Below are 72089 nucleotides of genomic sequence, written 5' to 3' on the forward strand. Positions count from 1 at the left end.
GAAATAATTGCATTTGTTTTTAAAGGGAAACAATTACATCGTTGGGTTTTGTTTGAGTGGATTATATGGTTGGTAGCATTGATTATTTTAATGAAAGAAAAGTGATACTTTTATGAATCATTTGGAAAATTTTTACATGTTGAAAAAATATCTAAATAGTAAAAAAAACACCAATAAATACGAATAGATTTCTATCAGTATCTATCGGATCAATGATAGACTTTTAAGCATCTCTATTAACCTCTACAAAAAAAGATTAAGTTTTATTATTTTGTATAAATAATTTTCCTTATTTTTCTATTTTTTGAAAATCTTCTTAATCAATTTTACAAAACTTAATTGATAATCTTTATTACATTAAGAAAAAAATAGATTTTAAACGATTAAGGACCTAGTCCATTTCAGAAACTAATTGATCTATTTAGCCAAAATAGGTTAAATTACCACAAGTAGCCACAAACTTGGCATTTTATTTATTTATTTATTTAAAAAAAAATCATATCTTTTCTAAAAAGTGACAATGACCTGAAATGGTGTGACAATATTTAGATCACGATTTTCACCCAATATTCTATAACTGAAATTGTTGTTTTGAAACGTTTACGAACAGTCTAGAATAATATTTCTAAAGGGTGGTACTTTTCAAATTTAGGTGCTAAAATTAAATAAACATAACAAAAAATGTTTGATCAACTTTTCATTAAAATTTGGTTTCATTTCAAATACATTTATAAGAATGGAGTGGTGGTGGTGGTGGGGAAGAAACACACATTTATAGTAAGTAAACAAATTAAAAAGCTTAGAAAAGGAAAGAAGAAAATAGAAAGAGAACCACACACAATCGACGGTTGAGAAAATTCGACATGTTTTCCAGTTGATTAATCAAAACATGGTCTGTCTTGGAGGAGGAACTTCCATTGTTTCATGTTGTGTTGCTTGTCTTTGAGCCAAAATTCCATTCCATCCTGTACACAAACAAGTTTGGTAAACTATTTTTAACTAGGAAATAAAATCTCAAACTATATCTTTCAAATGAAAATAGACCCTTTAAAGAAGGGAAGAAAAAATATGGTAAACAGTAAAGGATATGTATATTTTTAAGATAGTGTAAACCCTAATGCATAATTTTTGTTTCCTTACAACTCATTGGGACGGTGGTACAACCTATAAAACAAATCTTGTTTAAGTAAAATCGTAAGGCTAAAACATAGTTTTAGAATAATAGGGTTACACTTACATAAGGCTAGTGTACTATGTTAGTTGGGTTATACTTATTTTGGCACAAGTCAAGTACGTTAATTTTATTTGTGAGTGATTTTGAAATGGTTAAATTACTCTTGTCACGTTGAAAATTACTCTCAAACATAAGGGTGTTTGTGGGTTCAATTGAATTGAAAGATTTTTTAAACCCAACTACAATTGTTCGATTTGTAAATTTTTTCAATCAAAATAACTCTTATTAAAAGATGAACCCAACTCAACCTAACTATGAAACATTTGGATTTTGTTGATATGGGTTATTCAGGTTATTTATTTAAATTTTTATTCTAAAAAAGTAAGATGTTAATAGGTAAAAATTTGATTTAATTATTTTCATATATTGAATTAATAATAAAATTCAATTTCAATTTATTTAACAAAAATTTTCTTTCCAAAGTGCTAAAAAACTATTTTTAGGAGTTGTTAAAAAACAAATTATCGAAAAAATAATAAAATTAAATAAAACTAAAATAAATATATGTATATATAATTGTATAATAAGTTTAAAAATATATATATTTTTTAAAATTAATAATAAGTTCGGGTTGGTTAGATTATTTTAGGTGAATCCATAACCAACCCAACCCATAAAATTTTCATTTATTTGAACTCAACCCAACCCAAACCACAAGGGTTAGAGGTTTTTTTAGGTCTATCGAATTTTTTGAATACCCCTACTAAAACACGTCTTTAATATCTAAAATTAATTTTAGACATTTAAACACGAGTTACAAACCATCAAATTTGATTTTCAACGATCAAATGCATGTTTTTGGACCCGACAAAAATGATAGTATGCTCAAGCTATTAAGCAAAGGTACAAGCTAGTTGGTAGTTGGTAACTTGATAGAAGTGAATTGCAAGACTCGTTCACATATTACAGTTTTTAAGACCTATATAAAGTCAATGTCAAGACTGTAGCAATTACAGGCACCCAACCCTACCCATTTTCCCAAGATGTGATTGGTTATGCATATCATGGTAGACTTCAATGTTGTTTTAACAAATAAATGAGTCCCCATTTGATTTTTAAACATCTAATGTTTACCAAAGTTCTTCAATGAATTCTTCAGTTTATAAATGGAAAAGTAAAAGAATTAGAATTTATAAGTACCTAAAGCTGGGTCAAGTCCTCTCTTCCGAAGTTCTCTGAACTCTTGACAAAGTGAACAACATGGGCAGAACACATGAGAAATGATATCAGTATATGGAGCTTCTACCAAATTATATCTCTCTCTCAATCTTGTTCTATATTTTGAGCCCATAAGCCATTGTGAACACAAAGCAGGCATCATCAGAGCATATATAAGACTTCCCAAAGGACAGGCTGCAATGAATATGAGTTTGATATTATAAGTGAAGGCAGCAAGATATAAAGATCTTGACTAGTAGTCATATTATAAAAACAGAGAGAATTGAAAAGGTTGAAGGGAGATTTTACTTAATTCTCCTTGATCCATCACTTCTGCAATCTGTCCAAATGTTACACATGGTAGGAATGCTGTCATGACCGCTGCCAAATTGAAACTAACGTGTTAAACCATACACTCTAAATTGGAATCTTCAGATGATATACTAGTAGACGAGAATTTTTAATGTCAACAGTTAACTAAAAAATGAAAATAACAATTTTGTTGTTGTTGAGCTTTTTTTAACCATTTAATCCATACCAGGAGAATTTTCATAGCAATTTGCATACATAATAAATCTCAATGAATCTAGCCAATATTTTTTATGATATAAACTAAATTATTACAATCTAAAGTTTAGGAACTAAAATTGTATTTTAACCAAACAACCCAACACAAGAACCCTCTTCTATCTCAAAATCATCTATCTATCTCAAAGAACCCAACCAAGAGATAATTGTTAAAAAGCCCCCCCCAAAAAAAAACCCAAAATGGTTTTTGTCCCACTTTTTGAAGCTTAAGAAATTTTCCCTCTTGCTTACTTCATCGGCCAAAATTATTAAACTATCCTTAATTTTCTTTTTTCCTCTTCCTTTTCTCTCTAATTTTCCCTTTCTCCATTCACGCCTGCCATTTACATTCGTGAGATTCCATTTTGGTAATTTCATCGGGATATGACGTAAGCAAATTACAAAAAAGAAAAAGCCTTAATTTCGAAAAGTATGACATTTAATCTTAGGCCCAAATTTTTGGTCATCCGTACAATGAACCCAAGCATAAAAAATAGTATATGGACAAGTTTAAAACACAACAGAAATACATTAAAACAATGTTGCAAAGTAGACAGACAACCTTAGACACATACATAACTGAATTATGAGCAAAAACTAACCATTTGTTTCATCTTCATGGCAATCAAACAATCCAGTACTCCAAACAGTCCCACGAACTGTATTTGGCTGATACATAGTTGGACCTGAGAACTCAGTTTCAGCAGATTGTGTATTCCCACCATAATTAGTACCTTGGCTACCTGTATTTGCTTCATACATCCTTGGACCTGAAAATCCAGGTTGAGCAGATTGTGCATTTCCACCATAACCACTACCTGAGCTTCTATCCATCTGTTCTTCAGCACAAAAGAATCTACCCAAAGATGAATATTCAATATGCAATATGCAATGTGTTTTGAAAATTGGTCTTTTAAGGAGAGTTTTCAATGTGTATGATTCCACTCACTAATCATAAAAAACAAAGGGAAGAAAACTAAGAATGAAGAGCTGGGTCAACCAAGTTTATCGTTTAAAATTGAAGTCAACATCATGAAAGGTGGAGAGGGACGACTTACTAGTAGTCTACTTCTTCTTCAAGACTGATGAAAAAACAGCAAAGCCCCCTTTTTTGAATGCATGATTGGATATACATGGATTTTTAAATGAAGACAGATCCAAGTAACAAAAATATTTTGGTGGCTGTGTTCGTCGTTGACCTAATGGATACCAGTTGGATAGTTGACATAGCAGCCCTTCCTGACTTCCCTTCAGCAAGAATCTGCCTATGACAGCACATTTATCTAACATGGTTTCAGCCTTGAGGTCAATGGATGGAAGGATTGAATGGTCTTTTGGGGTTTTAGTATTGAAAAGAAAATTGGAACTTGGAGATAATTGTACGGTGACCCAAACTCAAAATAGAATATGCACCACTTTAAAACTAAGTTTTTTTTTCAATCTTTTGCTTACATCATATCAACGTGAAATTACCAAAACAAATCATTGTGTATGTACGTTAAGATCTCACTCTCGTTTTTTTCCTTGTTTCCTCTTTCATGATGAAAAAATATTAGCAGTCCTTCCTCTCATGAGAGTGAGTGCGAGAAACTAAAAACGAAATACAAGAACGAGAGCAAGAAACTAAGAATGAGACATAAGAGTAAGTACGAGAAACTAAAGTGAGAGCGAGAAATTAGGAGTGAAAATGAGAGCAATAAACTAAGAACGAGAAACAAGAGTGAGAAATGAGAGCGAAAACTGACAAAGGAAAGAAAAAGAGAAATGAGGAAGAAATGAAAGCAAGAACAATAGATCAAAGCATCATGGGTCAAATATGATAGTATACTCCAACAATGATATCATCAAAATATTATATAACATTAGTTTTCAGGGGTGGGTCAAATCTCATTTGAGCTCTTTTTTTAAGCCATCCCTACGAAACTCCATACAACTTGGTGAGTTTCCAGAAGAGAAACCATGGAAATATGAAAATTTAAAGAATTGGGAGCTTTGTGCGGTTTTCCTTCTCAGTGCCCTAAGAACTTGAAATAAATGGATAATCCATTGAATCTTAATAATATTGTTCATAATAGAGACTATACTATTACAAAATTTGAAGAACAAAAATTAATTTGTTCCATAAAATGTTTGGCTTATTGTTACCAACATGAAAGTTTTGACACTAAATTATTCTAAACTAACTCAATTCTCCACCATCCATCACTTCAGCAATTTGTCCAAATGTCTTACATCATAGGAATCTGATTACCGCTGCCAAAACTCAAACTAAGAATGAATTTGGCATACCTTCTAACTTAAATACTAATATTTCTGCTTAAAATAGTTTTTCAACACATGTAACCTTGGGAATATATATAACCATTAATACACCCATTAACTGTATTGTCTGCAAAAAGATAACCATTTTCTTATCTTCATGGCAATCAAATAATCCAAATACAAGTAGGTGACATCTAAAACTAGCCAAAAGATATCAATATAAACAAAATTGTAGGGTGCAAGTTCATATTCACAATGTTTTTTTTAATAAACAAGTACAATCATTGAAAAAAAAGGAAAGAATACAAGAACATACAAAAAAAACCCCTAGAGAAGGGTTTCCAACTAAGTAAGATATTACCTAGGGAATAATTACAAAAAAGTTCTCGAAACCAAAGTCCAAAGCGAAACATAGAACCTCACCAAGAACAAGATGTCATTAGGGTCCCTATCTACACCTCTAAACACTCTGTTTTTCCTCTCCCTTCAAAGATCACAATACAGAGCACAATATTAGTAACATTTTTTTTAGCAAAAGTAATCATAAATCCATCGTTGAGTATACAGTACACAAAATTGCAATGCTTTCATATTTGTAATTTAATTTATAGATCTTCAACATACTCTGAAACTCTTTGAACTATTGTTCGAGCTAGGAATAACGAGTAGTTGCCTCATTGCCTACGCCAATTCCTCCTCCACCATGAAGAAGAGGTTCTCTGAGAAGGCGAAGGTGAGAGGAGATCTAACATGGTTTGCTTCTCTTTAGGGGTCAATGGAACACCCCTAACTAGATTTAAAGCCATGATGTGAACATTAGACCTTTGCTTGTGCTTGCTATAAGCCCATACTCCTGCAGCAGCACCAGCCACTAACACCTATTCCAAAGTGTAACATATTTTAGAATTAAAATTAGAAGAAACAGGCAGAACTATTTACTTAATCATGAAATTCTTACACATATTAACTGACCGGTGATAGCCATAATGCTGCAGTTTGAAGGTCAAACTTTGGGGTATAAAGAACCGTCTCCCCATAATCATTCTCAAGCTTTTTATAGATCTCCTTGTCCGTTTTCCCAGACCGAATCTCATCACGGATCAGCTATAGTTATATAACAAATACAACCCAACATGAAGCAAATTTATTGCAAAACAAGATTGATCCAAGAATTATTGGCAGGAAACTCAACAAATCTGTGAGAAATCGTTATGTGGCAAAGATTCAAGATCTGGTCAATCAGTTTTTTTAATTCATCATTATGACATAAGATGCATTGTGATCAAATGGAGTTATCAAAAAATATGCATCATTTAAGAATTTCCGAGGGGCTGGCAACATAGATGGTTATTTTGAAGGTAATCCACTAATCCAAAGGAAGAATTCTTGCATCAAAACACCAACACTAAGAGAGTTTACGAGAATAAAATTATGAAATAGAGAATCAGCTAATATTACATTGTCCCTTTACATGAACTATCTTTTGCGAAACTTTCAACATCCATTGGTACTTGCCACAGAGAGTGGAGGATTTCTGGCTCAAAGTATAATTGGCAAATGCCCCCATTGAAAAGTTAGAATTTTCTTTTATTAAGATAGTTTTGCTAGTTATTTGGATTATTTGGTTCGAGAAGAATCATTAGAACTTCAGTGACAGCCTCGTCTCTTCTTTTACTTGTTGGAGTGAATAATCATTATAATCTCTTTTATAACTACACTTCTTCAAGACCTTTTAATCAGAAAACTGTTAACCATTTTTCTGTTTTTCATGATTAAAAAGAGGAAACAGAGGCAATTTTGCACAAGAGAGAAGGGAATCTAAGTTAAATTGTTTAGGTTGGAGTTCATCTAAAAAGTGATACCTTTCTGAGGAGAATGGCAATATCTGCTTGTGAATCTTCAATGGATTGACTACCGCACTCAATACACCTAACATTGTGACTAATATTTCTTGCTCGGGCTTCCACCAGCTGGGTTTTTTTCACAGCATCCTCATCAGTCTCCATTTTTTTAGACACTGTGACACCTTAAGCTCTGACCCAACTGCAACGGAAGAAAATACCAAGAAATCATCAAGTTAAAGACAAACCTCTCATAAAACCGAGCACGTCAGAGAGAAAACAATAGATCAAATTCCAGTTACGAATTACAATCCAAGGCTGGAAGAGATGAATTCTCGTTAGGACAGTACGGTGGGAGGGGTTTCGCATGAATCAACCCTACTTAGAACTAATACAATAATAAGGCACAAAAGGGCCATGAAAAGCAATAAAACAAGGTCCATTGGAAAGCCCAAACATGAAACCCAGAAGTAATAAACGAAGGGTCGGATTAAGAATGAAAAGAGAGGTAACTGGAAGCCTCACATGGTGTTGAATCTCATTTCAGATGGACTTTTGGTGAGGCCATCTAACCTTCGAGGGACTATTTCAGTTCTAGAGCTTAAAGTTAATATGTCTCTGGAGTTAGAAAATCTATATTTTGAGTGTAGAGTTACCTATTTAGATTAGCAGTATATGGTTTGATCTTTTGTAAGTTAAAAAAAATATGATTTTCTAGTAGTTATTTTTGTTTGTTTAACTTTGTGTTTAACTCTTGAATTACACACATATTTTCTCAAAATTGAGATGTCGACTTAAAAGTTTCATATATATTTTACATTTTTTTTAATGTAACCATTGTATTAAAAAAAAAATGTAACCATTGTACTTGAGATAGATAAAAGACTCTAGTTTACAAACAACAAAAAATTATAATATATTTCCACATTAGTGGAATGTAGGCTATCAAGAGGTTAAAGGTTTTTATGGCATATTATATCAAAATGCAAGTTATAGTTTATTATGCATGTATGTTGGTATTCGGAATGCGATTATTGGCTAGATAAAAGGATGATTTTGGATATATAAGAGAGAAGAACTATCAACAATTAATTATATGAGGCCTTTTGGGTGAAACAAAAAATAAAATCATGAAGTTTTATGTCATGACTTTGCCATGTTGATAAAATCCTTGGGTGCTAAACAAAGCAGTGGAAAGTCTTAGAAGATGTCGTCTTGGGGGGTATCCATCCGTTGTTGAGCTTTTGGACAAGCAATGAAATGTTTTTAAAGAAATTATTTGCTTCTAAACTCTTTTTATAAACATTGGTTAAAATAAAAATACAAATGTGTTTGATTACATTTTCTCAAAAGTGTTTTTTATACATAAGTTTGTTTGGTTTAACTATATGCTCAAAGTGTTTTTTATTAATGTTAAATTACTATATAAAATGACTATTAAACACTATGTACTAACGATTTCAATTTTGTATTTATAAATATTTTCATTAGTCAAGTTTTTTTTACTAGTAAATGATCAGCTGAGTTGGTCGTTAGAGTTAGTCATCGAAAATAACCGATGAAGTTGATGCTTAGAGTTCAGTCACCCAAGGTGGTCGTCTAGTAGCTCTCCAAATGAGCTATCTTTCTCAGCCTAAATCATGCTAGATCCCATGTATTTAATGTTTATTTCAGTTCTTAGACAAGTTATCGAGCATAAGAAGTCATTGAGATGGTTCAGATGCAAACTAGCCTTAAATGGAGCAATTAGCGAGAAAAATGAAGGATTCGGGCATTGTCGGCCATGGTATCGTGCAACGCCATGATGCTCATGCACGACACCTATAACAGTAGCAGGGCAAAAGTAGCAACGCTACGACACTGCCCTGTGGCATTGTAGCACTACCCACCCATGTGCGTGCATTGTGATGCACAGTGTCGCAACGCTCCAAGGCACCACGACACGACATTGTGCTTGAAGGCCTTCAGCGTCGTGGCGCTCTGTTAATCATTATAAATCCATTTCTTTTTATTAGGGTTTAAATGAAGAGTTTGAAAAGGAGGCACCCATTCTGAGCTATGGGCCTTTTTCTGACTTTTTCATCTCATTCTTACCTATTTTCTTAGTTTTGTGTTGCTTCTTTTGGATTGTAAATGGCTTGATGTTTATGAACCTCAATTATGTTTCTGAAGGTATGTAGTTTTTGTTTATATCATTTAGCTTATGGATTTGGATAAACCATTTGAACATTTATGAGAGGATTTATTCTTGAATGCTTGTATTTCTATCTCTCTTGCATCTTTATCTCTTGAATTAATATTTAGCATGTTTGAATGATTAGGACTGATAAACCAATTGTTTACACTGATTGATTGCTAGAAATTTTAGATCTAATCTATAATTGTTAGGTGTGGGTTGCCAAAGTAGCATAGGTTATCTCATGGGTGTATGTTTGGTTTCACGGTGTTTCTGGTAACAACATATGGTTGTCTTGAGTAACTTAGAGATAAATAATAATTGAGTTGTTAATTAGCTTTTCCATTAGCTAATCGCATCATGGCTTAGCCCTAGATCTTAATGCATGTGCTTAAGTTAATTAACGAATTTTTTCATTATTAGTTAATTGACATATAGTTTAGTTAGGGTGAAAATCTTAATTAATAATTTACGACGCTTAATGTTAGCTTCTCCACTTAAGTAGGTCATGTGCTTAAATATATTGGGTTATACTCTAGGACCATAATTGGGAATTGGGAATCCACTTTCATGAACTAAAAGCTTCGTGCCATTTTACCTTCCAAAAGAACAACCACCTTTCTTTAGATCATTTATTCTTCGACTATCAATTTCACGCACAACCATTCCCTTCCCCCCCCCCCCCCCTTCCATCTACCACTTTAGCTAAAAATAGACTCTGTGAACTAATCTTCGTGCTTCCTTGTGGTTTGACCTAGTCTTACTACTGATACTATTTGTTAGTTGTAGTTCTAGATTGAGATTATAAATATTATTTGATTAGCCTAGAGAGGTTTACGACACCCCTTATGGGCTTTCATCATTGTCAAAGTTGGATGTCTGTTAGCTCTCAGAAAGAGCTAAGTTTATGCATCTAATCTCACTTGCTTGTCGAGTATAATTTGTTTAAAAAACTATTTTTGTAGGTTCTCGAGAAATTCATGCATTTCAAAGTGTTGTGGGTTGTTTAGGGTTGATTTAGAGCTAACGAAAGTGAAATCAAGCACCTGAAGCTTCAGCGGAGGTAAAATGATGGATTTGCCCATAGGGAGTCCGTGCAACGACGCTTTTTCCGATAGCTAAGGAAAAGTAATAACGCCGCGATGCTTCGAAGATAGATGGAAAGGGAGAGCACCTGTGCACGTGTGCTGCAGAGGAGAAAATCCATCAAATGAAATTTATAATACCAAATCCTATTACTACTACGACTAGGTGTTACAATTATTGTAAAGTGCTACAAATGATTTGATCCTGATCATTCATGTAGAGACAAGTGAGCAAGGATATTCTATACAAAGGAGTTTGTATAAGACCGGACCACGAAATGTCTAGTCTCATTATATAACACCGTTCATAATAGAGACTTACATTTCACCAGGATGATCATAGGTAAATTGATCTGAATCCTGAGTGAGTTGTGAACTCCTACCTATGAGGGTGGTCCTTTGATTTGTATGGGTGAGAGTGGCCAGATCGTGGACTCAATAAGTCTATCATTTTGGAGATTCGTCTGATTGAGAAGTTGGGAATGCAGCTACACGAGAAGGAATTTACTTCTTCCCTGAGGGTCGGGGTAAGTAGATAAATTACTCTCTTAAGGGTTGATTCCGGGGCTTGAACAATGTGACACCACACCCTATCCTGGCTCGAGAGGGGTTTAGTTATAGTTGGACTATGATCTATTATTCATTAGAGAAATTAGTGGTACTTAAGAAATTAGATGTAACTACAAGAGTAAAACGATAATGTTGGCCTAGCTGTACTTACAAGCAATTTTTGAAGGGTCATCGTACTGTTTATTGGTTATATCCAATGGACACGGAAATATATCTTTAGTGTACTTACGAGAAATTTGCTCTTATCTCTTCCTTCCTCTCAATCACCTCCATTCCCTCATTAAAATCATCATAGCCCACGACTCCTTGGTTCTCAGTCTGAGAATACCGAGGACTCCTTCGTGGTAATGCCCAATTCTAGTTCGAGGGTTTTCAATCGAAGATCAGTCTTCAAAGGTAAGGGTTTCTGAAACTAAAATTTTTTTGTTAATGAGCATGCTATAATTTTGTAAATGCATAAACTGTATTTCTTTTCTGTAAAATTTAGTTCTGTGCAAAAATGGGATTTGGTACGATCCCGCTTTCGCTCAAGGTTTCCCTTCAATGGAATCATTCATTCATAACTTAAAAGGTATTTCAGAAACACTCTTTGAGGGAACGTTGTTCAAAATGTAAATAGTAGTCTCTACTGTATATCCCTAAACGGGTCAAAAAGTTGAGCATAGCTCATCATGGATCGAATCATATCCGACAGGGTTCTATTTCTCCTTTTCGATATACCATTATGTTGAGGTGTACCTATGACTTAGAGTTAGGACGTAATTCCAGGTTCTATCATATAGTTCTGGAATCTTAAGTCCATATACTCTCCACCACGATTAGATCGTAGTGTTTTATCTTTTTACCTATCAAGTTTTAAACCTCAGTCTTGTACTCCTTGAACTTTTCAAGTGCTTCAAACTTGTGTTGCATTAGGTGTAGATACTCATATCTAGAATAATCATCTATGAAGGAGATGAAATATTCATACCCTCCTCGTGCTCTTACATTCATCAGACCACAGAGATTTGAATGTATAAGCTCTAAGGTCTCTTTGGCTTTATAACCTTTTCTAGTAAAAGGTCATTTTATCATTTTGCTTTCAAGGCATAACACATATAGGTAAAGAGTTTTCTTCTAAACAATTTAACAGTCCATTTTTCACCAATCTTTCAATCCTATTGAGATTAATTTGACCTCACCTTAGATGCCAAAGGTGGGCATTTTCTTCTAAATCATTTAGCAATTGTTGACGTTTTGAACATTTCAGTATTTAGCACGACTTTGGTAACTAACGGCCTTAGTACATACAAGTTACTTTCCATTGAACCAAAGCTTACCTCCATTCTATTCTTAAAAATAAACACTTTATTTTCAAAAAATGATAGGGAATACTTTTGTTCAATCAGACAAGAAACAGAAATTAAGTTCTTTTTTATATTAAAAACTATATATATGTCATCCAATAATATATATCGTTTCTTGTCCAAAAATAACTTAAGTCTGCCTATGGCAACAACTGAAACGGCCTCACCAGTACTGACTCTAAGAGTCATCTCTTTAGTTATCAATTGTATCTAAGAATTAAATCTTCGATAGGAAGAACATACGTAGCTCCTGAATCAGCTATCTAGGCAAAATCATCATTCTTCACTAAGCACGTCTCCAAGACAAATAAATCAGATTTATTTTATTCAGAGTTCTTCCTTTTCTAAGGAGTAGCGGGATCAGCTTCAAAATTCATATCATAAACTCCAAGTTTCATCTCAGAGGATAATCCTCGTTGATTAATTTCACTAGATTCAACAACATTTGTTTTCTCTATTTGTCCCTTGACATTCAATATGGACTGGAGTTTATCTAGGGAGCTGACATTACTGGTTTCGTCGTCATCAACCCCAATTTGCTTGAAGTTTGAGAACTTTTGTTCAAATAATTCTTGCTTTGATTGCATGATCTGATGTGCAGTGATCCTTCTCTCAAATCTTTTGGTTAAGGCATCAGGTATGGTTGACAAAATGTAAAATCAGACCTTATCATTAGCCTTCATCCACATTTCGTATGCATCACGAACATTTCATGTTGCATCAGGGATTGGGACTTGAGGACAATCATCAGTCAAGTCATGTTGAGGTTGTTAACCACAAAAAAGTTTTAATCGAATCTTTGCAAGTTGCATAATTAAAATTGGTCAAATAAGTAGAGACAAATAATGGAAAAACACAATTTGATATTTTTGCTGAAAAGAAACAAATTGATCTACATTAGATTTTAGCATAACTCTAAAACATCCAATCAAAATTTAGCAAAAAGTTGAATGAACCCTATTTAACATCTAATTTTTGTAATGATGCTTCAGTGATTTAGGATAAAAGCCACCAAAGGGTAGCCAATTGTTTCTTTACTGAACTGAGACACTCTCAATCAATTATTACACCAGAATAACTCTTATTCCTATAACAATTAGTTGTCATTGATTTGGTTAAGAAATCATTAACTAGCTTAACAATTTTTCATAAGTGTGGCCCTTCATTTTAGACCCTAGAGTTTCGGCCCAATGAGCCAACCGAAGGAAAAAACTGATTGGGGCAAAAACTAAAGTGATCTTATCCATTTTTGGAGTTCACCTTGATATTGACCTAATGTACAAACCATTCGAATGGGGACGCTCCCAGGGCGCCTCGAGGCCGTGCAAGAAGATCCCACTTTGCAAACTAATGAAGGATATCATATGTTGACATACATCCCTCTCTCACTTACTATAAATACTCCATCCATTCACCTTGATATTGATTTATGCAAACACCATCTGAAGAGGGACGCTCCCAGGGTGCCTCGAGGCCAAGTATGAGTCTCACAGTTTGAACATTAAAGGAGAAATGTGAGTTGAAAAATGACGTATCGTGTACATCTTTTTCCTCCTACTAAATATTTTAAAAAGAACTTAGGGTTTATAACTTAGGAAAAATATGACTAATTATTTTTACTAAGTGATTGTTTAAGTGTGCTCAATAGTAATACTTACTTTGGATAATTAAACAATTTTGATTCATGTTCGTTAAACATTTTAACAAACTTTAATCAACAATTGCATGCTTGTAGCAAATCTATCTAATTCATCTTTCCAGGTCAGTTCCCAGGTAGGGGTATTCTGTTTTCGTCAACTTAAATACCTCAACCTAGACAGAACTAGCATTAGACAAAAGTGAAAGAATCGATTAAGGTTCAAAGTGGAAGTGGGGATCGATCCCAGATCCCCATTTTATAAAATCATGGATTTTACAAAAATAAAACAAATACATTATGCATTAAATTAAAATTACAGCATGCTAATTATGAAAAAGAGAAGAGAATTGGGGTATCAAGAAACTCATACCTTTGAAGAACCTTTCCTTCACGTGAATCTTCTTCGATCTAGAACAATTATGATCAAAATGATTTCCAAATGGCCACCACCACGAATGAGTCCTCTATATTCTCTAGGACGAGAATCTAAGGAGTTGTGGGCTCTTGAAATTTTGTGAGGGAAAGGAGAATTGAGAGAGGATAAGAGAGGTTGAGATTTTTTTCTCAAAACTATTCTATGTATCTCATTCTTTGTAAAACCAATCCCAATCACAACCACCCATACACTCACATGTCGTGAGTTGAGAGAGATTAAGGGAGGGAAGTTATTTCTCCCCGTTAATTTTAAAATATTAAAATAATTAATTAATTAATTAATTTTAATATATATATATATATATATTACTATATGTTATATCATATATAACATATAACATATAACATATGGTTAATATTGTATCATATACAATATAACCTATAATATGAATCCAATTCATATAATTAATATTTGAATCATATTCAAATATTTATTTCTTCTAAAATAAACATTATATTATAATGTATCAAATACATTATAGCAATTATATCACATATAATTTATTCCCTCAATTAATTTGAACAATTCAATTTAATCCAAAATTGATTCTCATAAATCGTCGTTGAGCTACAGAGGGGATTTCATGGACCTATAGCTTGAAGTTCCAATGGTACTTGAATAATTAATTAAACTCTTTAATTAAATTATTCAACATCCATTAACTGTCGGGCACTTTACTAAAGACCAACAGTTGCACTCTTTGCACTACAGGATACATTAGATATAACCGGTCAACAGTGCGATGACTTTTCACAAATTGCTCATAAGTACAACTAGGCCAAAATTACTGTTTTACCCCTGTAGTTACATCTAACTCCTTAAGTACCATTGATCCCTCTAATGAATAATAAATCATGGTCCAACTATGACTAAACTGCTTTTGAGCCAGGAGAGGGTGTGGCGTCACATTGTTCATGCCCCCGAATTAGCTCTTAATGGAGCAATTTATTTACTTACTCCGACATTGGGGAATGAGTGAATTTTATCTTTTGTAGTTGTGTTCCCAACTCCCCAATCAGACGAATCCTCAAAATGGTAGGTTTGTTGATTCGGCAATCTGGCCACTCTCATCCATATAAATCAAAGGACCACCTTCATAGGCAGTTCACAACTTACTCAAGATTCAGGTCATGTCACCTATAGTCATCCTCATGAAATATAAGTCTCTATTATGAATGGTGTTATATAATGAGACTAGTCATTTCGTGGTCCGATCTTATCTAAACTCATTTGTATAGAATACCCCTGCTCACATGTCTCCACATGAATGGTCAGGATCAGATCATTTATAGCACTTTACAACAATTATAACATCTACAAAGCAGGTTGTACTCGTAGTTTCATCAAGATAAGGTATCCAGCCTTATCCATCTACTACAGACCATTTAGGTTATCACTTAAATATGATCCACCTGTTTATCTCTACATACATGTTTAAGCTACATAAGATAACCTTGGATGTTGGTTTATTGGTTTGTTGGTTTAATGCTACTAAATGTCAAATAAAACGTCTCATATTTTATTAAATAAATAAAATATTTATACAATACAATTACAAACTACAAGACCCTACGAAATTTAAGGCATCAACCCCAACAAAAAGGTCCCTTATAGATACGTTTGTTACAAATTTAATATTTTATTAAAACTAATTTAATTCTATTAATTTGATTAAAAAGATTAAACTAATTTCTAATCTCATTAGAAATTTTGTGATCTTAGGTCTATGTTAATCATATTTTAAAACTATTTTAAAAAATGATTTTAATCTAAGTTTGCATGTAATTCTGAATTATTGATTTTAATTTCTAATTTCATTTAATTATAACAATTATAAAGTAAATAAAACAAATTAAAACTATACTTTGCATTAAATAACATACTTAATAAAATTATAACATTTATAAAATTATAGTGTCACGTTTCATACAATTTCCATTTCATTACTTAACATACATAATACTTATATATAAAGTAATGAAATTCAAATAATAACATACATACATACATCCAACTATATATTATAATTCTTATAATATAAATGATGCATGACAATGTTATTATGCATGCAAGCATAGATTATAACATTTATAGTATATGATGCATGAGTATGCTATAAAATTAAATCATGCAATTATATATTATAACATTTATAATTTAAATGATGCATGAATTATGCATAACCTATGGTGGGATTTTACAATATGGCTACATTAACACATATATAATTAAAATTAAACTATACATCAAATGCATAATTTAAATAGCAATTTATGGACCAGGATTGGACTCTTATACCATTAATTAAATTAATATAACATTTATATTAATTTAATCAATAAAAAAACTAATTGCTACATAAATAATAACCAAACCGGTTTAATACAAGTGAACCGGATCTTGAATCGCACGAACCGGACACCTAGCACCTGAACCGCCCATGAACCACTCGAAAAAAGCGATCCAAACGCAAACCAGCTGAGCCATGAACTGAATCGTTAGATGGGAATAGATTTGATAAATACTAATAACTATCGGATATATGGATTCTCGAAAAGAGAGGAGTCGAGGTGGTCCCCCTCGGACCGCCTGGATCCCACGAGTGAATAGCACGTGAACCAGAAAAAATTTTCCATCTTCGAGCATTGCAACGCTGTGACCTAGCATTGAAACGCTACGAAAATTTTTTCCTATTTCGCCTCATCGCAGCGTTGCAATGTTAGGGCACAACATTGTAACGCTACTATACAACTGGCCACTGTATAGTTGTGATTTGCTTAATTTCTTCTTTTCTCTAAAAAAAGGGCGAAACCAACGACTCAAACAAGAAATTTACAAACTCAATCGCAATTAATGCCCAAAACCAAAGGGCCCTTACAAATCAAATTTATAAAATTAAAGCTGTAAATCTAACCGACCAATCCCGAAATTATCCATGAATTGCAAATCACATTCAACCATTCATCATCAACATGAAGAAAAATACATAATGCAACCCACCATAAACTGTAAATTCATTATGGAAAAAATAATATTTGGACCAAGAATCTGGCTCTAATACCAATTGAAGGAACCGTGAAGTTCGAATACAAAAGCGGGATCGTTCCAATTTCAATTTTCACAGAATGCAAATTTACAAAACATACAATTATGCAAAGCCATAAATTTTGCAACATGCTTTGGAGAAAGAGGGAATTAGGGAAGAAATACCACTTACCCTTGAAGAACAACTTCTTCACAAAATTCCTCCTCAAACTGTCATGAACACTTCGATCTCCAAAAACTCAAATGGCCACCACCAAGTGGAGCCTTCTGTATTCTTTTTTGGGTAGAGAATTGGTAGAAGGTGTGGGCTTTGCTTCTTTTTGGAAGAGGGAGGAAGAATTTGAGAGATGAAGAAGAAACTTTTTTTTCTATGTACTTGGGAAATATTTCAGAGAAACTCATAGAGAGACACTCTCTCCTGTGAAGAAGACGAAGAAAAAAAATCAAAACAACTCCCATCTTTTTTTGCCATACGATTGTTAGAGAGAAAAAATAGGGAGGAAATTATTTTCATAAGTCTATCAATTAATTTAATTCAAAATTAAATTAAATATAAATATATAAATACACATTATAATAACTAACTTATTATATGTATATACAACTATATGTTATATCAAATATAACACATAACCTATAATTTTTATATTACATCAAATACAATATAACGTATAGTTTTTATTTGTCTTAATCATTCATGGTATTTAATATAAATCACATTTATACTAAATTTAATTATATGAATCTCATCCATATAATTAGTATTTGAATCATATTCAAATCTTTAATTCCTCTCAAAATAAACTTTGTGTTATAATGTATCGAATACATTATATTAATTATATAACATATAATTAATTTAATTAATTATATCATATATAATTAATTCCCTCAATTAATTTGGACAATTCCAATTAATCCAAAATTAATCTCAATAATCCATGTTGAGCTATAGAGGGGACCTTATGGACTTGTAGTTAAAGCTCCAATGGTACTTAAACAATTAACTAAACTCCTTTACTTAAATTATTCAACATCCATTAAGTGCCAATGACTCTACTAAAGACTGACAGTTGCACTCTTCACACTACAGATATATTTTTGTGTCCATTGGATATAACCAGTCAATAGGGCGATGACTCTTCACAAATTGCTCGTAAGTATAGTTGGGTCAAAATTACCGTTTTGCCCCTGTAGTTACATCTAACTCCTTAAGTACCATTGATCCCTCTAACGAAAAATAAGTCATAGTTTAACTATAACCAAATTCCTCTCGGGCCAAGAGAGGGTGTGGCCACATTGTTCAAGCCCCGGAATCAGCCCTTAAGGGAGCAATTTATTTACTTACCCCGACATCAGGGAATAAGTGCATTCTGTCTTATGTAGTTGTGTTCTCAACTCCCTAATCAGATGAGTCCCCAAAATAGTAGGCATATTAAGTTGGCATTCTGGCCACTATTTCCCATGCAAATCAAAGGACTGCCTTCATAGGCAAGAGTTCACAACTCACTAAGGATTTAGGTTATGTCACTTATGGTCATCCTGGTGAAATGTAAGTCTCTACTATTAATAGTGTTATATAATGAGACTAGTCATTTCATGGTATGGTCTTATACAAAATCTTTTTATAGGATACCCTCGCTCACATGTCTCCATATGAATGATAAGGATATGATCATTTGTAGCAGCTTACAACACTCGTAACTTCTACAAAGCGGGTCGTATCCATAGTGTCACCAGGATAAGATACCCAGCTTTATCCATCTACTACAGAACATTTAGGTTATCATTTAAACATGATCCACCCATATGTCTGTCGACAGTATATACACTAACACTGAGATGTATGATGTTCTATGCTCAAAATGATGCGATACTGCTTCTAGATATGCGTTCATTATGGATGTTCACGTAGTATGCCATGCGTTGTCACAAGTTTCCTTACGATGGAACCAAGTGTAATTCCACCGCAAGTTTCTCGGTGTGATCCCAGGTCGAACACGAGGACTGATTTAGGTTATTGTGGTATGTTCATGATATATGCGACCAGGTTTTCAATCTTTAAAAATGTGTTTGTACAAGTATATAAATTACAATAAAATAAATAAAGCAGTAAAGATGCGATAATAACATAAAAATACAGTAAACCTAAGCTAGATGATACAAGATACAAGTTTCATGATACAAGATGCTGGGTTCAAGGCTGGCTGTGAAAGTTATGAAAAGAACGTGAAATGCGACGGCAACTCTTATAAATAGAATAGAAAGAGAAAGACAATTAATATAAACAACGCAAGTTCTTAATTGCATTGAAGCTACAAATACTGTTCCGTTCTTCTCTTGGCATACACCTTTCAGTGATCGACTGCGCTCCCACATGTCTGTGGTGAAACAAAGACTAACGTAATGAACGCAAGGTTGCTTCCATGTCTAGAAGTACTACTCGCTTTAGTTAACACATTCTTCTGACCTTCTCTCGATATATCAGAATGACATCTTCACTTCTGCTCTCATAGTTGAAGATGTCATCTAGCATGCCTTAGCTAAACAAATTTTATATCTTTAACACAGATTAAGTACTTGGTTAATTCATATTGCTTATCAGGGAATTAAGAAGACATCATGAAGAAAGTGATTGACGGGTGAACAGAAATAGACAGAAAATGGTAAATGGAAGCTATGAAAACATTTAATATCTTTATTAAGCATTTGATACATGGTGTATGAATGAAGAGATAAAGAGACAGTGAAATACAACGACGAAAGAGATAGAACAGATACAAACAAGTGCCAATGTCTTGGCACTGATTCGATGGAGATCTGCTTACCGAATAGGATGGATTTGATGGTAGGAAGAGCTTCTCTCTCAGGCTTGCTCCACCGATAGCAATGATCTTTGCACAGAGCTTCCAATCGAGTGTTTGGCAGATTAGATCTAAGATTCACCTCTTGGCCTTATCTCGTCTTCTTCCCGAATTACTTCACTTAAGCACTCAACTCAGCCTTTTCTCTCAAGAATTTAGCAGCACTTAGCCCCGTATCAAGTAGCATAAGTTTTCTCTTAAATGTATGGGGTATTTATAGGTGCAAGTCTTTAACTCTGGCCTTGTGGTCCCCACTGATGGTTATGGTAATTCCGAAGATTGAGGGATATTATTCCATCTGTTATGCAATCAGACCGTCAATTCTGCACAACCGCATATGGTTGAAATACAGCTCTGGGTCGACTGTCGCATTGCGCCGTCATTGTGGTAATCATCTATTCATAGTTGATTGACGGGCGCAATGTGACAGAGATGCGTTGATCAGTCTCTCGTGAGCCTTGAGCGCAAGCGGTGACTTGGTCTTCTACAAAACAGAGTAAAATTCGGCTTGTCGTCCATCTTTATGGTGTTAGTGGGTGTAATTGCGAACATTTATAATTATTGTAATTCTAAGCTAATTTTCATACAATCGGCGCATATTTACTAACTTTTGGCCACAATATCTAGATAAGGTGGCATAAATAACTTGTATTTCTACAAGTTATCAATGTCTCTACATACATGTTTAAATTACATAAAATAACCTAGGATCTTTGTTTGTTGGATTGAGTGTATGCTTATAAAATAACAATTATTTTAATAATAATAATTTGTTTATAAAGAGTTTACAAACTACAAGAATACAAGAGAGATTTAATACACCAATCCCAACATGGTTAACGACCTTTGTTTCTTCTCTTTAAGTGTCGGCTAAAAGTCGATTGTAGGAGTCTCATGGTCACTTTTCTGAAGTGTGCTCACCCCAGTAATGAAGCCCCATGCCAACAACTTCTGCCTGGACACAACCGCAGTATAATGACCTTTCTTTCGACCCTAAACCGTTAGAGCTTGCTCAGTCAACTGACCAAAATGTGTCTTTAGAAGTTATAATGAGAAATTTGTTTAACCACAATTTCTCTTTGTAGTGGGAATATCTTCAAATCTAGCAGGCCAGTCTTTAGTTCGCAGAGGATGAAGGAACCCTGTGATAGGTCTTTGAGCAGAACACAAGATCGTCTCAATTTTCCAATTTCACATAACATATAATTTTACAGAGATGAACAGAAAATTATGCATTTTATTTTGAAATTAACAACATGCTCAAAACGAAATAGATAGTTAAAATTAGGATTCAGAACCCATACATTTGAAGGATAATTAAAATTAGGTTCCGAAGGTTACTCTTCGAATGTTAAAAACCTTGTGTCGATGACAAATTTAATGCTTAGTAGTTTAAAATCTCACAATTGTCATGTGCTCTTACAACAATTATTTCCTATTGTGATAAGATCAGTGCTATCCAAACATGTTTGGTATTCCATAACTCAGTTGTGTATATTTTTCAATTGGGTATGCAACAAGGTCCTAGATGTGCAGCAATTAGAAAAGTTGGAAGAAGATATTGTTCTTATATTATGCTTATTGGAGAAGTATTTTCCTTCTTCATTTTTCACAATTATGGTGCATCTCACAGTACACATAATTAGGGAAGTTAAACTTTGTGGGCCTATATAACTACGATGGATGTATCCCTCTGAAAGATTCATGAAAGTCATTTAAAACTTCGTGAGAAATAGATATCATCCAGAAGGTTGTATTGCTGAAAGTTATATAGTAGAAGAAGCCATTGAATTTTGTTCTGATGTCTTGTCTAGAGTAGATTCTATTGCGGCTGGCACTCATAATTCACAAGATTTTTTAGACAATTCAAATATTTGTAGACCATTGTCCAAAGGAGTTTCTTTCAAACCTGAACAAGAACTTTTATACCAAGCTCATCGGTATATTTTGGAAAATACAATTGATGTGCAACTATATTCAAAGTAAGTTTTTTCAATGATTTTGGTTTTATTTTTTCATTTAGTTTTATGATACTATACAATGTTTCAATGTTCATTTCAAAGAAAACATATGATGGCTTTGCAATTGCAACATCGAAATAAGTCTAAAAATCAGAAATGGATTGAAGGGGAACATAATCAGACTTTTATATCTTGGCTACGAGAAGAGGTAAAATGTCCAACTTATTGTTTTACATACACTTTTTAATGCCTGAGGTGGAATGGAAATTCTCATGGTAGGTTGCAACTGAGCTTGAAATGGGAAATACTTAAGTTTTTTAGATAGCTTAAGGTGGATTGCTCATGGTTCTCATCCTTTTGTGATTACGTATGGCAGTTATGTAACAAATGGATGTTGCTATCACACAAAATCTTGTGATAAAGATCGAAGTGTACAAAATAGTGGAGTTAGTTTAGTTGCAAAAACGATGCAAGTGTCTAGTTCAAAAGATAAAAATCTCATCATTGGAGATATGTCTTTTTATAGAGTGATACAAGAGATATGGGAACTAAATTATCATATGTTTCATGTTGCTGTGTTTAGATGTGATTGGGTTGAGAACAATAATGGTATCAAAATCCATGAGCTCGATTTTGTCTTAGTCGATTTAAATAAAATAGGTCACAAGTCTGATTCTTTTATACTAGCAACCCAAGCAAGACAAATATTTTATGTTGAGGATCCCAGTAATGTTAGATGGTCAATTGTTCTTACCCCACCACAAAGGGACTTTGAAGATAGATATAATGACGATGAACTTGGAGATACAATATTACATTGTCAAGGAATACCCAATGATATGTCGAATATTGATGTACATAATGACTTGGATGAGGACATGTCAACATATGTACGATCGAATTGTGAAGGCACATGGATACCTACATCACATTTTATGGGTAGTTTCTATATTGTGTAATATGATAATAATTTTTTTAATTTATAATTTTTATCAATCATATTTGATTTTTTGTTTGCTTAATATGTATACAATGATAATTGTTTCTTAAATTTGATTGCTAGTTTTTTATTTATACACCACTTGGAGCATAGTAGAGTGGGTGACGAAGATTTAGAGCCTAGTGACAAAGAAATAGTAGTTATTAGGTCAAATGAAACCATCAATCAAAATAAGAGAGAATGGGAAGCTACTATTTGAAGGAACTCTTGACGACGAGCATCCATGAGCGCTTTCGGATCTTTCCAATTTCACCGTGACAGAAATACACCATATACATTCGAACATATAGTTATGCAAATGTACAGTAATTAACAACATGCTTTGAACACTAAAATGTAATGGAAAGAGTTCTCATACTAGTTGAAGACGCTCTTCAAGCTTTGGAACCCAAACGCAGTGGAAGACTTCTACGCGATCTACCATCGCCTAACAAATGCGTCGTCTGCAGCAGCACGATCATCTACACGAGCGGCAGCACCACGAACTATCACGAACGAGTGAACGCAGCGGGGACGACACCACCAAAATGGAGCCCCTGGTATTCTCAGAGTGAGAATCCAAAGAGTGGTCTTTGGTGAGTTTGGTAGAGGTTGGAGAAAGAACTAATCGTGTAGACGATAAGCAAGTGGGAGAGAAAAGGAAGCTATCATATAGCTAAATGCTTATCGTTTAGAAGAAGCTACACGATCGTGTAGGTTTTATTAAACGATCATTTAGGAAAAGGTAGACGATCGTTTAGAAAATACGGCACACTATACGATCGTTTAGGAACTAGTGTGCGATCGTTTAGGCGCTGAGCGACTATCATATAGGCTCTCGACTTATGCGATCGGTTACGTTTCCACACCGACGCCAAATTTTTTCCAAACCTTTTTTCGAACTTTGCAAAATGAACAAAATTTAATTTTATTCTTCAGTTACAATAATCGACGAGGCTGCTCCCACTAACACACGTCCGAGAGAAATTTTAGGCCAATTATCATATAATTAACCAATTAAATAATTAATAAATATAATCATATTATATTCTTACCCTATAGTTTGATATCACATATCTACTATAGTAATTTCTTCTCTATTTGATATAAAACATATTTATATCTAATTTCCTCCAAAATAATGTATCTCATACATTTAGCCAATTATATCATATATAATTAACCAGTCCAATTATATCAATCGAACTTTCTCTTGTCAATTTGAACATTTCAAATTAACCCAAATACTGATTGTCAACTTTATCCAAGCTACCCAGGGGACCTAATGGACCTGTGGCTCGAAGCTTCAACGGTCCATGAATAGCTGACTAAACTCTTTAGCCACGAGATCCACTATCCGTTAACTGTCAGACATTCCACTAAAGACCAACAGCTGAACTCTTCTTACCACAGATATAGTTCTATATCCATCGGATATAACCAATCATGAGTATGATGACCATTCACAGATGCTCGTAAGTACAGCTGGGCCAAATTACCATTTTGCCCCGGTAGTTACATCTCACTCCTTAAGTACCACTGATTCCTCTAATGAACAATACAACATAGTTCAACTATAAGTGAACACCTCCCAGGCCTAGCGAAGGTGTGTGGCACCACATCGTTCAAGCCCCAGAATCAGCCCTTAAGGGAGCTATCTATCTACTTACCCCTTCCTCGAGGAAGGAGTGAATTCCATCTTGTGTAGCTGAGTTCCCAGCTCCCAAATTAGACGAATCCCCAAAATAGTAGGTTTGAATCGGCGACCTGACCACTCACACCCATACAAATTAAAGAACTGCCTTAAATGGAAGTGTAAAACCCATGGCCTATTTTTCTCCAACGCATCAATCCTCCAACGCATCGCAAGGGCGCACGGCTCCAATGCATGGCTTAGCATCAACGCATGGTACACTTAGGTCGCATGGCATGGGCGCTTGACCGACAGCTTGGCATGGACGTATCACTCGGCAGGGCTTGCTCATCCGCTCGACGCATGGATGCTGCCATCAACGCATCGCTTGCTTGGCCGCTCGACACATGGACGCTTGCATCGTTCGCTCAGCCGCTCGACGCATAGGCGAGGCGCTTCGACACATGGATAGGCAAGGCGCTTCGACGCATCACTGGGTGGGGCATCACTACGCATCTGGCCGAGCTTGCTCGACGCATGGCTGGTCGTCTGGTCGAGCCTGCTCGACACATGCCTCCCTCCAGCCCTCATGCTATCCTTCAACCGTCCATCACTTTCAATACATCCTTTGCTAATACATTGATCTCCAAGGCATGTGTTACTCTTACTACACTTCTCCCTTTGCCTAAGTCTTTAGGCCAACGCATTGAACACACCTAGGCACTTAGTCAAATTTTGTAGTAGAAATTTCTCTTAACCACATCTTTACCACTTAGGGTTTAAATCCCCAAAGTATTCCATTCCCTTTTTATCCCTTAGGGTCCCTCCTACTCTTACCCTAGGATTTAATTCTTCTTTATTCTATGCTATTGAAGGAAAATGGGCCATGGGTTTTACATTTATCCTCCCCTAAAAAGAAATTTCGCCCTCGAAATTTAAGACAACAAAAACAAACATTCTTTTTATTTATGTACGGTTCGTGTTACATTCTTATTTAATCATCTTGTTTTATTCAAATTGTACATCATTTCCTTCCCTCAAGTTTCCCTCCCCTCAATACCAGTAGTCCATCCATGGTTTATTTCCTCCTGAGCTACTGGCAGGGTTATTGGTTGGGCAATCCTTGCACTAGTGGCTGGGTTGCTCACATTTCAGGCACAACCCCTCTCTTCCTTCCTGGTCCCTCCAGTGGATCCTATGGCACCTACCGAAGGGAAAATCTCTGGTTGCATCAAGGGTTGGGTCTCGATGACTGAGGAAACGTTGGAACTCTGAGCATTGCTTTCCTTTATGCCTCGTCTGCCTATAGATGTAACATTTATCGGTCCCTTTTAAGCACTCCCCTTGGGTGATACATCCCACATCTCCCACACGATGGGTTTCTTTCCTGACTTGATCCCATCTAGCTATCATACATTTCAGCAAACAACAGGTTTTGTTAACAAGTATTTATTAATCACAATAACATATTACAAAAAGAAAGTTTTCTACATAACATTTATAACAGAAAATAATACACATCCATTTTACTCTGCGGGGACTTTTCCCTTGCCGGAGTCCTCTTTTCCTAGTTGGGGGAAGTTTCATCTATAGTGACCAACCTCTCCACAGCTGTAGCATACATTTGCCCCTCCGTAGCAGCACCCAAAGTGGTATCTCTTGCAATTCGTACACCATGGTCTTCGGGTGCTGGCTACTGATTTGTTGGGTTTGTATGCTTCCTCCAGGGTAAACTCTTTGGTTACCTTCTGCTTTCCAGAGTTGGTCTTATTTATTTTTCTATCTAGGACTCCTAAGGAGTATTTTTGGCTTCTTCCTCTCTCCCACGCAGGTTCTGAAATTGCTAGCGATTCCAAGCTAGCTTCCACACGTAATGCCATTTCCACCAATTTTGGAAAATCCTGCCTATCCATGCTGGCAGTTACGTGTGTCCGGATTTCACCCCGTAGCCCTTCCTTGAATCTTCTACTCCTCTCCGTCTCATCCATAATTATACAGGAGGCATATTTTCTAAGCTCAGTGTATTTCTGTTCATACTCGGCTACTGTTAGTGAGCCTTGTACGAGTTTCAGAAATTCATTTCGCTTTGCATCGCGAAATGTTTGAGGATAGAATTTCTCATGGAAGGCTTTTCCAAATTCCTCCCAGGTTACTTCTTCCATTCCTCTTCTTCTATCTTTAAACACTCGCCACCAATCCTCCGCCCTTTTTTGGAGTAGGAAAGTGGCTAGGGCTACTTTTCTATCTTCAGGGCACCACATTACCCTGAAGCATTTCTCTACCATCACGAACCAAGCTTCAGCATCAGCTGGGTTCATGGTTCCTTCAAAAGTTGAGGCTCCTAAGGCCTTCAACCTTTCAATACTAAACCACTTTTTGGGGTCTACTGTAACCTCTCCTAGGTTTTCGGCTAGGCACCGAGCAAATCTTCTCATCATTTGCTCATCAGTTCCATCCTCCGACTGTGGATGGCTTGATTCGCCTTGGTCTCTTTCCGTTGTTTTTGAGGTAGCATCTGAAGTACTTACTGGTTGCTTGCGTGGTCTGTCACGTGCCATGATTCCTATAATAAATCACATATTTAGACTTATTATAGCATTACTATATTCTTTTCTAGTTAACCCCTTATTTACAGTGGTGAGGCGTGATATAATCTGTTACTACTTTAGCTCAACTACTAGTTTCTTTTAGTATATTTACAACGGAAAAACATTACATGCTTTTTAATAGAAACTAGTTTACAAGTTCAAATTATAAAATACACATGGAAACCCTATCCCAGTAACCATTCTTATTTACAGTTATTTTTCAACTTGTGGCAGACCTTAACCAATACCGCAACCTGAACTCGTCAGCTACCTGCAAGGTAAACATAGAAACAAACCATGAGCTTTTACAAAACTCAGTGAGTGGTAACACAAATATAAATCTTCCACAACAAACATGAGGTTTCTAAGTGAACCTCCAGCAAAGTATGAAGCTTTCAGAAATCCACCTACACACACGGTAGATGTTTAACATACAATATCACAACAATAGTACCAGCCTATGTGCACATAGCTCCTCCTATCATGGGCTCAGAAACTAGGCCTATCGGCTCTTTGACCATCCCACTTCAAGGGTTCTCTATCCCACAGGCTCAGGCACTAGACTCCTCGGTCCCCTGACCATCCTGTAGGATTTACTCTAGGCTTAGGTTCTAGGTCCTTAGACCCTCTGACCATCCCAATCACCATACATAACCTACAACATATTAATTTACAATATACTTAAAATAACAAGGGAAGAATTAACCACTGACAGTGAAGTTGTGGAGAATTTTTCACGTAGTTCACCCGGTTTCCCTGATTCTACCGTTGGATCCTAATCAGTTTTGAAGCTTAGATTACTACCAATTCTAGACCTTATCTCAAGACAATTCCTTCTTCAAAAATGTGTGAAAATGTCTTAACTACAATACCTTAAAGTTTCGCCCCTAAATTTCTTGGCTAAAGCTCTAAGGACTAATTTTATTCTTCTTGGCCCAGCTGTCTTTTCCCTGGTGAGCACCTCGTGGTTTTCCTTAATTTTGACAGCCTTGGAGTTAGAACTTTGCTGAAGCAGCCCGCAAACAGAAACTAGACTTAATTTAGAAACTTTTGGTCTAAGAATCGTCTGATTCGCACGAGTTTTTTGAGAGAACTAGTGGTTTGAAATTAGCCTTTCACTGCTGTCCAAACAGTTTGGCTCCTCCGCGTCCTTGCTGGAAAACTCCGACCCACACTTAATTTTCTCTCCTAGGATTTAATTCTTCTTTATTCTATGCTATTGGAGGAAAATGGGCCATGGGTTTTACAGGCAGGAGTTCCCAACTCACTCAGGATTGAGATCATGTTATCTATGGTCATCTAGTGAAGTGAAGTCTTTGTCATGAACGGTGTTATATAACGAGACGTTAACACTTCGTGGTCAGGTCTTATACAAACTCTTTGTATAGGACGCCCCCGCTCGTATGTCCCCAACACGAATGATCAGGATCAGACTATCTGTGACAAGTCACAACACTTGTGACCATTCCACAAAGCGGGCCGCATCCGTAGCGTTACCAGAATAAGGTTTCCCTCCTATATATATACTACAGACCAGTTTGGTTATCACTAAAGACATGATCCACTTATATGTCACCACATACATGCTTAAGTTACATACAGATAACCAGGGATTTTATGGTTATTGGTTTTGTGGTAAAGCAAATAAAACATGCAACTGAGCAACAACAAGATGTGAAGTAAATATCATATATTATACAACACAAGTGTTCGTAAAAACTGTTTACAAACTACAGGATGCGAGACTTTAGGGCATCAACCCCAACACTATTATGTTTGATGTAACACGTATTAGGAGTGCGGGAGAAAAAAAGTTTGTGGAATACAATGAAGATGGCGTACCTATTGGTGAAAATGGAGCTAAGTTAATGTCTTTCATTAGATCCTCTACGCATTATCATGTACCTATTATATATACATCTTGGAAACGTGTGCCTACTGAGTTGAAAGATAAGATATAGAATACCGTTGAGGTATATATATTCAACTTTTTATCTTGATAATAGTGTAGATGTATATGTAATGTTTTCACCAACTTTTCAATGTTTAGGCCGCCTTTGTAATTGATACAAGATCTAGGAAGAACATTATGAAAACTATAGGCATAACTTTTCGTCAGTTTAAGAATTGGTTAACAATAAAATACATTATGTCATTTAAAGATGAATCTCAACTTCTAATAAATCCACCATAAAAGTATTCATTTATTGATCAAAGTCAATGGGAAGAGTTTGTAAGATCAAGATTGTGTGTAAAGTTTCAGGTAAGAATAATTTTTTCATTTTAATTTTATAAATATTTGTATAGAAAAAAAGATGCTTGCATAGGAATATGACAATAATCATTATTGTATATGTTTGTATAGGAATTGCAACAAGAACGTCATCATTATTGTATATGTTTGTATAGGAAAATAGACTCTACTGATAATCATTATGTTTGTATAGGAAAAAAGACGATTGCAACAAGAACGGATCTAAGAATAAGTACAATCATCGAATTTCAAGGAAAGGTTATGCTAACCTTATTGAGGAGATAGTAAAAATTTAGTATATGTTCTCACGATTCCTAAATTTATCACAATTCTAGTTTTTTCTTCATTTGAATGTAGAAGAAAGTATCTTCAAATGAAAGTGATTTCGATCAAGCTAACCTGTGGAAGAAGGCTCGAGTTAATAAGAAAGGAGAATACAAAAATGAAGATGTTCAAGAAGTCGTTAATCGAATAGTAAGACAAGTCTTAAATTTACATGAAGTATATGACATATAGCTTAATTATATTAAATTTCATTTATTTTTAGGATGAGATCTTAAAGAATAATACAAATCCAATGTACCACAAACATCAATCTCCCAATGATGTCTTAACACAAGCTTTGGATACTCAAGAAAGGCATAGGTGTATGCACGAGGTTGGCAATTTTGTTACTCTAATGGCTTACTTTCATATAGTGGAACAAAAATCAAAACATGGAAAGGATGAAAACAAGGAAATTGTAAGTGAGAATGAAGCACTTCATCAACGTATTAGAGAATTAGAAGCTCGTCTTCAAATGTCATCTTTTACAATATTTTCTAGACATGAAAGTTGCTCCAGAAAATTTTTAGTAGATGAGATCGAATCTCAAGATAAACAAAAAGACAAGATGAAGGCTGCATATGAAAAGAAACAGAAAGAGAAGATTAAGGTGGAGGAGATTAAGTCCCCAGAGAAACGAAGAGACAAGATAAAGGTGAATGTAAATTGCAATGCAAAAGATTTGAAAATATTTAAGGTAAGTGACACTAATAAAATCAATTAAGTTCATCAAATTTCTATTTATATATATATATATACTTTTGTTGCTATGATTTTGCTGCATTAGAAGAAATCTTCAATGAAAATGACGAAGAAAAAAGAAGTTAGTGTCTCAACATCAGTTCTTCCGGTATCTTTCAAATCTATTCTTAGATATGTCGAGAAGGTGATGGCTAAAGAGTCTAGTATTTCTTTACAAGTTCCAATTGGACTTTTTGACATCAATTGAAAGAATTGTGTCCTGCGAGAGGACATAATTAACTTTTGTAACATGGATGAAGTCAAGACAATGACTTCAGTGACTTACATGGCGTAAGTAATGTTATTACTTTTGTAGACTTTAGTTCTGACGTTTCTTTCCAATTTTAGTCCTCTATATTTATGTTATAAATCTTTGTAGATACTTGCTCTCATCCTTTATTGATTCAAAGGAAAGTTTACTATACACTTTTGTAGATCCATCTCTCATTTCCTCTGGACATAACTCTCAGGAAGTTAAAACTCGAAACCTGTGTAGACTGATGGTCTCAAAAGAAAACCAAATAGTTCTTGCGCATTTTAATCCTGGGTGAGTTAAAAAATGTTTTTATCAATTTCCATTAGCAATAAAAATACTAATTATATTTTATTAACTAGTGGTCATTGGACACTACTTGCTATAAATGCATACGATGATATTGTGTACTACCTCGAATCATTGAGGACAACATCACGGGTAGATATAAGATATATAACTGACACGTAAGTTAACATTTTTCATTTGTAGTGTTTGTTTTAAAGTGTACTTTATTTTAGAATTTGTGGTTATTTCTTGACAAATAAAGCAATTGTGATGTTTCAATTTCAAAAGAATATTAAAAAAAGTCGGAAGCAAACCTTATGGAGAACAATAAAGGTAAGTATAAATTAATATTGACTACTTATTCATCATATTAAGTAGACATCTAGTGCGTAAGGATTACTTCATTCTTATTTACTGATTTTTTCTCTATAGTATCCTCTACAAGTTGGGAGCACCCAATATGGATACTACGTCATGAGGTATATGAGGGATATTGTGACCAAAAGAAGCATTGTCATCTCAGATTTGGTATGTTATCGTTATTTTGACGTTTCAATAGCATAGGGAAAAATAAAATCTACTATAATATTTGGCTTTTATGTTTATAGATTGATACAAGGAACCTGTACTCACAAATCGAGTTAGACGAGGTGCGGATAGAGTTGCTTGAATTTTTGGGTTGCTGCATGTGATTGTGGTTGATCATTTTGGATGTGTTTGTTCTGGCTGATCAATTTTTGGATTTACTTCATGTTTTGGATTGGTACATGTGATAGTTGTTATGTGGGTAGATGGATGGTTTTGATAGAAGTTTTGGAAATGTATTTTTTGAAACTGTTCATATTGGGTTGACTGTTAGAATTATGTTCCTTATATTGTTTTGGAAGTTTCCATATAGGTTGACTGTTAGAATTATGTTCCTTAGATTGTACTATTGACAATGTTAAAGAAGTTAAATTTTTATAAAGAGATATTGGTGGTTTTTGGTTGATATATAAGTTTGTCAATGCGTGTATATTGTTTATTTGATTGATGAATGTATGTCATATATACCAAATGTGGTTCTTGGATCAAAATATAGGAGCAATTACAGGTAAAAATGTCAACATAGATTTTTCTAAAAAATTACAAACAAATTTCTTGACGTTTTTTCCTAGTCAAAATTATAGATATTCTTGACATGTTTAACGGGTCAAGAACTCCCATGTTCTTGACATTTCTAACATATCAAGTAGGATATATCTTGACATTTTTTCATTGTCAAGTTAACAAAATTTGTTGACGTTTTTCCTTGTCAAGAACACCCATATTCTTGACAATTCAAACATGTCAAGTGTTTGTGTTTCTTGACCTTTTTTAAATGTCAAGTTAACAAAATTTCTTGACGTTTTTTCCTTGTCAAGAATGCTCATATTCTTGACATTTCAAACATGTCAAGTGTCTGTATTTCTTGACCTTTTTTAAATGTCAAGTGTCACTTTTCTTGACAAAAATCGACATTCTTGACACTGGCTTCCTTGACGTTTTTAAAAACATCAAGAAAAATCATTCTTGACATTTAAAAAACGCCAAGAAACACTGTTTTTGTAGTAGTGAGAGGACATCTTGAATTCATATTCTTTGGCTAATGTAGTAACTGTCAGTATAATCCTTCTATTTAATGCTTGGTTAGGTAGTTTCATAATTAAATTAATATAGGGTGTTTATCACTTAAATTTGTCAACGAATTGGTTTGGTTTTAAAATTGAGACTTGAATCATTGTCGAATAGCCTATACAAAATCAGAACATAATATAATCAACGATAGCTAGGAAGAATTATATCCCAAACTCGGAGGACGATACCTAGCTCTATTGGAATCTTGTTTACTTGATGCGTGCATGTGCGCTTGTCAAGTTTTTGCAAGCTTGATGACGTACTTTGGACTTATCAAGCAACTTTCAAGGCGTCAGTTGGTACATCTCTGTACAAATTGATGTTTGAGAAGACATGTCATTTGTTTATTGAGCCAAAGCATCGAATTTACTGTGTTCATCAAGAAGCTAAACTTTGACCTCCAGAAGGTGAGTAAAAATCAATTGGTACAACTAAATGAGATGGATGAGTTCTAGAGCCAAACGTATGAAGACGTTAAACTTTACTAGGAATAAAGCGCCAAATAATCTAAAGCCAATTCTCCAACGTCGTATGGATATTTGAATAAATGAACAAACATAGTACATTTAAATTTAAATTATTGAACGTGGGGCACGTGAAATTATACCAAAAAAGAGAAAACTCAAAATTCTTTAGTATAAAGAAATAATAAATTCGTCAAAGTGGTTCGCAAGTTAAATCCATCGAGTTTTCGGAAGAAACTCAAACTGATGGGTTCCAATGTTCCATTAAACTTGTGGATTTATTATACCATATACGGTTTAATAAAGTTTTATTCAACATATGGGTCAAATACTTTATTCTAAGGGAATAACAAAAACAATATATATATATATATATATATATATATATATATATTTGCAACATCTAATTTCAAGTAATGTGGTTTTCTAATTTGTTTTCTTTTTCTTCTTTACAAAGTCTTAAAAGTACTTCCTTTCAATTTGAATTCTTAAATAAAAAAATATATCATCACATAAATGATTATAAAACCATATTATAATAGAAATACATAATAATCAGCATTTTAAAGTGACATTATATTTTAATTTAATAACTTAAAAGTTAAAATAATGAATTAATTCCAAGAATTTTCAATACTTTTAAACTATGTTGGTAGAAATGTTGATTTTCTTCTCTCTCTATTTAGGTGGGCAACAGTAGAAGGAGTAGGGGAAATTTTCTCATAAGTTAAAGGTCTTCCACCCGTTGCCTCGTTTTTAATTTATTATTATCATAATAATATTACTATTATTATATATTTATTATATTTAAGTTTATGTTTTATTATTTAATGATCCATCGTAAATGAAACATTTTAAAGGAAAATTCTTACAAATAGAAATAGAAAAATCTCAAGAACATTAATTCCAAATGAATAATTTAATAGATAATTATTATATTCCATTAACACTTAATTATTTCTCTTTAAACTCAATTTCGCCATGTGAAATTAATCATTTAAATGAAAATTTAGAGTGAAAACTAACTATTTTAATTACAAAATTTCAACCAAAATTTATTTAATTTAATTGATTTAAAAAAACAAAATGTGATATAATTTTTCCAAAAAAAAAAAAAACCTCCAGATTATCTGTTGTGATCTTTATAAAATTAAATGAGAAATTTGGTGGGATGATTAAAATGGGGAGAGGAAAAACCATTTACCCCATACCATCCCATGAATTTCTCTATTAAATTGTTTCAATATTTGTCTTTATTTAAAATTTATTATGGCTATCATAGATATTTGGTATTTAATATTTGAATTTTTGTAAGATTTTAATTATCAGTTATAAGTTATAAGTTGAGTTGTAGATAAATTTACTTATTTTAAATTAATAAAGAACAAATAAATTATAGTTGGACAACTCAACCCAACTCACTCCATTTTGTAATTTTGTAAGGAGTAATACTGCACTTAATACTCATATTCCTTATTTCTTTATAAAAATAATAATAATAATTAATTTGGTTAAGAAAATGAATTGCCACATGGCAATTTTTAGTGGACCCAAGCAAGTATTTTTTTCCGTTTTGTAATTTAAGTTAAAAGCAAATAATTAGTCCTTGAAATCACAGGTAAGATTGATATTAATAAATAATTAAATGAAAAGAAAGCAGCGTAAACGCGGTCGCCTTTTTCACAAAATCCAGGAATCCCCCACCAAAGCACCTTGTTTTCTCCTCAAAACCATGGCTTCCAAAATCCTCTTCCTCTGCCTCTGGTTTTTTTTCTCTTCTCTCTCCCCTTCTCCCATTCTCTCTATATATACTCACATTTCACCAAAATTCCAACAACCTTCCAAAGAAAAACCATTAACAATCCCTTCTTCTTCTTCTTCTTCTTCTTCTTCTTCTTCTTCTTCTTCCTTCCATCAATTCAATTTTCTCCAACCCAGAAAACAGAGCACCATGTCAAAGAGTGCAGCTTGCAGAGCCTGGTTCGTGGCGGCGAGCATTGGCGCCGTCGAGGCACTGAAAGACCAAGGCGTTTGCCGGTGGAATAACGTCATTAAATCTCTGCAACAACATGGGAAGACCAAGTTCAGATCTTATTACCAAGCTAAGAAGCTCTCTGCTTCGTCTTCTTCCGCCATTGCTAACCAGATCAACAAATCTCGAGAGGAGAAGATGAGGAAAGTCATGGATTTGAGCTGTTTGGGACCCAGTACTATCAGATTCTAGATCTCGTTAATGCGTTTTCATCAACTTTTTGAAATGGTGGTGTTGAGAAATTGGTGAACGAAATTAGCCATGGGGGTTACAGATTAGATGCTATGGAAGATGTGATGTTCTTACCCAAAAAAAAAAAAAAAAGAAAAAAGAAGAGAAAAGAAAAATAATCTAGAGAAATGATATATATATATAGGTTGTTTCTTCCCTTCTTATCAATGTTTGTGATGCTTTTGGGTTTGAAGTTTGCTAATAAAACTTCAATTCACCTTTTTCTTTTTGTAGATATCTTTGGGTTACTTATCAATGGACATTCAAATTTTCCTCTCTGTCAAACTGGAGTTTGGAAAAATATTCTCTGTTCTTCTTTTCTCCTTTCCTTCCTTCCATTGAGACCACCAATGTTTTGAGCATATGACAGAGATATTGAGATGATCAATTCGCTATTTGTTAAAAATCTTATATTACAAAAATGAGGATCTCACAATCTTTCACAGAATTAGAATTTTGATGCCACGAGTGCTAGACTGTTATATATAATTAAATTTATTGTTAAATAGAAAATATATACAAATTTATATGATTCACTAACAGTGTGTCACGAATGATTGTTCAGAATCGAATCGAATATCTATTTTAGAGTGGTTTTTCTGATTCTTCAATCTCAAACTTTTTAGGGGTGGTGGTTATAAAACTACCATTTTTTATTTCGTTAAATTATAATTTCAGTCCTATGTTTGCGCTTGGTTTTAATTTAATCGATGTACCTCTAGTCACACGTTTTCTCCCAAGGTTATAGAATGAAATAAAATATTAGAGAAAATTACGGATTTGATTTTCATGTTTCTTTTTAAAATATAAAAAATAGGTCAACTTTTTTAGAACATAAAACAGGTTTAAAACTGCCAATTTGATTTATGTTGATTTAATACTTTTCAAACAAGAAAATAATACTTATTCAGATCCAGTTAAGTATTTGATGTCTAATAAAATAATCACTATTCTTAAATAATATGATAGTAAATTTGCCTATATCCGATTTAAGATGGTATAAGAGTAAGGAGATTCTATGTTCAAATTTCTATAATGTTATTTCCAAATATGATATTAAAATTTTTGAGTCAGAACTATTTTTTTATAAAAATTAATACTAAATTATTGCAAACAAAATATTTAGTTTCAAGTTTTTTAAAAAATAAATATTTGGATTTCATGTAATTTCAAAATGTAATTATGTTTATATATTTTTCTCTAAATTATTTGATAAGAGATAAAAGAAAATTAGTAATTATAAGAAATTATAGCCAACATATTATTTCCAGTAAAATATTTAAGAAAAGGTAAGAAGAAATGAATGCTATTGAATTAAATAAGATATTAAATACAAGGGATTTGTGGTGAAAGTCATGCTCTTTCTAAAGAGGTTCTGAGAAATTTCTCAAAATTTGTTACCAAATATACTTTTAATCAATATAGCCTACATCCGACTGATGGGTCATAAAATTGAACAAATCTCAGTGTATATATATGGTCTAAAATTGTATTTTAACCATAAATATTATGTCAATACATTAAAACAGTAAAAGAAATTATTTGAAAATCTTATTAAACAACATGATGTTCCATCTAAAAAATAATTGATAATGAGAAAAGTAACTTGTCAAAGCGAACATAGCTCAATTGCTATCTAAGCATGCTAATTACTCATCTATTTTATTAACATTGTGAGATCTCTTAAGTTTTTCAAAGGACATTCGACAAAAATTACAAGATATGAACTTTTCAAATAAGTTTGTGAAAATTTGGGAACTACGAAAATAATTTTGCTTAAATTATATTCATGACATTTATTCTTCTTCCCAACCTTCACCTTCGTATCTCCAAATTTCGTAAAATAAAAAATTACTTAATTACTTTTTCAAACTTGATGAGCTAAAATATGATTTGTTTTTTCCATATTCTATAGAGAAGTTAAAAAAAAAAAAAAAAAAAAAAAAAAAAAAAAAAAAAAAAAAAAAAAAAACCTCAATGATCCGAAAAAATCAATCGATCCAATCCAACTCGTACGTTTGGGTTAAGTTGGGTTCAAGTATATGAAAATTTTATGAGTTTGGTTGGTTAATGTTCATCTAAAATAACCAAAACCAACCCAAATTTATTATTAATTTTAAAGTGTATGTTTTTTTAATTTATGATATAATTATATGTTACATATGTTTATTTTAGTTTTATTTAATTTCATGATATTTTTGGATAATTTATTCTTCGAGAACTCTCGAAAAATAATTCTTTAACACTTTGAAAATAAAATTTCATAAGATAAATTGAAATTGAGTTGATAATCTTAATTCAATATATAAAAATAACAAAATAAATTTTTTACATATTAGCATTTTACTTGTTTTTTAGAACAAAAAATTAAATAAATGATTTTAGTAATCCAAACCAACACAATCAAGATGTTTTGTGGTTGAGTTAGGTTGAGTTTATTTTTTAATAAGAATTATTTGGGTTGAAGAAATATACAATTGAGTCTAAAAGGTGTTACAACTCAACCCACGAACACTCCTAATATTTTATATGATGTGAATCAAAATTTGGGCCACATTTGCACAAGTCATTAATTTTTACATTTTATGTGTCAAGAGATTCTTTATTTGTTTCTTGTTATTTGTTTTTTTGTTTTTGGAGAAATGTCAAAAGATTCATTTAAGGTATAGCAAAAGACGAAAAGGTGACAAGAACGATGCTTTTATTATTTTGTATGGTTCTTTGTTTTGTTTTGTTTTTGTTTTTGTTTTTTTTTTTTTATTCATATCTCAACGTTTACTTCAAGCTCTAATATATGCATGTTGTCCGATAGTGGTTAGAAAGAAAGTAGGGGTGGATACTGCTCACCCCAACAGCATTAAAGACAAAGGCCCGACTCTTCCATTCTTCATGCACCATTAAAATATATGCTTCAACTAGTTTTAATCTAAATCTTTCGTTTTTACAAATTTAACGTATCTTTTATTTTAAACCGTTAGATACAAAAATCTTAGCCAATTAGAATTATTAATCATTTTATATGAGTATCTCTAAGGCTCAATTATTAAAACTCCCAAAATCAATTTGATTTTAACTACAACGATTGGAGTAGACACTGATTACTTTAAGATCAACCACTACAAGAATTATGGGCTTTAATGTCGGCTTAAAACCGATATTGAAGCCCAAAATCCATGTCTATTTTGTTCCAAGTTACCAAGGGGACCTTATGGACCTGTAGCTCAAAGCTCCAACAGTACGTGAATAACTGACTAAACTCTTTAGTCACGGGATCCACCATCTGTTAATTGCCAGACACTTCACTAAAGACTGACAGTTGAACTCTCCTTCCCACAGATATATTGTGTGTCCATCTTAACCAATCAGCAATGTGACAACCCTTCACAGATCGCTCGTAAGTACAGTTGAGCCAATAATCGTTATGCCCCTGTAGTTATATTTGTCTCCTTAAGTACCACTGATCCCTCTAATGAACATAAGTCATAGTCCTACTATGACTGAGTCTTCTCTTCCAAAGAGAAGCTGTGGCCACTATGTTCAAGCCCCGGAATCAGCTCTTAAGGGAGCAATCTCTCTACTTATCCCTACTTCGGAAAATGAGTGAATTTCATCTTGTGGATTGAGTTCCCAGCTCCCATATCAGACAAGGCCACAAAAAGGTAGGCATGTTGAGTTAGCAATCTGGCCACTCTCACCCATACTAATCAAAGGACCGCCCTCAAAGGCAAGAGTTCCCAAAACACTCAGGATTGAGGTCGTGTCACCTATGGGTCGTTTAGGTGAGATGCAAGTCTCTAGTATCAATGGCGTTATATACAGAGTCTAGTCATCTCGTGGTTCAGGTCTTATACAAACTCTTTGTATAGGACACCCCCGCTCGCACGTCTCCACATGAATGGTCAGGATCTATCATCTGTAGTAGTTCACAATACTTGCAAACCTTTACAAAGCGGGTCGTATCCATAGTGTCACAAGGATCAGGTATCCCACCTTAATCCTTATACTACAGACCTATTTAGGTTATCACTTAAGGCATGATCCAGTTGTATATCACATATACATGCTTAAGTTCACATAAGATAACCAAGGAGCTTTGTTTATTGGATATGAGTAAATGTCAGAATTAAATAACAATTATTTTATTCATTAAACAATATGTATCTTTACAAAATAACAAGACTCCGGGAGAATTAGGACATCAATCCCAACAAACCTGTCATTCGATAGTCCTAAAAGCATATAACTCAACTTTTGAATCCCTACAAATAAACCAAGAACAAAGTTCCTTTAAGTGCACAATTAGGCTGTTAGATAGTTTAAAGTGTCTACCATAACGACAGGATAGCCACAAAACAAACAAATGAAGTTCCTAAATCCACTAAAACGCTCATATTTGAAATGACTACCATAACTGCAGGTTAGTCATACAACAACCAAATTAAGTTCCTAAATCCACTAACCAAGAACTGAAAGTTGTTATAACGTACCTAGTTGTTCAAAGGTCCATCTTCTTACTTTTGTTGCACAACTAACTATCTTGTGATTTCAATCAATTGATATTGAAAACTCGAAATTATTGACTTCAATATGGCATTTTCCTCCTTTAAGCTTGTCACCTTCGCCTCAAGCTTTTCATACTTATTCCCAATATCTTTCTCAATTTTGAGGAAGATGTATCACTTGTAGCTAAATTGGGTTTTGGGTTCCATCCAAGACCTTTAGTGTGGCCTAATCATTTTCCCAAAACCCGTTCACAAATAATTTCCTCCATTGTTGGTTCACGTCCATCTTGTGATGATCTTCTAATCTCCTTTTGCATTGCCAACTATATTTATAATGGTTTTTTAGGTTAAATATTATCTATAAAGGTTAATATATGATTACGCATGTACAATAAAATATAAATCACATATGCTTCTTTGGCGACTTCGCTTATCCACCCATCCTTTTCTAAGAAGTGACTTTTGTAAAACAATTTCACTTGGCCTACTTTTTCACCCTTCTCGATCGTCTGTAATTCAATAAACAAATTTATTCTTTAGATTCAATGGGAAATGAATAAAACAATAATGAATTTTCATAATATCATACCAATTCATTTTGCACTTGAAGAAAGGATTTCAACCCATAATAATGATTGAAATTGAGCCATTCTCTACCCTTTTTGTTCTTCTCCATTTTTTCCTACACAAATTATAATTTATTAGTACAAACTATTTATGTAAACAAGAAGTACAACAACCACATAAAATTTACTTGTCATTCAGGAGTCTCCCATCGATCACAAAGAATCTTCCAATCTTCTTTATTTGTTAACCTGTCTGGTGCGCTTTCACAAGGAATTATAGGATTCTCAAAGCTACAATAGTACTTAGGTAGTTTTGATCTATATTCTCTAAATTAGTTCTGTATTTATCAATTTATGTACTTATTGACGACGCTTGAGGATTGATCCACAATAAAATGTGTCTACATTTTCAATAAAAGTTATGGTAAGTACACATATATGATTAATACAATACAAGCATAAAACCTACTTGTAAACGAGCCTTTATAGTGGCAATGACATCACTAGGTACATCCTTCTACTTAGAACATTGCAATGAAATTGTGTCTGGGGTCGCGGTCCCAATGGTGTTGCTAAACTTTGTAGCAAAGACACTTACTAGTTTTCCAACATCCTTAGAAATGTTAATTGGAATTGACCCATGTCAATGTATATATACATCCAAATTAGTGTTTTGGTTGTGCCATCGCCTACGCTTCCGTTTTATTCTAGAATTAGATCCTATAACAAGATCAAATGCACTACTTCAATTAGAGTTTACAATAATATTTAGATGTTCACCTAAGACATACTACTATCACCCGATGCGATGGTCGTGCTTGCCTCTATCGAGGGGCTCGTAGTCAAAGTGTTAGCTTCCCTAATTAGTTCATCTGCGAGACGATCTTGATGTTTCCCTACCATAATTCTACAACCACACAAAACTTGAATAACATCAAACATACTTTAAACATATATAACACTTGAAATTATGAATTATTCATGGCCAAAGTGTTAGCTTTCTTAACTAATTCATCTGCTAGACAATCTTGATGTTTCCCTACCATAATTCTACAACCACACAAAACATGAATAACATCAAACATACTTTGAACGTATATAACACCTGAAATTATGTATTACATGTAGTCAAAGTGTTAGATATCCTAATTAGTTCATCTGCTAGACGATCTTGATATTGCCCTACCATAATTCTACAACCACACAAAATATGAATAACACCTGAAATTATGAATTACATTAGTGTTGTTATATAATTATTCACTATCTTGATCATCAAAATCTAGATATTGATTTAAACTAGAACTCTTATCGGTGGACGCTTCTACATCTTCGGGTTCATCATTTATAGAACCATCATCCTCTGAATATGGTACACTCTGATTCAATTGTTGTGGATTAACTAGAGGTTCTATAGTAGTAGGATCAACATTATCTCGACATAATATGACATCCTAGATAGATTCCATGGATAGATTCATCGACCTCAATCCTTCCAACTACTTCCAACAACTTTAATTTATCATTTTCACCTCCATCTGCTTCTAGAACGTCCCATATTTATTTTGGACAATTTGCACAACTTTCCAATTATTGCCAAGTTTATTGTCATTGATGTAAAAAACTTGTTTGGTTTGAGTTGCAAAGATGAAGGGCTCATCTGTATACCAATAATGAGATGTATTTGATGTGAACCTTAAATCCTATCATACTTTATTTTTCTTAAGGTCTATGTCAAACCACTTACATTTGAAAAGGATCACATGTCTTCCATTGCTATATTCTAAGTCCAATACATCAACAAGTATACAATAGTAATTAGTTTCAACTTCTTCTATTTCTCTAAGCACTTGATGCTACTATTTTGAGTTGATCTTTTATTGTCATGATCATTATAGTGAAAACGAACTCTATTGACAATGCAACCATTGTAAGAGCGAACTTGATTAGAAGGACCAAGGGATATTGAGTAAAGATCATCATATGTTTCTTCCCTTTGATGTTGTGAGTAAACCTATTAATTTTTAATGGATTATTGAAACTCAACTTTTAACTCATTATTGATATTCAAATATCCAATTGAATAAGTATACTTACACGATCTTTGAACCAAGTAGGGAATTGTGATTGATGCCTCTGAGATAATTCTGATGTTGTGTCTGATCGAGTATGAATCAGTATCAAATGTTCCCTATTTACAAATTTGACATTAGATATAATATCGAATTTGAAAACTAAAGATATTAACTAAACAGATAGGATCTGAAACATACCTATGTTAAGGCGTTATCTCAGAGTTATTGTTCAATATATACCAATGTGTCATTCGTTTCTCATTTTCAGTTAACATCTTTACAATTGACCCCCTTAATGGCCGTACATTTTGCCTAAACATAAAAATCTCCACAACTTAGGCCGTTGGAAATTGAATCATCATTACGTGGCTCCCTATTGAATCTAGTTTCTATTCCAAATAGATACATGGAACAAAAAGTCAAAGATTCTTTCATGATCCTTGTGCTATTGAACCCTCGGGACGAGCTTTGTTTCTTATGTATTGTTTCAAGGTTTGCAAGTTTCTCTCAATAGGGTACATCCAACTATACGTAACTGGATCGACGACCTTTGCTTTGTAAGACAAGTAAACAGCAAGATGAACCATTACATAAAAAAAAGCTGACGAATTTTTTTTTAAAACTTACATAATATGAGTACAATATCTTATTGCAATTGGTCCAAGTGTGTAACACACTTTCACAAATAAATCACAAATAAACTTACATAATTCCACAATAGGTGTATATACATCATTTCGTAAGTATGCTCGAACACCAATAGGAATAAGTCGTTGGAATAGAATATGAGAGTCGTGAGTCTTTAATTCCCATAATTTATTACTTAATATGCATCAATCTCACTAAGAAGTATCAAAGGATTTATTACTCCAATTATTGAGAACCTTAATATGCATCAATCTCACCAAGAAGTTCAATGAGAAAAATTTTGTACAACTAGGGTACAACGTGTTACTTGCTTCATCCATAAACTCCTAAAAAATGTTTGAAGTATCCCTTTGTTCGATGTTCTCAGGCATTTCATCTCCAAAGTTTTCTTCATTTTCCTCATATGCCCCTTCTCTCATCGGTCCTTGCAAATCATTTAAAAGATCGAACAACTCGTTATCATCATTGTGTGCAGTAGGTACTTCCCTTAATCCATCATCCGTTGAAGGAGCTAAAGGAGTCGTGACTCTTTGAAATTGAGCTAAATTTACCGGTTCTCCACGATAAATTCATTAACTATATGAAGGAGATATTCCATTAACAAATAAATGTTGTTCTACTCATCTAATATCTGAGACATTGAATTTTGACTTTACACGGGCATCTCATTTTCCCCTCTCCATTTACACGATACTTTGACACTTCCATGAATTGTGCAACTCCATCAATGTATTCTCTTGAGAATCTATCTCTAAGCTTAATCCAATCCTTATTCATCGTTGAACCAAATGAATAAAGCATGTCTAAGTTTTGGCTATATGAAGGAGAAATTCCATTATCTCTAAGTTTTGGCCTTTATGATGAGAACAAGATTTCAAGTGTTTCTTCTTACATTACAGAAGGGCCAGTATGCATCAAGCATGTGATGATAACATTAGTAAGGAAAAAGGGTCAAATATTGATAATTATGAACCTTTATTGATAAAATTTAAATAAATGAAGCTAAATAAATAAACCAAACCTTTGAATTCCATTTTCTAATTTTTTTTCCTCAAAGTTTTCATTTTTTCTCACAATATTTTTAATCAATCAGACAAAATAAATCTTTATTAGAGTTTTTTTTAGTTGATATGATATTAAATTTACCTTTATCTATCAACTTAAGCTTTTAAGTCAATCGACGATTTAACACTAGCAAATAAAAAGTGTGAAATTTAGTTAATTTATTTTAAACATCCTTAGCAATTCCATTTTAAAACTTAAAGCATATTATATCCACTAAAAGGAAATATTAAACTTTAATATTAACAAATGAATCTCATATACAAAACCAAAACCAAAATACACAAATAATCCATCCTTCATTATATCCATCCATATAAACCAAAGATGAAAGAACAATTTCATTCATAAACAAATTAATATCTTAATTCTAGTATGAAATAAATACATAAATCCATCTTAAAAGAAAGGAAAAAAAAAACAAAACAACTAAAAACTTATTATAAATGGATTTATACATCATCCTTTTAAGAACTAAATAAACGGTACAAATTTCAACTTAATTTATAAGGTTTCATGTTATCAAATAATAATAATAATAATAATATGATTTAGGCCTTAAAGAACCGGGCGTCCTTTAACCATAACCCCTAAACTATAGGACACTTAACCAAATTGCAATGATCATCACTTATCAAACCCCTTATCAGAATTAGCCAGATTAGCCAGATTACAATGTTATACATAGTCTATTAATTGTTTCTCCATCGATTTGGAAAAAGGGTTAAAAAGAAAAGTTGTTCATGTTCTTGTTTCATGATTTTGCTTTTTAACACAAAAACCCCTTTCAGAATAAAAACACAAACACAACTAGACACACTTGTTAGAAAAAAGTAAAGACAATGAGAACCAACCAATGCGTGCGGCGATAGTATGCGGTGGCATGCGGCAGTGTTGGGGCGTTGGAGCTCAACCAGTAAAAAGCATATTCAAAGGAGTTTGGCCGTTGGAGCTAAAGCGCACAGCATACTCGGAGGTAGAGTTCGGCGGCGTCGAAGCTAAAGTGCACAACGTTGGGGTGTTGGAGCGTCAAAGATCAACAATGTGTGCAATGGCCATCTGTGTAAAAAAATGGAGGGAAAAGAGAAAGTAGGGGAAATGAACTGTAAAAGAGAAAGGAAGTGACGCGGCGGGGGATGGGGGGTGGTGAAGGAAAAATGGGAAAAAAATGGAAAAATAGAAAAAAGGAAAAAGGGGGAAAAAGGAAAGTGTGGGTTTTTTTTTTTGTACACGCATATTTTCGTCGGGGTAAGTCCAAATATTTGCCGACATAATTTTTTTAAAAAAAATATGCACTTTGCTCTATTTTGGCCAACGAATTGAATTTTCGTCGGGATAAATACATCTATGCCAACAAAAATGTATTCGTCGGGAAAAAAAATATCGGAACTGGTAAAAATTCTTGTGGTGAAGTCTTTTGTCCAGGTATCCTCTTTCGAGCTCAACTCTTTCTAATACCTAATTATCAATTCATTATCATGCAATTAATTAATTGGGTACAACATTAAGTCTTTTCCATCCTTAATCTTTATTAATCTCCTATCATTTTCATGCATATTAGATTAATAGTTTAACATGTTAGATCTAACCTAATGCCCTCTCTCTCAAGGAAGACATCAAGTAAACATCATTCACACATTGGTCAAGTGTTCGAGAGCATTAAGAGTAAACATGCCAAAATAATAATGCATTCATCAAAGCTAAGAAACAATCCAAATAGTTTTTACAATCCAAACAACTAAATCATAAACCCTAGAACTACCCACCAGTCGCTTATGGCTACGATTTGAATACCGACAGTCCACATCAAACCCAACAAACAAAAGAACATAAGATAAAAGAGGGAAGAAGATGCAAGTCGTGCTATTGACTATTGTCTTCAAGCCCGAGATCGCCCTCTAATGGTCTCTTTGATCAACCACTCTATTGAAAACTCTGAGATGTCGCCTCTGCCCATAAATCAGATCCCGATAGAAGCCTTAACGAACTCTAAACTTAAACCCTCAAAATAGCCTCCTTAATTTGGACCACGAAATTTTATATTTATAAAATCATAATGGTGTCACGTTTTTCACCCCCTTTTGACCTTTTTTTCTTGCCTCCAGGTAAAAGTTTGACCTTCCTTGAGGGTATTATGGTCTTTTTACGCACAAATTTACTCGTTCTAGTTCAATTACTCAATTTCCTACAAATTAAACATAAAAAGCATCAATGGTCACAAATTAAGCATAAAATCAACTAAATTCTAAGCCCAAGAAAGCACTTTTTGAGTGCTTTTTAATCGTCTTGCTACTCTTTTAGGGGTCTTTTGGATTGCAAATATTGTTTTCATGGATATGGATATTAAATGTATGGGTTTTAAATGTCTGAGATAATTAATATTTGTGTTTGGATTTGCAGAATAATTAATGTATAGAAGTTAAATGTATGTGTTTAATTTACCAATTTTGTATATAGAAACTAAAACTAAACAATTATTTAATCAAATGTAAGAGAATAAGTAATGTAGTTATAATTAATTTAATTATTTAACTACTTAATATATTGTTATATTGATTAAGTATTTAATCACTTAAAAGATTAATAAATAAATATTGTTTAGAAAAATTTTCACAGATAGAAAAAATGTCAAACTATTTATTAAAAAAAAAACACTAATAGACACGGATTGACTTCATATACTTCTGTCTGTTTCTGATGGACACTGATAGAGTTCTATCAACCTCTATTAGTCTCTATCAAAGAAGATTAAATTTTATTATTTGGTGTAAATAATTTTTCTTATCTTTCTATTTTTTAAAATCCCCCTATTTTTTAATTAAACATCATTTAAATTATTTTATTTTTTAATAAAAAATAATTAAATATATATATATTAATTAGAATATTAATAATTAATAAAAAAAAATTTATATTGAATAGTTAAGATATCATAAAATATCAATGATAAACATATCAATTGAAAATTATTAAGTTTAGATAATACATTTATATTTAATAATTAATTAAATTTAATAGTAATAACTAATTGGTATTAATTTATTAATTAATCAGACTCATTCATATCCTAGGTATAAAAGCCCCCACAAGTATGGAGGGTATTAAAAAAACTTATGCCAAATGGGTTTTAAAGTTCTTTGGATAATAATATCCCGATTTTTAAAAAGTGAATTCCTGTGAAATAAACACAGATATTAAATGTCTGTCTGTCTGAAATCTTATGCCAATATATGTGAAACAAACAAACTCTTAGAGTGTTGTTCTTGACATGATTCATCTCTAGTGTGTCTATCCATCCTGTTGTAATCTTCGGTATCTCTTTTAAGTTTACTGAGGTCCTAAGCTCGTCCCCACAGACGACGCCAACCGTTGAAGGCAAAATATGGGCAAGAAGACTCACCTAACATTCACTTGCCTTTGACAATGAATTTATAACTTCGGGGAAGGAAGACCACCTGCAAGACAAGAAAAGGAAACATTAGTATGGTGTTTGCCATAGAACCTTCTATGCTGAAGTCAGTATTTAGCAAAGGGTCAAAGCAAGTTATAGATAGGGAAGAAGAATTTACCTTTGGGTGTGCCTATGACCCCCTATTTGTAGTGTGATGATTTTGGATTCCTAATCCCAAAGAGGAGTAGAAAAGGTAAAGGAGATTGATGTAGATTTGGGCCAACCAAGGGGAGTTAAACCATGGCCTTTGAGAAGCAAATCATTTGGGATGAAAAAAGGATCGCCTTGGTGATGGGTAAATTGGCCAAATGGCCCAATTCACTTTGTCCTCAATCGTGGGGCAAGTTGGGTCATTTGACCCAACCCGCCTTGGCCTCGATCTCCGAGGCTAAGGTGGGAAAGTTGGGTCAAATGGCCCACCTCACCTCGGCCTCAGTCGAGGAGGGCAGATTGAGCTATCTGGCCCAACACCTCTTCTTTTCTTCCTTCCTCGACTCATTGACTTGTTTCTTACACTCCTCTTGCTTCCCGAGCTCATGATTCTTGGTCTAAAAATGACTTATAATAATCTTATTTACATTAGCCCTTTATTTTTAATGAAATTTGAAGGGAGAATATCTTTTTGATCCCAAGATATTGGGTCTAATTATCATTTGGTCCCTAATTTTCAAAATATTACACTTTTAATTCTAAAGTTTTGAGTTTGATTTCAATTTAGTCTCTGGATTTTAAAATGTTATAGTTTCATCATTACGATTTGAGTTTTGTTTCAATTTTGTTCCTAGGTTTCAAGATTTATACTTTCAATTTTTTATTTTTCACTAAATAATTATTTCTAATATTTAGTGTTTTTATTTATTAATTTATTTAATTAAAGAATTAAAAGAATTATAATTAATTAAGTTTTACTATTTTCATCTCTATTAAAATTAAATTTTCACTTCACGTTATTTTATGTTAATTAATAGACATTAATATCAAAGACTATAAGTGGGTATTATATTTAGTGAAAATTTGAACTTAAAAGTATAAATTTTGAAACTTAGAGACAAAATTGAAACAAAATTCAAAACTTAACTGTAAGAAACAAAATTCAAATCTTAACAGTAAGACTATAACATTTTAAAACAAAAAGGCTAAATTGAAATTCAACTAAAAACTAAAAGTGTATCATTTTAAAAACTAGGGACCAAATGAAGAATTAGATCGAATCCAAAAATTTATTTTTCTAGAATTAAAATATAATAAGGTTAAATTAACCATTCACTTTCTATAAAATCTTCTATATATTAGTTTGTAACTATTTTTCATTAGAATTTGAATGTATATATAACTATAATAAAGAAATTTGAAGAATTGTCTCACAATATTCATCCCAATCTGTACAAACGAAACCCAAAGAAAAAGAAAATAAAAGAAAATCCAATCCAAAGTCAAGAAAATGCAAAACAGGGAATGGTTCAAAAATCAAAATGGTCTTGATTGGGCTTAGGAGAAGTAAGCAAGGCCGTATAGAGGCGAAGGCGATCCTCCCCCAAGGAAGAGCACCGTGAGAGCGGGCGGCGTGGCCGAATAAACGACAAGGACGTGAGGGTGAGACGGTGGCGGTATCGGCGCCAGGCGAGCTGAATAGCGACGGCGGCCCATGTGCGCCAGCCAGGGGAGTAGTAGCGGGCGCTGCGCTTGACCTTGTCATTGACGAAGGTGTAGCGGAAGTGCTGCGTTACGTACTTGACGTCCTCCGCCTCCAACCCGAATGCCTCCGTCGTCTCGAGTGTCACGAGAGTGCAGGAGGAGGGGGGGAGGCGCTCTATGAAGGGGCGGCGGAGACACCAAGATAGAAGCTCGTCACCGCTGAAGTTGCCTGGGCCTAACATGCAGCAGCTTTTTACGCCGTCCCGTAAGACTTGGCTGCTTTGGAGATGTCCTCGCACTACGAATAGCATTCTTTGTACTGGATCTCCTTCTCGAGTTATCTACACACACAATGCATTCAACTAACATTAACAAAAACTTACTTTTACTTCCCTTCCATAATTATTTACGTCTTGTTTAATTACTTGTTTTTCCTACTTCAATCCTAATGACGTATCAAAGGAAGGGAAGGGTTTTAGTTGAAACTCACAGTTTCGCCCTTGGTGAAGATGAGGGACTTGACACGATCACAAATGTTCTCAAGAACAAGATCATCCATATGTTGAAACAAAGGCACCTGCCTAACCAGATCCAAGCAAAGGTGATACTTTATATCTCGCCGCAGCCCTTCCGGTAGGTTTTTTATCATCTCGCACTCGTCCACACCCCGCATCGCAGCCCACCGCTGCCGCTCGTAGTTCCGAACACGCTGTCGGAACCCTTGTGGCAGCCGTCGCTTCCTCATCCACCACTCTAGGTTCCTCATCTTCAGCTGCATTCCTTGTTTCTTTGATGTTGTTGCATGTAGAAACACCTTCACGTATTTGTAAATTCATCTTCATTAAGACACATATACTACTCGAAGAATAATCCTAAATATAATTGAAAATTTAAGAAAATAACCACATAAAAATTTACGTGAACAATTCCTAAATCAAAGAAGATAATTAATATCCATATAAATCGATTAACTCCACCGAAAATCGGTTTACGAATTCAAAATCATGTTATTCATTTATCAAATAATGAAGATGGATTAACAACAATCAAAATAATTGATTTTTTAAAATTTAAAGAAAAAAAGCAAAAAAAGTTTGAGGTTTTAACAGATTATATGAAAAACTGAAAATGGTCTCAATTTTCTAAGAAAATTCATTGTTGGTATACTAAAATTTTAACCCTTGAATTTACTATCACAATTAATTTTTGGGTGGCATTTCAAGTTTCGAACCTAGTTTAATGAATAATATATTTATTATCATATATCACTCAACTTATACAATTATTCAACAAACAGAAAAAGAGAAAAAAAAATCATTAAATGATCAGTATGTTTTTTTTTATCTAATGAGTGAGTATTATGTCTATTAGTTATTTATCCTATTAAAACATATAGAGTAGATATATATTGACATATATCCTTATTTTGTCAGTTAATTTTAATATTTTGTGAGAATAATGACTTAGTTCAAAACAATTGAAGGCTCTTTGGACAAAATAAAACTTAAAAAAGATTAGGGATCAAATTATTAAAAATAAACCAAAATATTAGAAGGTAAAACATAGGTTAAAAAAAAAAGGAAGCTGTTACCTTAATATTTCCAATCAACATGGTGACCAATAGGAGTCCACTGGTGAGAACAATGATATTGAACACTACTTCGAGCCATTCAGTGGTGCTTTCCAAGTTCCCAAAGGTACTGTGTGCTCAAACATCATCCAATTTTACATATCAAAATAACTCAACTTTTTCACCAAATATATTATATTAAAAAAAAAAAATCTGCCATGTTGCATGCTGCAATTGGATTATTGAGTGGAAAAAAAAATAGGGGAAGGAGATGAGGTACCTAAGAGTCATGAGGCCCCAAAAGATGGGGAAAAGGATCTTCTCCAAGCGGCTTTGATTGACAACAAGCTGAACAGTCCATTTATAAGCTCCATAATCAAAGTTATCAGCAGTTTCCAAACACATGAATCTTGGTTGCCTGTTGTTTGCCCAATCAAATCTCCCTCTTTCTCTCCCCATTCCCATATTATTTTGTCCATAGAAGATTGGATCTTTGCATGACAACAATCTCACCCCACAGCTGTTGCCTCTTGCTCTGCATTGCTCTTTCAGGCATTTTGCTGCTCTTTGTACCCCCAATAGATACCAACATGCTCCTGCAGCCTGCATTCATACATTCTCTTTTTTTCAAACCTATATATGCTTTTGCCAATGAAAGTTACTTGAGCTTATTTTGTTTTCTTTTTATGCAAAGACTGCTTCAAGTATATAGTTTTCATAACACTAGCTCTATTACTGATCACTCTCATCTAAGATATCACTCACCCTATATATAACATTCGCAGCTCACACCCTTAAACTTATGCTTAGGATTTTGCCCACATATATTTATAACTGACTCTCTTGAATATTCTTTACCATTACATTTTTTTCTCTCATATTCTAGAGAGCATCTTCTAAAAGAGATTTTTCTAGAAAATCTTCTAATCTAAGAAGTACGGACACTTTAGTTTGACTAGCGTGTCTGTGTCTGACACTTGGACATGTATCAGATACTTGTTAGGATAATAGATGTATTAAACACTTATCGTACAAAGTCAAAATAGAACCAACATTTGTTAGATATGCATCAAACACTTGTTACATATACTAAATAGACACATATATGACTAAATTTTTTATAGTGAAATATATCAAACTAATTTTTTGACCCTATAAATGCATAAACTCATTGACTTTTGAATTTCATTCTTGTTCAAAAATGATATATTTTTTTTAAATAATATATGTTTTAACAAGTGTGTTCCCATTGTGTTCATATCCTAAATTTTTTAAAAAAGACATGTTATCGTATCGTATCATATCTGTATCTTGTATATATATCCATACTTTATGCTGCTAGAGAGTGGACTTTTATTTAGACTGAGCCCAAAAATTTATTACTCGAATCAAGTTTATATCTGAAGAAATTTGTGGATGAACTTACATGGGCAGCAACAAAGTAAGCAATGAGATTGAGAGCAATGCCCCACCAAACAGTGCCAAAGATGTAGCCAGACAAGTATTGGAGGCGCCGCAACAGGCAAACCGAATGGTAGAGTTTAGGCAAATATTGAAACAAAAATACTATTAATAATACTGTCATCACCAATGTCACTGATCCTTCTTTCATTATGCGAGGAATTACAACCCATAATACAACCTGCAAACAAAAATTAAGATTATGTTTACCTCGGAAAAAAAAAACTAATAAATGAATGGTAATCTAAAAGGTAGGTCCCAACAAATCACGTTTGTCATTATTTACATTATGTTCATGTTTGTATTGATATGTGGGGCCTATTGTCCAATCTGTAATCCAAAAACGCAAACTGATTGATGACCGAAGGGTGATCAGTCCATTTGCGTTTCAAAATTACGTTATCATCACCGTTAGTGTATAGTTACAGTATGAAGAATATAAAACTGTCACATTTACGGTACTATTATCGTTATCGTTTAGGATCAAGCTAAAGATGTCTACTGGGCATGGCAGTGATGGGGAAGTCTTCTCCGTCCCCATCCCCTATCCTAATCTCCATCACCGTGAAATTCTCCGTGGGAAAGAAGGCAAGAATTCTCTTAAATCACCAACTCACCCAAAAACTTAAACTAGTGAATAAAAGACAAATGTAATTGCAACAGATTCCCGTGGAAAATTTGAGAAAATTCTCTATTTATTTTAGCAAATTTTCTTGTTTTCAACCAAGTAAAATTTAAAAAAATTTTAATTCTTTAAATTGGCAAAAAAAAGATAGTATATTACGTAATAATATATTTAGAGTTGCATATACACACACGAGAAATATATATGGATTTTTCAAAAAAAAAAAATAATATATAATATATGTACAGAGGAGGAATATATAATGAAGTTTTTTATTTTTTTTGAAATATATATATATATACCGGGGGAGGAATGGTACGAAGTTTTTCATTTTTTTTAATATATATATACACACAAAAGGAATGGTTTGAATCCCATTTCCCGTCTTCGTTGGATGGGAGAAAAATCTCTTCACTTTCTCTCCCATTTCTCATTTAATTAAAAATTTTCTATTCCTATTGAATGGATCTTCGCAAGATTATTGGACATCTCTAGATCAAACGATAACAATAATAATAATAGTAGATGTGATAAATTCATAAATTTAAATAAACATGATAAAAAAATCCAATTACGATTATGGCCAATTACGATTGTCTATCATTTGAATTTTATTAGGATTATACCAATTTTCATTATAGATGGGTAAACGTAATCTAAATTAAAGATTTTTTAAGTTTCTTTTTCAAGTAATATTTGATAAATAATTTATGGAAATTATACAAATTAATTTATGAAAATTATACATATTTGATGCAGCTACTACTATTATTATTATAACAATTTTAATTTTTTTAAAAAAAAATTGAAGTTACTTTTTAAAAAGGAGATTATTCTTAAAATTATACAAAGTACCAATACTAAATTTGCAAAAATGAAACCAGTTTCAAAATGATAAAATTTTAACAAATATTTTATTTTCTTAAAAAAAGAGACAGTGACACAAAATTAGAATGATTATCCAACGGTTATCGATTTCTTCACATATTTTGAAATTAAAAGTATTGAAGTTATATTGGAAACAAAAATAGATCGAATCCCAATAGATTCCCGAATCAAAATAAAAAATAAAAAATAAGTTAGTAAAATATTAATGGCAAAAGAAAAAACAAAAGATGACTGGAAAAAGACCAAACGGGAAAATTCATAATTCTTGTCCTACACAAAAAGACATCCAAATTTCACATGTTCGTCTGCCCAAAATCAACAGTTTCGTAAACATCACATCGTATTATTCATGTACTCCAACAAAAAAAAAAAACACATTTATGTTCCAAATAATACAATTAGGCCACTTTTATGTTAAATCCCAATTATATTTAGAAAAACATATTTAGTGTAGCTTTATTTATATATATATATATATATATATATATATATATTTGGGAATCGAGAGTTGGGTTGAAAAGTATAGAAACGAAATGAGTTTAGTATTACAAATAAAATCATAAGACATTACGATGGTTGTTTAAGAAGTTTTATCTTTTTCAACAAATATAAAATGAAATAAAAAAATCATCAAACATGTGTCAAAAACATTTTCTGACAAGATCATAGATATTATTCAAATTTCAGAGCTCCATAAAAAGAATTTGGTATGAATCAAGACAGATGAGAGGAACAAATCCTTACATTTTTATTCTTTTGTTATTGTATTATTCATCCATCCCAATTCCCAAACCCAAAGGTTCAACTTAGGTTTCTAAATTTCTCTTCTTTTTTTTTTTTTTTTAAATTGTCCCATTCTAGATTATTTTATGCACATACATAATTCAAATTCATTTTATAGCCCTTAGGTTTTTTTTCAAAAAAAAAAAAATTAAACAAATTATTGTTATTATTATTATTTTACCTTGTTTCAAAATTTACGTCGAAATTTTGAAAATTAATAATTCTTTGAATTTTTTTTAAGAAAGAAATTATGAAGAGTAAACACAATTTTTGAAAGAAAAATACTTGGTGGATAAATTTATTTGAAATATTTTAATTCATTTTTTATATTTATGTGAAAGTGGGATTTATAAGAATAATGGGTGCATCTTAATATTGTTGTTCTTAAAAACTAAAATGAAAATAAAATGAAAATCAATAATCCAACTAAAAGCTTGGGGCATTTAATTTGGTAGTAGAAGTAGGAGTTGGGAAGATCTCCAACTCCTACTATGGGTCCAAGAGGATTCGTTAACTTCCGACTAAATAAATTCACTCTTTCGCTCCAAACGTAGCATTCTCTTTTAATGTTTAGTATGAAAAGCACACAATTTTTCAAAAAATTAAAAAACATATACTAAAGGGGATAATTTAGATGGAATTGAGGGCTAATATTTTATTAGAAACAAACGTCAAAACATCCCAAAAGATCATAGAATAGGAATTTTATAGATTAAAAAGAAGAATAAATGCATCATTCACATGCAAGTGAGTATAAGAAGAGAGAATTTAAAATACCTGAGGAAGAGGAAGAATAACAAAGAGATCAAAGAAGAAGCCTTTCTTGGACTTGAAATACCGGAGAGCGACGGCGCGTGGGGTGGCATCTCTGAAGCCTCTATTCTCCGCCATGGCATCGCTGCCAGGGGCGAAGGAGGACTTTGTAGCAGTCTTGAGCTGAAGCCAGATATTCCAAAGGTGCAAAGCGTCGGCCATGCAGCGGAGGACGGTGACGGTGATGGCCAACCACCCGTCGACAAAGACGCACATCCAGGGCTCGCTTATCGATAGCGTGTAGAGAAACAAAGGGTCGACGAACAGCCCCGCTGCGCAGACAAGGAGGAAAACCCGGTTCCATTCTCGGACCCATTTGGCTGTGGGGTCAAGAACCGAGCCAACTCCGTATAGGCTCCGGCAGAAGGCGGCGTCGTGGGAATGATCTTCTTCATCTTCATCTTCTTGTTGTTGTAAATAATGTTCTTCGTCGGATGTACTGTCGGAGGTGGTGGCCATGGATGAAGAGAGGGTTGTGGTTTGCAATGGAGAGACGTGTTGTGATTTGTTGTATGAGAGAATGTGAGTTTGGAGTGAAAGGGTAGGAAGTGACAAGTGAGAAGACGGAATTATTAGGGAGAGGGGAATGTTGTAAACTCAAGCCCAACACAGATTTCATCAATAGCCACAATTCGGGTCTCAATTTACCACCTTTATCCTAACCTCCAAAACCTTCCAACTTTTTTTTATTTTCTTTCATTTAACTCGATGCATAAATCCATTCAATTTTTTTCAGTTATGAATGTAAAATAGTAAAGTAGTAAACGAGGGTTTTGAAATAGTATTGATAGTAACTAATTGGAGGTTCTGAAATAGTATTTACGATAACAAGAGGTGGTTATTATAGTTTTAGGATAATTTTTGTCTCAAACGTCTCCTAAATGATTGGGGTACTCTGAGTGATCTCTTTTATTTTTGGAGAAATGTCTTTGTACTTGTTCTGTAAATATCAGGTTAAATATGTAACGCATTGAAATTACGAACCACGAGAAGCAATCTATTACTACTTATTTAATAATTGATCTATTCGATCAAAGTCTCTAAACTATCTATTTTTTCTCTTTTGAGTGTTGGTTTTGTGTGAGCTTTATTCATCATTATGAGCTTATCCTATTGTAAGTGCGATGAGTGTGAGAGGTGAAGAAATTAAAAGCACTCAAAATTTCGAATCACCATAATTTTTCTTTATTTTTCTACCTTCATCTATTTTAACATTCTTCTGCAATTGATTGATTGAATTTCTTTTTTTTTTTTTTTTTTTTGCTCGATCTATGTTAACATAACAAATTCAGTTAATTGAAATCAAAATCGAGCATTTTCTAATGTTTAGGATTTGATTGTCTAACAACTAATTGGTGTCACTTATCCCATAATTTCGAGGACACTATAACGTAATTTACCTTAAATTTTATTTTTGTCCTTTTACATTCTTAAATGTTTCATTTTATTTGTTTATAAACTTTGTTTCATTCTATTTCCAATATTTTGTCAACATTCTATTTTACCTCTTCTTAATTAGTTCAATTTTTTTTTATCAATTTGCATAAAAAACGATTATTAGACCCTCTATTCGAGAGGTTTGAGGTTCGAATTTTGTAACCCATAAGTTCATTGTTCCTGTTGAATGAGAAATTTTGAACCGATCACAAATTTTCACGTCATTTACTAAATTAATGACGAAATTCCAAATAATTGAATTCGAGACTAATTAGAAGTTGACATTTGTCCCAAATTAAAGTTGAAGATATAAATTGGCGAAGTTCGATGATGCCACATGTTTCCTAACAGTTGGATTGAATAAAATTACTTCGGTCTAACTTGATATTATTTTTTGGGCTAAAAGTCCAATTTAGTCCATAAATAGGCTTAATTTGACCAAAATGTCAAATAAGGCCCATGGACTGACCAAGTCCAAGCCCATGAAGTCCAGCAGAGAACTATATAAATAGAGGAGTTCTCCTCATCACCTAGCTTACAGTTTATAGTTTATTTTGAAAGCATCAAAATACTGTGTATTAGAGATTGAACTCACTTTCCATAAAATTAATACAAATACAAAGTTCAAGTTTTACGAAATAAATTTCTCTTGAAATCTCGTGTGAACAATTTCATCTTACTCCATAATGATTGAACTCACAAGAAATATTAATATTGAAAATAAATGTCTATAAAATGCCTCATAGTATTTATCCGCTAAAATTATGATAATTTAACCATTAAAGTTTGGCGTTTATCAATATTTGTTTTTGAAAAAAAAAATAAACAATCAATTTCAAGGCAAAATTCATTCTACTTTTATTTTTCAAGTTTATATTCCACTGCAAAAACTGTTCAAAAATCAAAATAGGATTTAAAATTATCAAGTTCATCTATAATTTTTTTTATTTTTATTTATTGAATTGAACAAAAACAAATTCATCTATAATTTTTCCTAGACAAAAAAAAAAAAAAAAAAAAATCATTTATAAGAAACAAATCAATAAAAACCCTAATGATATTGGCAATGCAAGTGACACTTGTCATGGGGATGGATGGGGATGGGATCAAACTCAGTACAGGATATTCTTTTTTTTTTTTTCATAATTCAAAATTATGCCCTCTTATTTGTCTTTTCATTCCAATAATTGAACTAAAACCATAGCGACTACATTACATTTTCAAAAAAAAAAAAACAATATTATTTTAATTATTAAAAAAAAATTAAAAATATAAAAATAAGAAAAACTATTTATACAAAATAACAAAATTTGAATTTTTTTTTTTTTTTATAGAGACCGATAGTAGTGTTATCAGTGATAGAAGCTAATAGAAATCTATTAATATTTATTAGTGATAGAAATTTATAGAAGTTTATTAAATACTGCTTTTATAAATAATTTGACTATTTTTTATATTTGTGAAAAATTCTCAAATAATTCCTTCCTCCCTTCAAATCTTCAGTGAATCGGAAAAATAATAATATACTTTATGTGTTCTTCAGCAGCACAAAACTATTTGGAGAAAAACAACACATTCATGGAAAAGGACTCGCCATTTTCTCAACAAAGAAAAAAAAATAGGTAAAGAAATAGTTATAAAGAAAACTTTAATTTTGACACTTCTAAAAGATATGACATTAATTTACTACGCTTATGCACGGTAAACTTTCTCAGGTCATGTTTACGTTAAGGGGAAGGTAATACGTCAATGATAATCTAAAAAATGGATCTCATTGGATTACTTTTAGTGTTATTTACTTGTGTTATATACCCATTCTGATATTTTAGGCCCACTTCAAAATTTATAATAAGAAAACACAATAATCTAATTGACAAGTAAAAGGTAATCAATTACATTATCATTATCGATAGTGTTACTTTTACAATATGAAAAGTATAAATCCATCACATTTACTGTTATCATTTGACCATAAACGATAATGGTAAATGTGACAGATTCATAATTCTAAGTAAATGTGATTAAGAGTAATCCAATTATATTTGCAATTCAAGTCCATGACAATTGAACCATCAATGAAATCTCATTCCGAATTATACCAATTTTCATTATAAATTAGTAAACATGGCCATATTTCAATTCCTAAAATATGTTGAATTATATATATATATATATGCATAATATATATAATCTCAAGTATTGTCATTAATTATCAATCTATTTTTAAACCAATCTTGTTAGATTCAACTAGGGTTGACAACGAGGTCAGAATGAGGTGAGGGGGATTCCTCATCTCCATCCCCGCGGAGGGTATTTCCCCCATCCCCGCTCCCATCCCCACCAGTTGAAGGCAGGGGTAGGGAAATGGGTCCTCGTAGAGACCTATCTCCATTGTTTATTATTATTATTATTATTATTATATAAACATTTGTAGATAATATATTTTTAGGGTATATATATAATTATATATTATATATATTTATTTGTAAAATTATATATATATATATATATTTAAAAAAATTATTGGGATCGGGGACGGGGACGAGGACGAGGCGGGATACCCTCTCCATCCCTGTCTCGGGACAGGCTAGAATCCCCGATTTAACCTCATCTCCCATCAAATCGGAGACTCTCCATCACGATTGAGGTAGGAATCCACAGAGATCCAATCCTACGAGAATTTTTGCTAACCCTAGATTCAACTTATAAATACATTCCTACTCATGTTGATTTATCTAGTAGGAATGTACGAAGACTGAAATTAAATAAACAAGAAACTTTATAGTCAAAATAGTAATTCAAACAGTGGTCATAGTATGTCCTTTATTCTTTTTTAAAGAAAAGCCAAGTAAATCCAAATAGACTCTAATAATTGATTTTTTTTATTCTTTAAAAAAAAAGGATGAGTAAGGTAGGGAAAAGGAATAGGTGTTGGTGATTTGGCTGTATTTTGCATACAAAGTTAAACAACACAGGTTCTCTGCAGTTTCCTTACTTTTTGTTTGTTTTTCCCTCACAGGAAAGAAGATATGCATCATAAGCCTAAGCCCATTTGTTTCATACTCATTCTCCCTCTTCTTTCTCTTTCTATATATATATATATAAAAGTATATATTATAAATGGTCATCATGATGCCTACTTGTCACTTTTACCACCATTTGATGATGATGCATAACTCATCAAACTAACAATGAAAAAAAAAAGTAATTTTTTGGTTTATTATAAGTTATAAGTGTTTCATATTAGTCATTTCAAAATATACCGATTTTTACCTTGAGATTTCAGTATTATTTCAATTTCGTCCATAGATTCTAATATTTACACTTCCAATTTCGATTTTTCACTAAATATTCATTATCAGTCTTTGGTGGTAATGTTTATTTGTTGAAAACGACAAGACCCTCATAACGACGAATTGTAAACGATCAAGCAAAAAGCTAAAACACTCGTTATAGGCTGAGTCGCAATGCTCGCTCTCTTTAAGACGTTTCGCGGCTACCCACTACTCGGAAAACGAAAATGGAAGAGTTAGGAGAGGAAAAGAGAACATAGGCCTTCAGTGAGCCTTAGAACGTGCACGGGAGGACTTTTCTTTTTTTTATTATTATTAGTATAAATAAAATTAATAATCACAGAACCCATATTGGTCTATCTCCTCACTCCCTCCAAAACATAACTATCCCTTGGGCCCAAACCCAAAACTCAAGATTGAAGTACGTGGCTTCAAAATCAAAATTTAACCAATGTGGGATTCTCCAACTAAAGGTTGGTTCCCTCTTATTTTTTAAAGTTAAATTTTCACCCAACATTATTAGTTAATTCAAAATAATTATGAAGTAAAATTTTGAATTTAATTTTAATAGTGATGAAACATAGTAAATTTTAGTTAGTTACACTAAAGATAGAAAGTTGATATTTAGTGAAAAATCAAATTTAAAACTGTAGATCTTGAAACTTAAGGATCAAATTGAAACAAAACTAAAATCTCAATGGTGAAATTGTAGCATTTTGAAACTTAGAGATTGAATTGAAACCGAACTCAAAACATAAGGACTAGAAGTGTGATATTTTGAAACATAGAGGATCAAATAGAAACTAGACCCAAAACTTATAGATGTATATTTTTTTTCCAAGTAAAAGCTGTGTTACAACTACACACTAAGTAATTGGTCATTTCCCAAAATATGATCAAATGGCCATAGTAAACATGGAACGAGAGATAACAACTTTCCAATTTTTCTCCCTCATACTTCTAATAGCCACATAATCACATTACATCAGCTACCCTTTCACAAATATATGAACAAATCGTGTTACAGATTAATCTTTCCACTTTTTCTCTCATACATCTAACGATCATACAAGTTTTAACCACATTACGACCGTCAACATCAAGTATTTATCATTCCATAAATAATGGACTAATTACCAAAGTAGGCACAAAATGAGATTAGATCTTGTTTTGATTTTCATTGTGACATGACCTACTTGATGAAAAGAAAAGAAAAAAAAATTGAAAAAGGAACCCTAGTTTCTAGAACAATGTGACTCAATGTGGTCCCATAGAAAAGGATAGATAGCAGCATATTGTTTAATTTATAGTTCAGTATGCTCTTTATCTGACCAACCTCATCCACCAAATGTGAAGTTTGGTTTTGGCTGTGCTCATCAAAAGAAGAAAAAAGCAACAACATTTGGCTAGGTTTGTCATAGCAATGGTATTAGGGGGAAGTTCAGTTATCAATACAGTGAGTCCAGAGAAGGAGGGAGGGAAAATTTTGGTGAGTGAACTTGGGGTTGAGTGAGACCTCAATACCTCGAAAACTTAGTTGATCATGTAATTTCTGTATCTTTCACATTTCAATATATTCCTGTTCAATCAATGCCTGTTACTATGCTTAGGTAAACTTAGAAATGATATTTGGGCATGGAAAAATGAGTGGTGGTCAGTGATAGTAATCAGTACTTGGCATCATTTTACAGACCTATTTCTCCAAGTAGGCATATTTCAAAAAGAGAGTTACAATAGCATTAGCTTTGGGTCAGATGAAAATTAATTTGAACCCATAAGAATGAAACTTACAACCACAGTCTGGAAAAGCAAATGAAGAGATTGGTTGCCTGCCCCATTGCCTCCTTTGTATGTGTAGCGATGTTTTATATATATACAGAATCCATCAGATCAGTCAACGGAAGTACACCCTGTTCTTGCTTCCATTTTCCAGATTTTTTCCTTCACTTGGATGACAATTTTTAGCCTGTTGCTGTGAAAATTACAAAATAGGTCATCAAAAGAAGATGTAACAATTGATTATTTATTAATATCACTAATTGATCCAAATTGTTATCTCAATGGAAGAGATGTTTGTGATTGGGATAATTCAATCCATCCTATGAACAAGTGCAACTGACAATAACAGAAAATACCTTTATCATCAAATTACTACTTATTCCAGAAAATGATGCAAGTACGGATTTCAATATTAAAATAGTTGAAACCTATAATCTTTTTACCTTCAAGCTAACTAGTCTTTGTGGAGCCTTATGCTGTGTCCTTTTCTGATCCTTGACCATACTAAAAGTAGATTGGTCTCTACCATTGCATTTCTGACTCACAGCAATCCTCCCTATTGCATTCTCCTTTCCAGCTACTGCTGTTTTGCGTCTTCCTGTTCCATCTAAACCTTCCTTTTTCTTCGGCTTTAAGCAAGTGTTTTGATAGTCTCTTCGCTGTACTAGAGAAGCTTTTGGACGAAGTATCTGGTTGAAGAACAAGGAAGGTAAGTACATCTCCCTAATATTGCAGAGAAGTTTGCACATTCACTGACAGATTAAATTTTTCAATACCATTTCTCTAACAGAAAATTCATTGCAAGAGAACCTTAAATTGAGTTGAGAAAATTAACAAATTGAGTTGAGAAAATTAGCTTTGCAATATAGATATCTCAATCTCAAATTGTAACAAGTTCTCACCTTTGGTTTTGCAGCCTCAAGATGGGTGGCCTTAGCATTATAGAGTTTACCAATCCTCCTTGAGTTGGAACTCGCATCCTCCACATGAATCTTTAATGTGCTTGAGAAAAGACTTGAAACTTTGGACTTGTTCATTGATGCATGAGTCATCCTGGAAAAGCTTCCAACACCTTGAGTGCTTTTCAAGTGATGTTCTGATGTTTTGGTGATACTTTTAGCACCAAAACCAGGATTCAAAGAGGAGGATATGCTTGAATTACTCGAAGAAGAGTTATGGCCGCTTGACTGTCTTTGACAGTTATTAACTTCCAATCTAGACGCTTGTCTGGTGACGCAGCTTTTCCTGAGACTTCTCCTCATATCTGACAAAAGTTTACTAGAACTGCTGAATGGTTGACTTGTTACCGCCGTTGGCTTATGTTGTTGTCGATGGCCAGTACCAGTTATGATTGTGCTGCCTGTTCTGCTATCAGCTGACTCCTTTCCCTCTGAACTCGAACCTATAACTGAAACATTTGGAATGACATTTTCAATAAAACAGCTTGCGTAAGGAACCTAACTTGAATTTGAACTCAAGATTCCTTTTGAGTTTGTAAAGCTCGATTTAAGGTTCAGTTTAGTGGTTGATCCTGAAATTAGCTTCTCACCTACAATATGCTTGTCCATTACAAAACCCTGACAACTGCCTTTGCACTTCTTGTCGTCAAAATCTTTCCCTCTTGATCTTGAGACAGAATTAGGAAGATTCGAAGAAGACACTGATAATTCAAAATCTAAAGTCTTTCCCTCCTCATAAAGCTGAGAAAATGCTGATTTTAGATCATGAGAGGAACTTTGGTGGACCCTGATATGTGTACAAGTAATTTTAAGAAAAACACAATATATATTTCACATCTATCTGTAAATGGAAAACCTATATGGGTGCTTACGGGTGGTGTGTATAGAACCATTTATCATCACTGCAATCAAAGTAAAAGCATATGAGGAATTAGTATGATGAATAATTAAAAAGAAAATCATGGTATTAAATGCATACAAATCTTAGACATGTACCATGACCAATTATATCAGGTACTCACATGTTCTGATTGTAGGGCTTCCCTTCTAAGGTGAGATCAACCCACATGGGTGCTTCAATTTCTTCCTGACTCAAGCAGAAATTACACACCAACAAAATGCTTCATCATATACCACTTCTTTTTATTATTATAAATTTTGAAAAATCACGAACAAACTTCACCTTAGTTTTATAATCTAATATCAAAATAAGTGTTTAAAACATAGGCAAAATTTAAAATCTAAGGCAAGGAGTTTCTGCATCTTTCATTCATTTTCGAAAACTAGCTAAGATTTCAGAAGTATGTAAAAAGAAAAATGAAAAACCAGACCCCAAAAAAAAAAGTATATAACAATCCCAAAAACAAAAAGAATAAATAAAGATTAAACATCAGACATGAACATCATCTCTCTCTCTCTCTCTCTCTCTGAACATTTTGATTCTCAATCTAAAATTCTGAATCATTAAAATGAAGCAATTCCCAAACATTTAGGCATTACTTTCTCCCCTCGTTTTTCAAGCACAATAAAAAGGAAGAGAAACATGATATATGAATATATAGGATATTTGATGAACAGAAAACCACATAGTATTAACCAATTACTCAAGAAACTTGGGGTCAAAATTAAAACCTGGAAATAATCAATCAATTCGATCTCCACAAGAAACCCAAGACAAAATAGGAAGAATACAAACAAAGAACGAGAAATAATATTAACAAATTAAACAAAAATGTGAAAGAGAGAATGATCAATGAAGAAAACCAATCAAATATCCCATTTCCCCTCAAAAAGGAGGGAAAATCAAAGAAAATTAGAATAAGAAATGAAATCAAGAACGAGAGAATATACCAGGAAAGCCCAATAATCATTGGACTTGATATGCATCATTTTTGGAGGCAGAAATTCTTCTGGAATTGAAGAAACTCGCAAACCAAAATCGATTTACTGTGTGTTGGAGGTTCCTGAAAGCTTCAAAATACCTCCATTTTCAGGCCAACGTTGATTTGATCGAACCCTTCAGCTTCGAATAAAATGAATGGCGCCGTTAATGAAAATAAAAAACTTGCAGAGTTCTGTCGTTGGAATGAACGGTGTAGATGTTTTTAGGAAGTGCGGCATAAAAATAACATTTTTGACCGTTGGAAATTTCAAACTGTTGGAGGACGCAAAATTACGTTATTGCCATAATTTACGGTTTTTAACTTTTTATTTCAGTTAATTTACACTCTAAACTACCTATATTTATTTCTTTTCTCAAGTTTTAAAAGTGTCTAAAATTTTTATGAAGTTTTATTGTATTTATTTGTTTCATAAAGTTTTAAAAGTGTCTAAAAAGGTTTACCAAATTTTTAGTTTTGTGTTTAATATATCTTTGAATTTTTTTTCGAGAAAATAGATTTTTGAATTTTTAATTTAGTATCTATTAAGGTTTTGATATATTGGAGTTGAACAATTATACTAATTTGGTTCTTTTGCTTTGAAATAAATTACTAATTCATTATAAATAAAATTCAGTTCTACACAGAAATTATCCCTTATATGTTCATAGAAATAACAAATCATTATGGTTAACATTACACGTTTAGTCTATAAAATCATGATTAAAACTAAAAACAAACAAATTTTGCAGGATTTAGAGGTTAATGACTTGCTTTGAAAAAAAAATTGTTGATTACTTTGTTGAACCTTGTTATTTTTTATTTTTCTATTAATAAATTATCATTAAAAATCTATATGAATAAACGAAAACTTCTGTACTAAAAAAAAGTCTTAACTTTCTTTTCTATTTTCTTTAAATACATTTCTTTCGAATCTTTCTTATTCCTAATTGATTTCTAAATTTAAAATAATTTAGTGAACTTTTTAATCCCAAATGGTAGGTTAACATTTGTAGTTTAAAAAAACAATGTAAAAATTTATGATTTATTTCTGTAAATTCTAATAATACTTTCATAGTTGGAACCATTACAAAATTTAAAATATAGAAATTAAATTGTTACATATTAAAAGATCATAAATTAAATTGTTAGTAAATGAAGTAGTTAATGGTGTGGTTACCATTATCCTTTTTACAATGATGAATTTTGTATGTATTCCCAAGAAAAGTTGTTCATTTTCCAAGATCTCGAAAGGGTGTGAAAATACATAAAAACTCTAGAATGGAAATGAAAAAGAGATATAACTCTAGTTCCTTCGAAAATGATAAGATCTTTGGCACAAGAAGGGGTTGATCCATATCATCTTGACTGGATTCTGATTTCTCTATGGAAAGGACCATATAAAACGATTTCAAATTTAAAACGAATCAGTCGACCTGGTTTTCAAATATATTCTAACTATCAACAAATTCCTAGAATTTTATGTGGAATGGCATTGTAATTCTTTCTACTTCTCAGGGTATAATGACAGACCGAGAAGCTAGACTATAGGGAATCGGCGGCGAAATTTTGTATTATATATGGTAATCTTTATGGTATTCAAATTGTTGACAAATATTCTCTATTTAAAAAACAAAAAAGTTCTTAATATCGCTCCCCTTCATTAATTGATACTTTGAAAGGTATTTCATCTTGAATGAAAGAACAAAAAAAAAGTGAAATTTTAGATGAAATTTTTATTTGAAAATTGAAGTTAGGGATAAAAAGTGGACCTTTAATATTAATATTGTTGTTTTGAAACTTATTAGAGAAATATTGTTGTTTTGGGAGTTCGAGACTAGAAGTCAAGTGTTGAGGATTCGATTAATGTAGAGGTCGAACGTTGAGAACTCGACAAACAAAGAAAAACTTGGAAACAATATGTATATTAGGGTTGTCGAAGGTTGAAGTTTCGACATACATAAATCTCGCTAATTTTGTGATGAGGATCTCGCTCTAGAAGAAAATCTCGCTATAGGTTGTCGAAGGTTGAAGTTTCGACATACATAAATCGAAACTTCAACTCTCGACAAGGAGATAAGTGGGTGAAGGATCTCGCTCATGAGCAGGATCTTGCTCATAATTGTCTTCACTTTATTTACTTTCTATAGATATATATATATATAACTAATGAGGAAAAAAACTAATAATCATTAATGAAAAAATAACAACAATAACATAATTTTATTACAACTAATAACTATAATTGAGTAAGTTTAATGAAAGTGCATATATTAAAATTGATTATAATTGAAGAAGTCTGAAAAAATATGGTCAACCTTGATTTTATTATCAAGAAAATTAAAAAAAGGTGTGAGGTCCTATCACCCCTGCTCCGATTCCCCTGCGCGATTCCCTGCATGCATTGATCGACTGTATGCATGCTCCCTCTGCCCGCCACTAATCCGAATCCCCTCTGCCATAGCCTTAATGCCCCTCTGCCACAGTCTTAATGCCTCTTCAACCATAGCTTTAATGCTTCTTCAACTACCCCAAACCCCAACACTCGACCTACATCCTTTTAAGCCCCCATCCTCTTCATTTTTGCTCACTCACTCCCTCGATAGCTCACTGCCCTTGATTTTGCTCAATCCTCTCCCCTTGATTTGCTCACTACCCCTTCATAGCTCACTGCCCCCTCACTGCCTTCGAAATCATCTTCCTCTCTTCCCATTTCCATTTCCATTTCTCTTCTTGTATTTCGTTTAATACAAATTATTCTCACACAACTATACTGGTTTGTTACTCTACTAAATTTTTATTTTTTATGAATAATTATAAATTTTATTTTTTTTCTTATATTATTATTTTTTTATAGATTCTATTTTTTTTTTTTAATTTTTTGTAGTTGTTGTCAGATAACAAATAACAGGAAAAAAGGGTGAACGTTGTCACTTTGAAGGAAAAAAGAGAACTACTGTCGAATCTGTAAATTGAACTTATGATATTTGAAAAGTTTAGTTTATTCTTATGATATTGATTTATTTAGTATTAACTTTGATGTTTATAGTGTTAAAATGTTTAGTTTATTGTTATGTTTAAGAAATTCATATTTATAGTTTAATACAAAATTATTGTGATAGTTAACAAGTTTAGTATAGTTTCAAAAGTTTAATATAGTTTGAAAATTTTAGTTTATTCATACGAAAATTATTGTTGTTATATTTATTGTGATAAGTTGATATTTTCTAGTATTAACTTTGAAAATATAGTTTAATTTTAATTTGAAAAGTTTAATTTGTTGTTATTTTTAAAAATAGTTATAAAAAATTTAATTTATTGTTATGTTTAAAAATAATTATAAAAAGTTTAATTTATTGTTATGTTTAAAAAGTTGATGTTCATAAAACTTAAAAAGCTTCTGTTTATAAACTAAAAAATTTAATATTTTTTAATATACTTCTTATAAAAAGTATAATACAACCACCAAGTGGGAGTTTTTCCATAAATGTGAACAGTAGAATTGTATTTGAACAATTCATTGAAATGGTTGAGATGTTACTTAGTATAGATATGGGAGCAAATCAGATACAAATAATATATAGACATCCCAATCTAGAACTGTAATGACCCGAGTTCATGAGGGGTACATGAATGAACCAGTATCACATCCGAATGAGAGGGATCTTAAGGACATGAAAGTATGATTAAAAAAAAGGCTTAAAAAAATTGAAAGTTACTACCTATACCAACAAGGTGTACCTTCCTTTTTGGTGGCTCAATCATAAGAACTCCAAATTGGGTGACCTACAGGGAATTTTCCTAGAATTGAGGGAGGTAGAAGGGAGGATGACATAGCCAGGTTGCCTGGGACGTAGAGCCCAGTGCCAAATGTGTTGGAACCCTTCTGCGTGAGACCTTACTTCTGCGACTACTCAACAAAATCTCCTTAAAGTCTCCTCGAGTAGTCTATTCTAAAATTTAAAAAAATCCACCCAACGCCATGTGTCATCACCTCATTTGTCAGAGGTCCAAGGGGTCCATAGAATCAAAATATTATTCTTTTTCTTTTGCGTTTTTTTTAGAAGAGAGAAAGAGTCGAAGTTTGTCAACTGTACCTCGGTGTGACCCCACTTGCCAATAAGATTAAAGGATTGAGGTTAAGTTTAATATTGTTAGGAACACAATTTTGTGAGCTCACAGATGATGCAGATGAGGAACCCGTCATAAGATATGCGCGAGCATATATACTACAAATGATGGGTGGAAGTCTATTTTCAGATAAATCAAGTCATTTTGTTCACTTGGTGTTCCTGCACTGTTAGCTAACCTCTATGATGCGGGGCGGTATTCGTGGGGAGCATGCTTGGCATGGTTGTATAGACAACTATGCAAAGCAACAAGACCTGAGGTTCGAGAGATAGCTGGGCCTCTCATACTTTTGCAACTATGGGCTTGGGAACGATTTCCAACAATGGCTCCACAGCTACAACATGGTAATAATGCTCAGTTAGTTGGACGAGCCTACGGTTCTCGGTATGTTATTTTAATTCAATTTAATTTTTATATCACTGATCTAGTTAATTTAAATTCTAAATTATCAATTTAAAAATTTAGGTGGAGAGACAAATTTTATGTGACTAGGACAGTCACACATGTAGTCAGCCAGTATAGATACATGTTTGATCTGCTTCAACCTAAACAGGTACATTACACTGAACCTAATTAATTATTTTATACACATTTTTATTGTATTTGTCTTTAATATTCTCTAATATAATATTTTGTGTTTCAGGTTATTTGGGAGCTGTACAAAATTATTATGCATACTTTGCCTAATTTTTATACGAATGGTCAAAACATATGGTGGACGATGAGTCTTCTCATATGTTTTCATATTGGTGAGTGACATCTTCCTAACAGGTGACGAGACAATTCAGTTTTCAGCAAGATGTCCCATCGCATTGTAATACTGAACCCTACATGATATTGACTTAAGAACTGAAGATTGGTCTGAAAAAGTTGAACATTTGGTAGTGCGATGGTATTATCGTGCAAGGTTTATGTAGTGGGGTTTCTTTTGAACAGTTTGACACAGATGTCACTCCAGAATATATTCATTGGTATAATAATATCACAAGGCGCTACGTCACTCGTCCAAGAGCAGCGGTGGGTCATCTGGTAAATGAATTAATATTATCTAATTATTTTTAATTTAAATTTATTTTAAATATTGTCTAATTGTTTTATAATTCACAGAAATCGAACAACAGTAGACTCCGTGAGGTTGCGAATGATCCAAACCAGGTTCTTACCATATGTAGTGACAACCAAAGCTATATGGAAGAAATTCATTATATATACGATATACCTATTGTTCCTCCACTAGCTCTTAGACGTAGAGGACCTGTTCGGGAAGAGGATGAGTTTGGTGAGGTTGCACATAATATGGAAGAGTTGCCCCCTATGATGCAGACGTAGAGTCAAACTGATTATGTTAGTCCGATGATGATGATGCCAGCATTTGGTTCAGGACATCATGACTCAGAGGCTGGTCCTCCGTCTTCATACGTACATGGACATGGTTGGGGTCGTGGAGAGCATAATGAATATTTATATTATGAAGCGTCTGCAGAGGTAAGAAGAACCCGAGCAACCTCAAGTTTGAAGTCGACGACGACAACCAGCTCGAAATCGACGATGTCCACCTTATGGGATACATTGATTTTTGTAATTATTTTTATATAAATGAGATATTTAATTTACATTTTTTTATTTTTATGAGATATATATTTTTTAATTTATTCTTTTTAGAGTTTAAATAAAATAATAAAATATTTTTAGAAATTGTTATTATAAAATGGAAAAAAAAAAAAGAAAGGAAGGAAGAAAGAAAGAAAAAGGTGGAATGGGTAATAATTAAAAAAGAAAAAAGGGAAATTTGTACGGATGACCCAAAAATTGAAATGTACTCTCGCTCTCTATCAAAATCTCGCTCTCGCTCAAAATATTTTTAGAAATTATTTTTATAAAATGGAAAATAAAAAAAATAAAAAATAAAAAAAGAAAGAAAGGAAGAAAGAAAAAAGAAGGTGGAATGTGTAATAATTAAAAAAGAAAAAAATGGAAATTTGTACGGATGACCCAAAAATTGAAGTGTACTCTCGCTCTCTATCAAAATCTCGCTATATCGCTCTGGCTAAAATATTTTTAGAAATTATTTTTATAAAATGGAAAAATTAAAAAGAAAGAAAGAAGAATGTGGAATGTGTAATAATTAAAAAAGAAAAAAAAAGAAAAATTTATACAGATGACCCAAAAATTGAAGTGCACTCTCGCTCTCTATCAAAATCTCGCTATCTCACTCTCGCTCTCGCTCAAAATCTCGCTCTCGCTCTCAAAATATCGCTCTCACTCTCAAAATCTCACTCTCTCTCAAAATAACAATGTTTCACCTTTCTGAAAATGCGAAAGGGCAAGGTCGAGGGTTCAAATTCGACCTATCTTGGTCCTCTCAAAATCTCGCTCTCTCTCAAAATAATAATGTTTCACCTTTCTGAAAAAGCGAAGGGATAAGGTCTGAGGGTTCAACATTCGACCTACCGTAGTCGAATTTTGAACCCTCAAGTTATTAAAAAAAAATAATAATATTTTATAAATAGTTTGAAAACAACAGTATTTTCCTAAATAGTTTCTAAAAGGACAATATTCTTTTAATTTTCTCGAAAAAAAAAAGTATAAACAAAGAATTTTTCAACAAAAAAAATATATATATATATATATATTTGTAAACTAATTAAAATAAGTTAAGGTTTTTAAGTAACCAATTAGCGGGGATAGCTCAGTTGGGAGAGCGTCAGACTGAAGATCTGAAGGTCGCGTGTTCGATCCACGCTCACCGCAATTTATTCGTTTTCTTCTCATTTCAGCAAAACGACGTCGTTTCACGCTATGATTGGCCAATGAAAACTAGTGAAGGAATATGGGCCAGGGTAATGGGGTCCGTCCACTTGAAATATATAAGCCAGCGCCCATATTAACATAGTGTTCGTATAC

At 32.9% G+C, this 72089-nt stretch overlaps 6 protein-coding genes, 1 non-coding gene and 1 pseudogene across 15 annotated transcripts; 4 read left to right on the forward strand and 4 right to left on the reverse strand.

Annotated features, from left to right (window-relative positions):
* Nucleotides 1–672: 672 nt before the first annotated feature.
* Nucleotides 673–4043, reverse strand: LOC150032510 (protein PLANT CADMIUM RESISTANCE 8-like). Its single transcript, XM_090307398.1, has 4 exons — nucleotides 3562–4043; nucleotides 2702–2773; nucleotides 2375–2587; nucleotides 673–965 (listed from the first exon to the last, which is right to left on the reverse strand). Exons 1-4 carry the CDS (start codon nucleotides 3791–3793, stop codon nucleotides 883–885), a joined length of 600 nt encoding a protein of 199 aa, XP_090163524.1. The 5' UTR covers nucleotides 3794–4043; the 3' UTR covers nucleotides 673–882.
* A 941-nt stretch (nucleotides 4044–4984) lies between these two features.
* On the reverse strand, nucleotides 4985–7712 carry LOC150032511 (cytochrome c-type biogenesis CcmH-like mitochondrial protein). Of its 6 annotated transcripts, XR_016524690.1 has the most exons (6): nucleotides 7372–7512; nucleotides 7084–7264; nucleotides 6194–6325; nucleotides 5846–6099; nucleotides 5645–5705; nucleotides 4985–5212 (listed from the first exon to the last, which is right to left on the reverse strand). XR_016524690.1 is itself a non-coding variant. In XM_090307401.1 (4 exons), the coding sequence occupies exons 2-4, from the start codon at nucleotides 7225–7227 to the stop codon at nucleotides 5896–5898; spliced, it is 480 nt and encodes a 159-aa protein (XP_090163527.1). In that variant the 5' UTR covers nucleotides 7228–7264; nucleotides 7588–7712; the 3' UTR covers nucleotides 5442–5895. The 6 variants fall into 6 exon arrangements, 3 of the variants coding, with proteins under 3 accessions (XP_090163527.1, XP_090163525.1, XP_090163526.1); XR_016524691.1 differs by lacking the exon at nucleotides 5645–5705; XR_016524689.1 differs by lacking the exon at nucleotides 4985–5212 and having other exon boundaries at nucleotides 5442–5705.
* Nucleotides 7713–21840: 14128 nt separating this feature from the next.
* On the forward strand, nucleotides 21841–23143 carry LOC150032512 (uncharacterized; annotated as a pseudogene).
* A 7810-nt stretch (nucleotides 23144–30953) lies between these two features.
* LOC150032513 (uncharacterized) lies at nucleotides 30954–31936 on the forward strand. The gene is given in 6 exon segments (XM_090307544.1): nucleotides 30954–30994; nucleotides 31083–31250; nucleotides 31319–31449; nucleotides 31507–31577; nucleotides 31677–31772; nucleotides 31853–31936. Coding segments are annotated over 6 exon segments (591 nt in total).
* A 3097-nt stretch (nucleotides 31937–35033) lies between these two features.
* On the forward strand, nucleotides 35034–35928 carry LOC120069557 (uncharacterized). Its single transcript, XM_039021345.2, has one exon. It carries the CDS (start codon nucleotides 35097–35099, stop codon nucleotides 35586–35588), a length of 492 nt encoding a protein of 163 aa, XP_038877273.1. The 5' UTR covers nucleotides 35034–35096; the 3' UTR covers nucleotides 35589–35928.
* A 13306-nt stretch (nucleotides 35929–49234) lies between these two features.
* CNGC4 (cyclic nucleotide-gated cation channel 4) lies at nucleotides 49235–56399 on the reverse strand. Its single transcript, XM_090306551.1, has 6 exons — nucleotides 55671–56399; nucleotides 52563–52778; nucleotides 51417–51739; nucleotides 51158–51266; nucleotides 50057–50380; nucleotides 49235–49907 (listed from the first exon to the last, which is right to left on the reverse strand). Exons 1-6 carry the CDS (start codon nucleotides 56163–56165, stop codon nucleotides 49392–49394), a joined length of 1983 nt encoding a protein of 660 aa, XP_090162677.1. The 5' UTR covers nucleotides 56166–56399; the 3' UTR covers nucleotides 49235–49391.
* A 5643-nt stretch (nucleotides 56400–62042) lies between these two features.
* LOC120069558 (uncharacterized) lies at nucleotides 62043–65243 on the reverse strand. Of its 4 annotated transcripts, none has more exons than XM_090306692.1 (7): nucleotides 65026–65243; nucleotides 64197–64261; nucleotides 64047–64076; nucleotides 63765–63961; nucleotides 63118–63623; nucleotides 62659–62904; nucleotides 62043–62408 (listed from the first exon to the last, which is right to left on the reverse strand). In XM_090306692.1, exons 1-7 carry the CDS (start codon nucleotides 65062–65064, stop codon nucleotides 62331–62333), a joined length of 1161 nt encoding a protein of 386 aa, XP_090162818.1. In that variant the 5' UTR covers nucleotides 65065–65243; the 3' UTR covers nucleotides 62043–62330. The 4 variants fall into 4 exon arrangements, with proteins under 4 accessions (XP_090162818.1, XP_090162819.1, XP_090162820.1 ...); XM_090306693.1 differs by having other exon boundaries at nucleotides 62043–62402; nucleotides 65026–65216; XM_090306694.1 differs by having other exon boundaries at nucleotides 63765–63915; nucleotides 65026–65177.
* A 6620-nt stretch (nucleotides 65244–71863) lies between these two features.
* On the forward strand, nucleotides 71864–71936 carry TRNAF-GAA (transfer RNA phenylalanine (anticodon GAA)). Its single transcript has one exon. It is a non-coding gene; the product is annotated as a tRNA-Phe (tRNA).
* The last annotated feature ends 153 nt before the right edge of the window (nucleotides 71937–72089 follow it).

The sequence above is a fragment of the Benincasa hispida genome, chromosome 11, assembly GCF_027475165.1.
Source record: "Benincasa hispida cultivar pf3 chromosome 11, pf3_genome.v1.1, whole genome shotgun sequence".
Taxonomy (NCBI): Eukaryota; Viridiplantae; Streptophyta; class Magnoliopsida; order Cucurbitales; family Cucurbitaceae; genus Benincasa; species Benincasa hispida.

Coding starts and splice junctions, on each gene's coding strand:
- LOC120069558 (XM_090306692.1), bottom strand. CDS start 65,064: ATGATGCATATCAAGTCCAATGATTATTGGGCTTTCCTG. Junction 64,262..65,025: donor ATGATTATTGGGCTTTCCTG/GTATATTCTCTC, acceptor TGCTTGAGTCAG/GAAGAAATTGAAGCACCCAT. Junction 62,409..62,658: donor AAAGACTAGTTAGCTTGAAG/GTAAAAAGATTA, acceptor TAATTTTCACAG/CAACAGGCTAAAAATTGTCA.
- CNGC4 (XM_090306551.1), bottom strand. CDS start 56,165: ATGGCCACCACCTCCGACAGTACATCCGACGAAGAACATTATTTACAA. Junction 51,740..52,562: donor CTTACTTTGTTGCTGCCCAT/GTAAGTTCATCC, acceptor GTATGAATGCAG/GCTGCAGGAGCATGTTGGTA. Junction 51,267..51,416: donor TGGGGCCTCATGACTCTTAG/GTACCTCATCTC, acceptor TTGAGCACACAG/TACCTTTGGGAACTTGGAAA.
- LOC150032510 (XM_090307398.1), bottom strand. CDS start 3,793: ATGGATAGAAGCTCAGGTAGTGGTTATGGTGGAAATGCACAATCTGCT. Junction 2,774..3,561: donor CCATGAAGATGAAACAAATG/GTTAGTTTTTGC, acceptor TCAATTTGGCAG/CGGTCATGACAGCATTCCTA. Junction 2,588..2,701: donor GATGGATCAAGGAGAATTAA/GTAAAATCTCCC, acceptor TATTCATTGCAG/CCTGTCCTTTGGGAAGTCTT.
- LOC150032511 (XM_090307401.1), bottom strand. CDS start 7,227: ATGGAGACTGATGAGGATGCTGTGAAAAAAACCCAGCTGGTGGAAGCC. Junction 6,326..7,083: donor TTGCCATTCTCCTCAGAAAG/GTATCACTTTTT, acceptor ATATAACTATAG/CTGATCCGTGATGAGATTCG. Junction 6,100..6,193: donor CAGCATTATGGCTATCACCG/GTCAGTTAATAT, acceptor ACTTTGGAATAG/GTGTTAGTGGCTGGTGCTGC.
- LOC120069557 (XM_039021345.2), top strand. CDS start 35,097: ATGGCTTCCAAAATCCTCTTCCTCTGCCTCTGGTTTTTTTTCTCTTCT.